This window comes from Lactuca sativa, chromosome 8 (assembly GCF_002870075.4).
Source record: "Lactuca sativa cultivar Salinas chromosome 8, Lsat_Salinas_v11, whole genome shotgun sequence".
Taxonomy (NCBI): Eukaryota; Viridiplantae; Streptophyta; class Magnoliopsida; order Asterales; family Asteraceae; genus Lactuca; species Lactuca sativa.
In genome coordinates, this window is record NC_056630.2 from 136,391,011 (window position 1) to 136,463,099 (window position 72,089).

The 72,089-nt window shown below is 38.1% G+C and overlaps 2 protein-coding genes, 1 non-coding gene and 1 pseudogene across 5 annotated transcripts; 2 read left to right on the top strand and 2 right to left on the bottom strand.

Moving 5' to 3' along the window:
• Nucleotides 1–11,947: 11,947 nt before the first annotated feature.
• On the bottom strand, nucleotides 11,948–12,054 carry LOC111907692 (small nucleolar RNA R71). The gene has a single exon (XR_002855638.1). It is a non-coding gene; the product is annotated as a small nucleolar RNA R71 (small nucleolar RNA).
• A 12,804-nt stretch (nucleotides 12,055–24,858) lies between these two features.
• Nucleotides 24,859–26,827, top strand: LOC111907635 (uncharacterized). Of its 2 annotated transcripts, XM_023903428.3 has the most exons (5): nucleotides 24,859–25,136; nucleotides 25,332–25,547; nucleotides 25,661–26,237; nucleotides 26,316–26,454; nucleotides 26,533–26,827. In XM_023903428.3, the coding sequence occupies exons 3-5, from the start codon at nucleotides 25,661–25,663 to the stop codon at nucleotides 26,618–26,620; spliced, it is 804 nt and encodes a 267-aa protein (XP_023759196.1). In that variant the 5' UTR covers nucleotides 24,859–25,136; nucleotides 25,332–25,547; the 3' UTR covers nucleotides 26,621–26,827. The 2 variants fall into 2 exon arrangements, with proteins under 2 accessions (XP_023759196.1, XP_023759194.1); XM_023903426.3 differs by lacking the exon at nucleotides 25,332–25,547 and having other exon boundaries at nucleotides 24,860–25,136.
• Nucleotides 26,828–34,154: 7,327 nt separating this feature from the next.
• On the top strand, nucleotides 34,155–35,049 carry LOC111907615 (eukaryotic translation initiation factor 3 subunit G-like; annotated as a pseudogene).
• A 17,943-nt stretch (nucleotides 35,050–52,992) lies between these two features.
• Nucleotides 52,993–57,434, bottom strand: LOC111907636 (peptidyl-prolyl cis-trans isomerase FKBP62). Of its 2 annotated transcripts, XM_023903430.2 has the most exons (11): nucleotides 57,077–57,434; nucleotides 56,896–56,982; nucleotides 56,155–56,415; nucleotides 55,992–56,066; nucleotides 55,831–55,911; nucleotides 55,557–55,751; nucleotides 55,399–55,473; nucleotides 55,148–55,323; nucleotides 54,554–55,063; nucleotides 54,399–54,461; nucleotides 52,993–53,282 (listed from the first exon to the last, which is right to left on the bottom strand). In XM_023903430.2, the coding sequence occupies exons 1-10, from the start codon at nucleotides 57,264–57,266 to the stop codon at nucleotides 54,408–54,410; spliced, it is 1,704 nt and encodes a 567-aa protein (XP_023759198.1). In that variant the 5' UTR covers nucleotides 57,267–57,434; the 3' UTR covers nucleotides 52,993–53,282; nucleotides 54,399–54,407. The 2 variants fall into 2 exon arrangements, with proteins under 2 accessions (XP_023759198.1, XP_023759197.1); XM_023903429.3 differs by lacking the exon at nucleotides 52,993–53,282 and having other exon boundaries at nucleotides 54,280–54,461.
• Between the last annotated feature and the right edge of the window lie 14,655 nt (nucleotides 57,435–72,089).

The following is a 72,089-nucleotide window of genomic DNA, read 5'->3' on the forward strand; positions in this document are numbered from 1 at the left end:
TATGAATACCATTGAGTTCTTCAGGAAATTCCAGCTTGTAAGCTTGGTTCCCAATCTTCTGAAGAACTTTGAACGGTCCAATAAACCTTGGACTCAACTTTCCTCATTTCCCGAATCGTATAAGTCCCTTCCACGGTGAGACTTTTAGCAAAACCGAATCCCCAACTTCAAAGGTTATCGGTCGTCTTTTCTTGTCAGCATAGCTCTTCTGACGATCTTGGGCTGCTAACATCCTTTCCCTAATCACTTTCAACTTCTCAGCAGTCTCATGGACTATCTCAGGGCCCATAAACTGCTTCTCTCCAGCTTCAAGCCAACAAGACGGCGTACGACACTTCTGTCCATACAAGGCTTGGTAAGGTGCCATCTTGATGCTCGAGTGAAAACTATTGTTGTACGAAAATTCTACCAGAGGTAAGTGCTCGTCCCAGTTCCCTTGGAACTCGAGGGTACATGCTCTTAGCATATCTTCCAGTGTTTGAATCGTTCTTTCGCTCTGGCTATTAGTTTGCGGATGGTAAGCAGTACTCAAACACAACTTTGTTCCCAACTCCTCTTATAGACTCCTCCAAAATCTTGACGTGAAATGACTATCACGATCAGATACAATCGTAAGAGGTACACCGTGAAGTCTTACAATTTCCTTCACGTAAGCATTTGCGAGCTTATCCATAGACCACTTCTCGTTGGCTGCAATGAAGTGTGCACTCTTGGTGAAACGATCCACGACTACCCAAGTCATGTCGTGTCCGTTCTTCATCCTGGGCAGTTTAGTCACAAAATCCATGGTGATGTCTTCCCATTTACCCATGGGTACAGGTAAAGGTTCTAAACTCCCATACGGTTTCTGATATTGTGCCTTAACTCTCGCACATGTTACACACTCGGCCACATACTTCGCAACGTCGAGTTTCATCGTTGGCCACCAGTAGTAGGGTTTTAGGTCCCTATACATTTTAGTGCTACCGGGATGAATTGAGTACATGGTCTTATGTGCTTCTTCCATCAGAAGATCTCTTATTCCTCCCGTCTTAGGTACCCAAATTCGATCTTGGAATACCTCAGTCCTCGACTGTTTGTACCGAACACTAACGTTCTTCCCAAACGTTCTTCCTTTCGGTCGTTCTTCTTTAAAGCTTCTTCTTAAGCTTTCCTGATACTTTCCACAATCGTCGATACAACTTCGATTCTCAATGCTCTTGGCCTCTTCCTTTCAAGATTGACTTTCCGACTCAGAGCATCAGCTACAACATTTGCTTTACCGGGGTGGTAAAGTATCTCACGGTCGTAGTCCTTTAGAAGTTCTAGCCAGCGTCGTTGCCTCATGTTCAACTCCTTCTGATTAAAGAGATACTGGAGACTCTTATGATCAGTGAAGAGCTTGCACTTCGTGCCGTAGAGGTAATGCCTCCATATCTTTAAGGCAAATACTACCGCTGCCAACTCCAGATCATGAGTGGGGTAGTTCTTTTCGTGCTCTTTCAATTGTCGAGATGCGTATGCTATCACCTTTTCTCTTTGGGTTAGAACACAACCCAACCCGACTCCAGATGCATCACTATAAACTGCAAAGTCTTCAACTCCATCGGGTAGAGAAAGTATCGGTGCTTCACATAACTTCTTCTTTAGCTTCTCGAATGCCTCATCGCGTTTCTCACTCCACGTATACGTAGCTCCTTTATGGGTCAAAGCTGTTAATGGAGCAGCTATCGAAGAAAAGCCTTGGATAAATCGTCGATAATATCCGGCTAATCCTAGAAAGCTTCAAATCTCCGTGGGACTCTTTGGACGTTCCCACTTCATTACAGCCTCGATCTTTGCGGGGTCAACCATTATCCCCTCCTGGTTAACAACATGACCCAAGAATTGAACTTCTCGGATCCAAAAATCACACTTGGAGAACTTTGCAAAAAGCTTCTCCTTCTTCAACAGTTATAATACTTCCCGTAGATGCTTGCCATGCTCCTCTTGTCTTTTCAAGTAGATCAGAATGTCGTCAATGAACACTATCACAGATTTATCGAGGAATGGTTTACAAAACCTGTTCATCAAATCCATGAATGTTGCAGGAGTATTGGTTAGCCCAAATCACATAACCAAGAACTCATAGTGTCCATATCTTGTTCTGAATGCAGTCTTCTTAATATCCTGCTCTCTCACCTTCAGCTGATGATATCCTGACCTAAGATCGATCTTTGAGAAGTAGCTCAAACCTTGCAGCTGATCGAAGAGGTCATCAATCCTCGGTAATGGATACTTGTTCTTCACCGTTGCCTTATTCAGCTCTCGGTAGTCTATACACATTCTCATACTTCCGTCCTTTTTCTTCACGAATAACACCGGCGCTCCCCAGGGTGATGAACTAGGTCGAATCGGTATGGTGCTTTCGCTATCGGTGTTGCATCATAAGCTCCTTCATCTCCGTCGGTGCTAATCGGTATGGTGCTTTCGCTATCGGTGTTGTTCCTGGTAACAAGTCTATACGAAACTCTACTTGTCTATCAGGTGGTAATCCGGGAAGATCTTCGGGAAAGACTTCCGGATAATCACACACAACCGATATATTATGCACCTCTTTCTTCTCCTTCTTAGCATCGATTACGAATGCCAAGTACGACGCACATCCTTTGGACAAACATTTCCTGGCTTTCATCAGGGAGATGATTCCAGAATTTACTCTGCGTTTGTCCCCAAACACCATAAATGATTCCTTTCCGGGTGGGTTCACCCTTACTATCTTCTTTCGACATTGAATCTCAGCATCGTTGGCGCTAAGCTAATCCATACCCAAAACGATGTCGAAACCGTTTAACTCTATGGGTAATAGCTCTTCGTGGAATTCGTTTCCGTTTAGGTCAATGACGATGTTCCTAATACGATTACTAACAGGTAGGAATTTTCCATTGGCAACTTCTACAATCAGGGCATTATCTAGTTTTTCTACAGGCAATGCTAATTTCCCACCAAATTTATGCGACACAAAGGAGTAGTTGGCTCCGGAGTCAAATAGTATATTTGCAGGCAAACCATTTACAAGAAAGGTACCTGAAGCGACGTCTGCTGCCTCCTTCGCAGCCACGGGCGTCATCTGGGAGGCTCTCGCTATTAGGGTGCAAAGTCATGCTTGGATGTATTGTTTTAGGCTTTCCTCTTTGTATGTGTAAATGGGTTGAGTCTTTTCCTATAAATAGGAAGTGAGTGACTCCCATTATGTAAGAGTCCATATGGAGTGTTAGACTAGAGAGAGAAACTTGTACAAACCCATTTGTATAATCTTTCTAGATATAATAAGAGCTTACAAAGAGTTATTTACTCCTTGTGTTCTTGAATTTGTATGATGAATCACTAGATCTTTTCTATTCCGCACAAGCCATCAGAATCAACACCACTACAATTGGTATCAGAGCTTGGTTTTCACGATCAACGTGACTTTTGAAGAACGATTCTCCGTTTGGCAATTTTTGTCACAATTTTGAGCAATTTTGGTGAGTCTCTCTCTATGATCTCTCTTAATTTCGTTGAAATCGTGCTTAACGTTTTTGATTTTTGATCGTTTTGATTCATTGGATCTAATTCGTTTCAAAACTCATTGTTGATCAAATCAATTTTTGTTTAGATCAAATTCAAACCAAAAATAAAATCGAAATTGCTTACTGTTCATGGTCTAATCAAAATTCAAGTCCAATACATTGTTAGAATGTGATCCAAAAGAATAGATCTGCTACTGTTCATATATTCAAAGCCCAATCCATGATCGATATTTGATTCAACATAATGAGCCCAAGTGTATGATTATTTTAGTTTATCAATCTTAGATGAGGCCCAAAATGAGTTTTAATCTGATAGTAAATTGATATAAGCCCAATGTCTCATCCAAATCAGTTCGATTTCTTCAACTTGTAGATCAAGCTTGCGTCGTTCTTTTTGCGCTTCAGATGGTTGTACGTTCGTCTGATCGTAACTCGTATTTTGTTTCCAAGTTCTTGAGTCTCGTTTTCTTCTCATCATTCTTAACACTCGATGAGTTTTGATTGTTGAAATGAACTTGTGAATCGATTCAATGTATTAAGTTTTATCACAGAAATCGATAATGATCAAGTTAGAGTGAAGAATTTCGAATTTGGTTCTTTGATTTGAATGAAATTGATCAAGAACACATGATTCGTGATGAAGAACAGTGATAAAATCACAGTTTGATCTAAAAATTAACCATTAGATTCATCGATTTCTTGTTTGTGGCTTGTTGACTCTAAAAAGTCAAACGGTGAAAAAGATGCGATTTAAGTGTTGAATCGATGAATTAGAGGCTGAAATGTGTTAATACAAGTTATATTCGGGATGTAAATGTTGAAATCAAGTTCAATTTAGAGATTGATTTCGCATTTGAATAAGTTGTCTTTGTGATGAACGAACACTGTGATGAACGAACGAACCGAGAACGAACAGATGATATGAACAGATGATTGTCAATAGTCGATTGTTTTTGAGAAGTCGATCGATGTTTGGAATTTAGATTTTGAATGGATTCGCGTTTGGTGAAACTTGCGAATTCGTTTTTGATTTTGATTTACTTGAGTTGGAGTTAGGAATCGGATGGTTTTGGTTTTGTTTTGAACTGGGATGTGATATCGATAATATTGGTGTTTGGATTCGTTCTTGGAAGGTTTGGAATCGATGGAAACTTGGATCCATTGATGAACATATGGTCGAATCAATTCGCAAATTGGAAGTCAGAAAAATGTTCATTCGCATATGGGTGATATTCGCATATGAGATCAAAGACAGTTCGCATATTTGTTTGGTTACAGAACTCACTTGGAATCGCAAATAAAATCAAAGATTGCATTTGATCTTGATGGGTTCGCATTTGTGTAACTGCAGTGTACATTTCGCATTTGGAGTTTTGTATTGGAATCAAAATGCGAATTCATCTCATTATGATTCGCATTTTGGTGAGTGAAACATGCGAAGGGATGCGAAGAAACATTTGTAGAAAATGCGAAGTAAAGAATGTGCGAAGTCTGTGATTTGGGAAAGAACATAAAGCTTTTACAGTAAAATGCGAATTGGGGAAGAAACAAACATATTTCGCATTTTGGTCCCTGCTCTTTTCAAGAAATGACAAAAATAATCCAACTTCGCAAGTTTGAATAACATGCAGAAATTGTCAAAACGAATGCCTGTAGTTTCGCATTTTTGACAGTTTATACCCAACTTCGCAAATGGGGTCATAAAATGCTGAAATTGCAGAATTTTCAAATCTGGTTCCTGCAGTTTGTGCGAATTTACACATTTTACCCAGTTTTGCAAATGGGAGTGTGTTTCGCATATTTGGATGTTTTGGGCGCAACGGGTCACTGCAGAATTTTGAAATTGACAATTTCTACCCATTTTTGAGAAATTTTGTCAAAGGCGATCCGTGAACGAAGCTAAAAATTCATTATTTTTTGGATTTTTCGGATTGAAGCACAATGTTTATGTCACATGTTAAGGGGGAGTTTTGGCATGAAAAATTCTGAATAGAGCACGTTCTTTTTCCTTCGCCTTCGGCTTCGGTGGTATGTTGGGTCTTCCTGCCTCCTTCTTCTTCGGGCAGTCCTTCAAAATGTGCCCTTCTTCATTACACCCATAACAGGCCTTCTGGTTGAGGGTGCATTCATTGGCATAGTGCCCAGGCTTTCTGCATTTGAAACCAGTGACCCCTCCGTCACACTTCCCAGAGTGCTTCTTCTTGCACTTGTCACACCACTTTGCTTCTGATCCTCCTCCTCTCGAACCAGACTTCGAGAATCTACTCTTCTTGTTGGACTTCGAGGATCCATCGAACTTCCGTTTCTCACCAACGTCAGCCCTTTCCAGACCTCTTTCCTTTTGTTGGGTCTCCACGTTCTTAGCTGCTCGAACAACTGATTTCAGAGTAGTTGCCATCTTGACTGTTGGGCCAAAGTCAGCTGGCAGTTCGTTTGCGAATTTCTCAATTTTGGAAAGTTCGGTTGGCACTAGGTATGGAAACAACTTCATCTTTTCCGTAAATGCAACAGCATATTCATCGATGCTCATTCTCCCCTTCTTCAAATTTTGGAACTCATTGTTCAGATCTATCAGGTCTATCTCTAAACAGTACTGCGCCTTCAGTTGTTCCAAGAACTCATCCCATGACATTTTCAGAGCTTCTCCTCGTGGCATTGTATCCGCTAATAGCTTCCACCAGCTCAAGACTCCAGTTTTCAATTGTCTCACAGCGAAGACAGTCTTCTGCTTCTCGCTGCAGTCTCAGCTCTCAAACACCATCTCCATCTCGGAGATCCAGTCCATAATCTCAACAGGCTTTGGGCTTCCTAAGAGACTTGGTGGTTTCGTACCCAAGAAATTTTTGTATATCCGCCCATCCTTGTTGTTTCTCCCTTATGGGCCATCCCTTTGCTCACCATGAGTCCCTACTTGACTCACTTGGCGGCTGTAGTTCCCTTCCTCAGACTGCTCGGGAACTGGCTCCGTCGGTTCAACATGTATGGTAGGTTCGTCCCTATTCTCGTGGAGCATCCGTCTCATTTCTTCCCTTTGTTCAGCTAGCATAGCCTGAATCATGGCTTGAACTCCAGCCATGGTAACTGGCTCAGGTGCAACTTCTTCAACAACAGGTATTTGCTGAACCACTGGGGGTTGGTTCCTATCTCCATTTGCGTTCACGTTTCCGCTACGGGTCCTTGCCATCTTGATCTATACACCGAATAAGGTGAATTTAGATCTTTATTTAGCATAGACGTTTAAATTGTCCTTATCACTCCGAAACGTTTACATGCTAGTTCTAATATCGTAGTCGTACATTTAGAATCCTAAACACATAAGGTTTCCAGATCCGGTCGGCAACAAACCATAGATCCGAACAAATAACAGCATATTATGCAAAAAGCATTTAGCACATAAAAGTATTTTAGGCACAATTCCTAAAATAAGCTAGTGCTCACACCTCATAATCATCGCTTAGCATTCTAAGTTTAAGTCTAGAAATCCTACAAATTCCTAGTTCGCTTAAACTAATGCTCTGATACCAACTGTGACATCCCCAAAATCACGGCCAGAAAAGACCGGTTTGTTTACGCTTTGTTTAAAAATCAGAGTAACATTTTAAATAAAAGTGTTGCGGAATTTGTCCCAAAACAAAATATGATAAAGATTTATCAAAAACATTTCCATAAAAATGTATTTCATTAAAAGACTTGGGATGCCATGTTCGTACAGATCAAAAGCATAAACAGTACAATATAAGCCTTACTACATTATTTCATATCTACAGGCCTATATCCGTAATCCCTCGCCCAAACATCATATCTATGCTCAAGCGCCACCACCTGTAATACATAAAACTGAGTGGGTCAGGCTTGGGAGCCTGGTGAGCACATAGGGATTTCAACCCACAATAAATAAGTTTATTAATTTCATCAATCAACAATAACCCGATTACTCGTTCCCGTTATCCTCACTTTACGTCCCTAAACACCTATCATAAGGGACCTAGTCTAAGGATCATCATCGGGATGGACACTAATGCTAAGGGGATTCCTTAACAATAAATGTCCTAAAGGCAACCATGTGGGGGATGGAGTACACCGGTGAACACATCGTTCACAAACACCTACAGGTTGCGAGCCTGCTAGTGTTCCACTGGACTGTCTAGAAGAGTCCGTGGTCGTCATCCATACTCCGCTAGATGACAGAATCAAAAACATCAACATCGAGGCCTCTCATCATTTTATCACACATCACCTATTACATCTACCCATGTTTTACCCCAACATTTTTGTAGATATAAAATACATATACAGTTCAAATCATTGAAAACATGTATAACAATGTTCATCCAACATAGATAGCAAGTATTCTGATAATATGCACACATAGCATGTAATTTAGATAAAATACTTCATATCTATGTGTAAGCTGAAAGTAACTATGCACTCACCTGAAAGGTGGTGACTCAGCACTCGGACAGCGCTTCGATACTCTCAAAACGATTTTCCTTCGATAAAACCTAGTATCGATACCACTAGGGTTTAATCTAACGATAACCACGACAAATTAATAGTCTGGCTATTATTGTTATTATATAAGTGCTAAATAACACTCAATATAACTCATAATAATAGCCCAAATAATTATTTTAAGGACCTAATAACATTCCTATAATTATTTGAAAGCTATATAAAAAATTGCATAAGCGTAGCACACTTACAGCGAATTTTATCGAAAACTGGAACTTAATTGGAGCAGCGCTTCGAAACTGAAAGACTCCTTTTTCTCGGGACTTCGGGAGCTTCGAGGCTTCCTTAGGGTGCTAGGGGGTTTTTCTAGGGCTTTTTTTTGGGGGGGGGGGGTTGGGAAGCTAGATAGAGAAAGAAGTTAGAGAGAGAAGTGAAAAATGTGCAAGAAAGTCGGCAGCCTTCGCTGGCTTTTATAGGCCGAAGTTCGGACATTACGTTGGGCGTACTCCTCGGATAAGACTTCCAGCTGGCTCGCACGTGGACCGACCTCAGAGTGGATAAGAGCGAAGGTACGCGGGGCGTATAGACTTCGGACGCGGGGCGTAATAGCGAGGGTGGCGTTTCACTCATCCGAAGCGAGGCTTTCTTCAGCGATGGACGGTCTAGATCGTGCCACGTCATCGCATCTAGCAACAGCTTCGCAAATTCAAGTTTAATCTTTAAAAATTCGTAACTTTCGCATACGAGCTCCGTTTTTGACGTTCTTTATATCCACACGAAGGTGGAAACATACTCTACAAGTTTCGTTTAGACTCTGTGGGCTGATTTTGACTCGCTTTTAAATTTTATATTATTAACAGGCCTGGACAGGATTGGTCCGTTAAATCCTCATAACTTCTTCATCCGACATCCGTTTTCGCCCATCTTTTTCTCGTTACGCTACTTTTAACGAGATCTTCGATTCTCGTTTAGGTTGTGTCGGCTAAAAATCACTCGATCTAATATTCAAATTTCGGGTTGTACACTGCTAACTCGAAACTTCGAAAAATCATAACGTCTTCATACGAAGTCAGATTTGGGCGTTCTTTTTATCAATGTTCTTATTTTAACATATTCTACGAATTCTGTTTAGAACGCTAAGGCTAATTCTCACTCTATCGTAAATTCACTATTCACGCTTCCCGGTACCGTGCCGGTTCTGTCGCGAAACTTCGACGGGTCATAACTTCTTCGTTATAACTCGGATTTCGGCGTTCTTTATATGTACGGAAACCTTGAGACATATTATACAACTTTATGTAGAGATATCGGGCGTATCTCACACTTTAATTTTGACGCTCATTTTTATTCTTTATTAATTATACATTTATAATTAAATAGTAAGCACATAAACACACATAATTCATATAATACTCAAATATTTCATCTTTATTACTTCATAAGAGTTAAAATAGTTGACCTAGACTATTACATTGACAAATATGCTTCGCCCTGAAACCCGGACGTTACAACAACCCTCTTGCAACGCTTCTCTAAACGGAATGACATACGTTTAGTTTTTGGCAAAAACAAGAATCCCTAGAAAAAGACGAAATAGTTTAAAGCACGCAACAAAAATGAGTTTCATGATATTGCCATATTTATACAAATTTATAGGGAATATTTTAATACATTTTATTTAAAATTTTGGTTATTTTCAAAGATATGTGGTACTTATTGAATTAAACTGTATTTTGCAACCAGTAGGAACACTCTTGAAGAATAGGGGCCGGAATTGACAAAAATTGGGACTTTGGAGGATGGAAGCTTCAAAGAAGAAAATTCCAATGAAAAAACACAAGACACGACGTGGCCGTCAACATCACGACGTGGAGTGAGTATTCTAGAAGATAAGTACGCAGGAAATCAGAACCCTTGCCCGATAAGGATTTGGATCAAATTCACGAGGTGAAATCCTTGTTCACGTCATGAAACACAAAATTTCCAAAACTATAAATACTCATTCACTCTTACGATTTGAAGGGGATTTTGGAAGGTTTTTGGAGAGAATTTAAAGTCTAGAAAGTGCACAAAACATCCTTTGGAAAGAGAATTGCTTGGAGATCAAGAGATTCAAGAACACCTCATTACATTGGTTTGATTACTTTAGTTTTGTCAATTCATGCTGAACTTGGGTCTACGTTTTCAGCCATGAGTAGCCGAATTTAGTTGCTTTCGTTTAGCTAGATGAAGCTTTAAAACTATGGTTTAGTTATCTAATTTATGGAACTTAATAGTTGCTTCTATGCTTGTGTTTGATTATCGTTACCTAGAATGCTAATATTTGTGACTTTGATTGCTTGAATTTAGGTTATGTGTACCTTAGTGACCATTAAATTACATGAATTTGTTACATAGTAGTTTAGTGACTATTAAATTGCTAGAGCTAGGATCGACCAAATCTTAGATAAGTGATAAAAGTAACTAATTTAGTTGTGCCGGAGAACATAAATTATGTCCATAATTGTGTTTGCTTAAATAAATCTTACATAACCCATATATAATTAATAACCAATTTTGTGTCTTGCTTATGTATGACCATACAAGGTAGTTCATGAATTTGTGAAAATATTAGTAAATTTGGACTTGAATTGCTAATTGAATAATAATTGGTAACCAACTTTAATAATCCAAAATTAATAGCTAACCATAGAGGAGAAGTGGATTCGAACTAAACGTTAGTGTTTTTAGAATATTGATTAAAACTATTAGTTAATTATCTACGTTTGTGTCTGAACTTGCAAAATCAGATAAAAAACCATTTTAAACTTTTGCTTGTTTAGGTTAATTTTTAGTAATAAGGTTAGTTAACTAAATTTGTTCCCTTTGTTCGATACCCGATTGTTTGTGCTATATTTTTTGCGAGTAGGTCCACTACCTTAGTCATAATAGTTAGTTAGATAGTTGGTAAAACTAATAGGTGTAATATTACGAACATCAAGTTTTCGGCGCCATTGTCGGAGAACGGCTATTTTAGTTATTAGTTTAATTACTTTAGGTTAATCGATCATTTTTGTTGGGTAAAAAACCGCAAAAAGTTATTTTTTTGCAAAGTTTAATTTTTGCTCAAAAACATCGACTTCACGACGTGGTGGCCTTCTCCACGACACGATATCGGTGATATTATTATTTTAAGTGTTTTTTCGTTCTATCGACTTGTTCTGCTTCACCACGAGGTGGTACCATGACGTGGTTAACGATCAACAGGGAATTTTTAATTACTTTTTGTTCATTTTTATGTTTTTATTTATGTTTTTGTAGTACTATATGACCCATGGATCAAACACACCTTTGATACCACCGTTTGAAGATCCAGAGTAAGCTTTACATAAAAAGAATGACAAGAACGAATGAGAGTCAAACACACCAAGGAAATCACTATTCAAGGATATAAAATCAAATTTTCATAAAACGAAAGGCAAGCATGTAGGAGAGTCAAGCAACATCCCGAAAGACGAAGGCACTTTTGAAGGCGTTGAGAACACTCATAATAAAAAGGAAACTAGTTACGAAACAGACAAAAATAGTGAACCCGAAGGCGAGCCAAAAGACAAAATGGTGGACATTGCTGACATGACAATGGAGGCCTTCAAGAAAACACCGGTCCTGGACTTGTGCAACCCGCAATTCCCGCTACTACTACTTTCGAGCTTAAAAGACATATCCTTATCGTTCTAAAGGATATTCCATTTTCCGGAAAAGACCATGAAGATGCATACAATCACCTCGATGAAGTCAATGATATAGCCGGATATTTTAACATTCCAAATGTTCCTCGAGAGAGTGTCTTATTATGAATGCTCCCGGTTACTTTTAAAGGAGCAGCTAAAGACTGGTTAAAGGCACTTGCGCCAGGTACAATCACCACTTGGGCGCAGATGTGTGAAGAATTCCTCCAACAATTTTTCCCACCATCTAAAGTTTCTAAACTCAAGAAGGCCATAGAAAACTTTGAGCAACAAATAGGGGAGTCCTTGTACGAAGCTTGTGAGAGATACAAAGGGTTAATAAGAAATTCTCCCCAAAATGATTTAACGAGAGCAAGAGGTTTCGATCTTTAATGATGGGGGTGAATGTCACTACGAGGCAACTCTTTGATTCACACAGACCTTTAACTAAGAAGAATCCCACTGAGATAAAAGAATTAATAGAAGAATTTTCAAAGCACTCATGAGAATATTACATCCCTCGTAATGATGGAACAAGGGGAATCGGGAATGGTGCATCGGAAGATATGGCGGCGGTTATGGAAATGCTAAGTAATATGGATAGAATAATGAACAAGATGGACCAATCCATACATGCAATACGTATAGGCTGTGAGACGAAAGATTGCCATCTTGATGAAAATGGGAATAAGAAGGCTTTAGTCTTCTACTCAAGTGGAGACTGATATGATGAAGACTAGAGGAAGCCGAAGAAGGAATGGTTGTCTTATAACGAGTACAAAAAGCAAAAAAAAGAGAAGTATAATCAAAAAGCAAGAGGGTTTTATTAAAAAGAAGAACTGGCACCCGAAAAGAAAACAGACTTTGAAACAATGCTCGCCCGCTTTGTAGCTGTGTCAGAATAGAGGCTTGATGAAACAGACGCATCAATGAGATCAGTTAACCCTAATAAAAGATCAGAAAGCTTTACTTAGAAATCATCAAGCATCAATCAAAAAAATTGAAGCTCAACTTGACCAGTTGACTACGTTGGTTAACGAGTGGCTACCTCCACCAATTCACGATAAGAAACCACCACCACATGTCATGGCCATTGATACTGAAGAAGACACTATTTCTGAGTTCTTAGAAACCTTGGAAGAAGAGACAAAGCAGCCCGGACCATAGCCAAAGCGTTCAAAACTCAATGATCAAATTTTTGCTGAATTACCATCATCACGACGCGAAGATTCACTCTCCACGACGTGGCCTAGGTCTGAATAGAAAAATTCTTCGTGTGCTCAAGTTTTTCGTCCTCTGCTACCATTTCCTTCTCGAGCCGAAGTTCACCCACTGGAGCAAGAACATAAAAAGTTTATGAAGCAAGTTAAGGGTATTCCTATCAATACTTCTTCTATTGAATCCTTAGCACAAGTACCCAAATATGCCAAATTTCTTCAAGATTTACTCGATACTGGTCTACAATTAGAAAAGACCTTCAAGATAGTCCTTAGTGAGCATAGTTTTAAGGTTATTATGGAGGGGATACCAAGGAATATGGGAGATCTTAGACGCCTTACACTTCCATGTGAGTTCGTAAATAATATGAAGACATATGCTTTAGACAATTATGGAGCAAGCATAAATTTGATGCCCTATTCGTTCTATCAAAAGCTCAACCTTACAGAATTGAAGGCTACTAAAATGACAATTCATATGGCCAACCGTTCAGTAACTCATCCTCGGGGCATAGTTGAGGAAATTTTGGTAAAAATTGGAAATTTTATTTTTCCAATAGACGGTGTTGTACTTAATATAAAGGAGGATAAAGATGTCCCAATTATCCTTGGACGTCCTTTACTCAATACCGCACGTGCCTTGGTTGATATACACGAGTCTAAGCTAACCCTACGAGTGGGAGATGATGAAATAACTTTTGGATTAGAAGATGGATACAAAAAAAATTATGTTCAAAGTGAAGTATTTTTCATGCATGAAGAAAAAGAGCTTGAGGAGTTGAAGTAATTAATGGAAGAAGAAATTCAAATAATAAAACAAGTCAAGCGTACTAAGCCTAGAGCATCAATTCCAATGATGTTTGAAGTCTTTGCTTATAAAACTCCAAGTTCTCTAGTTAGCGAGGAAAGTGAAGAATGTTTGGTGTCAAGTGATGAAGAAGAAGAAGTTACACAAGACTTGATACAACTAACTTTGGATAAGGAAAATCTCGAGGATAAGGAAGTACAAAAAGAAAAAGAAGGGCCTAAACATGTTAGTAAAGGGGTGAAACATAAGCACGAAGAAGGTGATTCTAAGGTAAAAAATGAAAACTCTAAGAAAGCTTATTTGAGAAGAGTGAAAGCGTACAAGAAGAAATGGAAGGAGAAAAGATGCAAGTGGAGAGCCCAATCCCAACCGATCGAACGTACGGTGTAACACCCATAAAAACCATGCCAAATTTAAACTTTTTAAAATGTTCAAAATCAATAATTATTACAAAATTAGTTTTCAAAATAGTTTTGTGTCAGAGTATCCCAGAATCAAATCATGAAAATATAAGGAGGTGTACGACCACACCTTCACCTTCCAGCGATCATCAAAAGTACCTGAAACAAAATCAAAAACTGTAAGCCCGAAGCTTAGTGAGTTCCCTCAAAATACCATTGCGATAAAATCATAATCATATCATATAAACAAACAACATGCATAATGAGCCTTCAGCCTGAATGGACTGCCTCGCGGGCCTTCAGCCAATCTGGACCACTCTCCGAGCCTTCGACATGTCTACACCGCCTCGCAGGGCCTACCGCCTATCCAGACCGCTCGCCAGGCCTTCATCATGACTAGACCGCCTCGCACGGTCTTCAATCTATCTAGACCGCCCTGGGTATGTTGGCCATCAGCATAAAGCAGGACCGCCTCGATCCAACCCCCAATCAAACAATCATGTGTACATAAATAGCATATGCTAGCATATATAACAGTCAAACCGATCTAACAGATCACTAATCATAACAACATCCTATAACTAGGATACGGACCTAACCGGTCACTAACATAGCATCATCCTATATACCAGGATACCGACCTAACCAGGTCACTAAGCATATCACCATCCTAACTACCAGGATGTAAATAAATAAGCATATCATGCAATAACCCGGATACAAATCCGAAAAAGGGACGAAATTGGTAGCTTAGACCCTGTTGATATAGTGAGGAGAACTCACCTCACACTGCTAAAGTCCCGCAGACAAAACCCTAGTTGTTGGATGACAGATTCCCAAACTGTCAACATCAAAACAACACCCAATTAATAATTGGGTTCCAATACATAACCATAAGTCCATGCTTGGGGTAAAAGACTACTTTACCCCAACCTATCTTGATTGAAGCCCAAGCCCAAGGCCTAAACTCACACTCCAATGGCCCAAATCAGTGGACCAAACCCAACATATGACCCAATTTTCCAAATTGGGTCCAAACCCTTCACATGGTCTTATCTTTAAGGCCCAACTATTTATTCTAGTCCCAACACTTGCATACGGATGGTCCAATACTCAAAATTATCAAGGCCCAACTATGGCCCATCTATGGCCCAATTTTCCAAATTGGGCCCAAGTCCCTCACACAAGCCTTACCCAAAGCTCATCCAAATATTTTAGTCCTTTTACTTGTTCTTGGATGGCCCATTAATAGCCCAATCTTCGAATCCCAATAGAAAGACCCAAACGAAATTAGGGTTTTTACATAAAATGACGCTTAGGGTTGAGTGTTTCTTACTTAACTCATTAAGGACTTAATCCATTAAGTCCATCACTCAACTAGATAGATCATATGGTGTGATTGGATGAAATTCATAATTCAATTCCATTGGCTCAAAACGCGGGTCCCGATAAGCCCAAACCAACAAGTCCAAATTTAGGGTTTTCTAAACCCTAAATAGGGTTTCCAACCCAATCGTGTGCCCATTAATCAAATGGTTAGTTTTTTTGGTCAATTAGGGCTTCATTAGGTCTATTAGGGTTAAATAAGTCGGACATCACCCACTACCACCTCAGGTAGCGGCGGTCAACGGCGGCGGCCACCACCACGTGGTGGTGGTTATGATATTTGGCTAAAAATATCCAAGCATCCCAAAATAACAATCACACACACAAAAGCACACAACCACCCAAGGTGGCGTCTGGTGGCGGCGTGAGGTGGCAACCACCACCTCCCGGCGGTGACAGGTTGTTTTCTTTGATTATTTCGGCCTTACAATGCATTTTACATCGAAATATCCGAATAAACACACACACATAAAATAACACACACACACCGCCGCCCTGTGGCAGCACGCGGTAGACGGAGGTGCTAGCCACCACCTCACGGTGGTGGTGGTGGTTCACTTTTGTTTCTTGATCACGCAACACACATCCATCTTTTGCTCGGAAAATGAGCACAGTCACCCACCTTACGGTAGCGTACAACGATGGCGGCGATTTGGAGTGGCGGGCAACAACATCGGTTCACATCGGAGACAGCGTAACGTTTGGCTGTACCGGAAGTGTGGCTGACGACGGGACAGAAGAGGAAGAAGAAATTAACTACAACGAAGAGGTGGTGGTTATCTGCCACTAGAAAAAACCGTAAATGGTGGCTTGATCTTTCACTGCCTGGATGAACGTTTCCTTCGTCGTTCGTTGTTCGTCGTTCGTCGGTCAACAGAATAGCGAAGTGTTCGGTGGTCTTCGTCTTCAACTGCGGTGGTCGCGCCTCCACTAGAAAAATGACCACGACGGCTATGGTTCCTGGTTCACCCGTGATTCCCCCGTCGATCTTCCATATCTCCAGTCATGATGGATGTCGTCGGTGCTCTTGGTCGATCGGAACAACAAGGGGTGTCGGGTGGCGGCTGCTGGACGATTGAGGAAGGAGGTGGCGGTTGGTGTATGATGCTAGGGTTAGGGTTACGGAGAGGTCGACGGGTTATATACCCGGTTCATACAAACTTCAACCCATAACGGCGGAAATGGTCACTCCTTCTCCATTTTCTTTCAAAACGGATCCTTAATTTACCCTTTTAACCCCAGGCATTCAAAATCCTTTCAACTAAAGTTCTTATGTTATCAAATGGCCCCTCACCTACAAAATCCTTTTTCAACTTAGGTCCAAAATTTACTCTTTAACTCATGCTTCCATAAATCCTTTCATATTAAGTCCAAATGATACCAAATACCCCCTGACTACTGAAAATCTTTACAAAATAAGTCCCGAAGTTACACTTTCCCAAAACTCCAAATCATGTCATTTGGCTCCACGAAACCAACACCCCGCTGATTATTATTTGATTTTGGGCTGTAATAATATAAAATAATACGTAAAAAAATTACCTCTCGGGGTTCCGGGTTTATTATTTAATTATTCTACTTTAAACGGAATGTTACATACGGCGACACGGAGTCCGACTCATGACTCCTACAAAAGAAGCGCTTCTCATGAGGCAACACGAGCTTGGTTTGCGTTTTTCTTTTCATTTTTATTGTAGTTTTTTGCATTTTTGGATTCTAGCATATTTATTAGGACAGATCATAATCATAGTCATTTTAATTTTTAGAAAAAGGTAAAAATCAAGTGTGGGGTCCTTTTCGTAAACGAAAAATATTTTTATGAACAACATTTTTTTTATAATAATATTTTTCAAAAACTAAATGAAAGGAAAAAAAACTACTTTTATGGATCATATGGACTAAAAGACTAATACCCAAATTCAAGGTTTTGAGCCCAACGCTCATCGGCCCATAAAAATTAGCCCAACCCTGGTCCACAACGTGAAGCCCAAGTTCACGACGTGGAGTGGTCAAAAGTCATGAACTTCGGTCAGCATAACAGTCTCTTTCTTAAACCTCTTTTGATCATACATTACGACGTGATATCAGATCTGGTCCCCCTCCCCACACTTCGATTTCGACTGAATTCTTCATTTTTCTTGCTTCTCTTCTACATTACGTCGTCAAGGGTAAGTTCTACAAGTTTATTAATCTTCAATTTCTTAGATTTTTAGGCATTTTGACTTAGGGTTTGGTCTTAAAGCTTTGATGCCAAAATTGAGTCGATTTGTCAAGTGAATCATGGTTGCATGTATGTTAAAAAGCCTTAGAATAACAGATTACACAAACCCCAAAAATCAGTTTGAGCTCGATTTAACCTTGATGAACGACTACATTTTTCATCACGAACCGACTTCATGAAGTGGTCTTCGTGACCACGCCGTGAAAATTGGGCGAACAATTTTCTAGTTTGTTGGTATTTGCTTAATTGTTTGGTGGTTTTTGTGTTTTCTTTGTTGTTACTTTTTCAGGTACCATGGGACCAAGGCGTGCAATTCTGGAAAAACAAGAACACATTGATGTTCCAAGTATACATCCGTTATACCGATTTCCTCAAAATGTTTCTCTAACAATGCTCAATAATTATTCAAATAAGCTAGGATGGTTGTACAATCGAGAGTTTGCATTAGCACCATTGGTCTATTGGTCATGGCTACGTGGGGTTGATATGGTATCGGAAGTAGAACGGTACTGGACAAAGTTATTTGTAGGAGAAGGTTTCACTTTCCAATGTAACAGGGGGCGCAATTTATTTTCTATTCAAGAGCCCATTTATCGGGAATTATCCGTTGAATTCTTTGCAACAGTCAGTTTTAAAGAACGGACAACCGACCCGACATACAACCGAGTCCTTGCATTTTGACTGGGTGGTGTTTATAGAGAATGCAACCTTCGTGAATTTGCTTGGCGAATGGGGTTATATATTGAAGAAGAAACACCATCACCCCATTTTATCTTATTTCTACTAGGTTGTGTTCAAGATTTTACTACAGGATTGCTTGACGTACAGTTCTTGAGAAGCATTTCCAATAATGAGTATAACTCGCGTGGTGCTTGTGAAGGACATATTTGGTCTCCTATATATCGATTCTTACATCGTCTGATCACTTTCTCTATTAACCATAAATAAACATCATGGCAACAAGGTGCCTCATCATAATTTGTTCTACCTTTGGAGCATAATCACGCCAGGAGTTTTCTGTGACCTACCATACATGCTTGCAAGATTTTTAGGGATGAAGGCGGCAAGTTCTCGGCCTGATAGTCCCATCACCGGCGGACATTTGGTCACTCCCCTAGCTCGCTCATATGGGATTTTGAGTCCTAACTTTATTAGGAACTTGACACGTGTTAAAGATCCTGACTTGATGACTGAATTTTTGATTCTTATGCGAGTTGTGGTGAATACTAGCGGGGGATATGTCATACCCCCAGAAGATGTTGAACAACCAATTGGTCAACAAGGGGAGCAATCGAGGCAACGGGGTAGGAGGAATGTTAGAGCTCGTGGGGAAAGAGGCCGACAACAACAACCACCTCAACCATTTGAGGGTGGGGTATCAACCGACCCATTCCAAAGTCGGGTTGGTACATATTTGGACAATCTCCATGGGGGTGTTAATTATCATAATCAAGTGATTGATGTTTTATTTACACACCTTAATGTTGAGCGACCGCCGACCATGCCTCTTCATTACCTGTATACTCCGACATGGGAAGAGTTGTGGGCGAGGCAAGGAGACATATTTGTTTTTTTTTTCTGAGTTTTTTTTGGCTTGTTTAAAAACTTGTAACCAAATTATGTGATGGTTGTTTTTCTTCTTTCCACAAATTGTTTTTTTTTTGTTGCAGATTTAGTAGAATATCATGAGAGAAAAATGAAAGAATAGATATAAGAGCGTACGAAGAAAACTATGTGCTTTAGAGTTACGGGTCAAAGCCCATAATTTTTTAATAAGTGTGGGATCAATACCGTGCGAGAAAAGAGATTAGAGGAAGAGAGTGTCTAGAAATATTAAGTTTTGAGAAGAATCTTAATCCATTTAGAAGGTAAAATTAACATCACCTGCATGGAAGAAGTCTTGCAAAAACAGTTTTCTGGAACTCCCAATTTTCACGATGTGGCCTTTCTTTCCACGTCGTGACTTGGATGCCATCATTATTCAAAACTTGTTTTACATCGATACCACAACATGACCACTCTTTCCACATCGTGACCAGTAAAATATGGCATTTTCATTCTACTCATTCCAATTTACATTGTGACATATGTTTTCCCACATTAAGATGTATTGCTTTGAAGATCTTATACACTACACTTTTTGAAGAGGCAAGCTTCTTATTCACATTTTGCCATCACCTTCACATGTCTCATAAGATCCAAGTTCCAGTCACATACTCAAGGTGTTCAAGTTTACCACACGCATTCAAAATCCGATCTTGTCGCTACTAACCCAAGGGAGTCTGTTCATTTTTCTCCCTTTTATTACTTTTAAATTATTTTATGATTACAACGAGGGAATTATATGTAATAAGTGTGGGGTAGGGGCGAAAAATTAAATTGCTAGAAATTTAGAAAATTTAAAAATAAAATAAAAACAGATTTGAACTAATAATCTAAAAATTGAATCTAGTGATAACTAAAAACTTAAGTTGCTAGTGTTGTGTGAGATGATCCAATGAAAGCTCAAATGTTTAATTGAACCAACATATGTTATAGTATATTTGTGGTTTCCCATGTTTTAGTGAAAAGTCATGAGATATGAAATGTAATCTGGTAGTTTATATGACATAATAAGTTTTGCAGCCTGTACCTGGAGAGTTTATGTAGTCACTGCACTTAGACTAATATCTCTAACCAATAAATGTTGAAGTTAAGCTCCCTTGCTTAAGCATATAGTAATTGAGCAAAAAAAAGTGAGTTATATTAAAAAAAAGAGAAATTACAAAAAAGTTGTAAGAATTTTAGAGTTATCAAAGTATGAAGATCAAAAGATCAAAAATTCTGATGAATCAAAAATTGAAGATACCAAAAATCAAACCAAAAGATGTGAATTCAAAGAAATCAAAGATTAATTATTCAAATAAGTGAAGACTTCGAAGAGCTCCATTATGGTATCAAAGTTGTAATTTTTTTCTAGATTATGTATCCTTGGGTAGCTTAACCAAAAATACCTTGAGGTTAAGAAAGATTTATGAGGATAAATTCGAAGAGTTGTAGAAATGAGTGTCGTATAAGCTAAGGGGTGAATGTTCATAAGGATTGTGAGTATTTAGGATTGAGAAGTTATTAAGAACACTAGACACAAATATGCGCATTGAGGTCTTCATATAATGGTTGAGTTCAAAATGGATTGTCTTATATGATATTAGTAATGAGAGCTTAATTTAAGATTAATTAATTTTGCTTGAGGGCAAGCAAATGATAAGTGTGGGGTATTTTGATAATGTCATATTTATACACATTTTTAGGCAACATTTTAATACATTTTATTTAATATTTTGGTTATTTTCAAAGATATGTGGCACTTATTGAATTAAATTGTATTTTGCAGCCAATAGGAACATTCTTGAAGAATAGGGACCATAATTGACAAGAATTGGGAATTTGGAGGATGGAAGCTTAAAAGAAGAAAATTTCAGTGAAAAAACCCAAGACATGACGTGGCCATCAACATCATGACGTAGAGTGATTATTCTAGAAGATAAGTATGCTGGAAGTTAGAACCTTTGCCCGATAAGGATTTGAATCAAATTCATGACGTGAAATCCTTATTCACATCGTGATGCACGAAAATTCCAAAACTATAAATACTCCTTCACTCTTACGATTTGAAGGGGCTTTTGGAAGGTTTTTGGAGAGTTTTCTGGATGAGAATTATTCTGAGAAACCGAATTTAAAGTCTAGAAAATGCACAAAACATTCTTTGGAAAGAGAATTTCTTGGAGATCAAGAGATTCAAGAACACCTCATTACATTGGTTTGATTACTTTAATTATGTCAATTTATGTTGAACTTGTGTCTATGTTTTCAGCCATGAGTAGCTGAATTTAGTTGCTTTCGTTTAGCTAGATGAAGTTTTAACTCTATGGTTTATTTATCTAATTTATGGAACTTAATAGTTGGTTCTATGCCTGTGTTTGATTATTGTTACCTAGCATACTAATATTTGTGAGTTAGATTACTTGAATTTAGGTTCTGTGTAGCTTAGTGACCATTAAATTGTATGAATTTGTTACCTAGTAGTTTTGTGACTATTAAATTTCTAGAGCAATAATCGACCAAATCTTAGATAAGTGATAAAAGTAACTAATTTAGATTTGTTGGAGAACATAAATTATGACCATAATTGTGTCTGCTTAGATAAATCTTACTGTTGGATTAGGTGTCTAAGTCCATAACTATAATTGGTATGTACTTGAATTGATAGTGACATGGTCCTTTTTTGGTTGTCTTCACACGTGCAACTAGATAGAATGATTAATTAAGGAATATGAATAATTTATTAATTTTTTTAATAAATTGGAATAAACGATTTATCAATATGTTATGGAAATAATATATTAATTAGTAATCATATTATTAATTAGTATATATTTAATCAGAAATTAATTTGAAATTAATTTTGGGATTAAATGAATTAATTAAAAGTGCAGGGACTAAAAGTGCAATTGTTCAATAGTTGAGCAAAAGGGTCCATAATCTTCCTAGGGAAGTTAGTGGACGATTTCAATGATATGTAGAGTTATACAATACAACATTTTAAAGCACAATTTGTTGTGTACGGAAAAAATTTGTTGTGTACGAATCAACTCCCTTATAGAATATCTTATCATATATGTATAATAAAGGAGGTGGATAATTACCATATTTGAGATTAGGGTTATCCATGACATCCTTGGTGCACTGTAAATAGAGTCCTTAAGCCTTGGATTTTCGGCCACTCTTTAGAAGAAACAAGAACCAAAATTTTGATCATCTCCTCCCCTCTCTTATTTGCATTATGTGTTTATGAGACATTATTGGTGTTACACTTATGACACTAAGTTCTCAAGCTTCAAGATCTACAATAGAATCATTGTTATTACAATATAACAATCAAGGTATGTAACCGAACCCTAGTTTTATATAGATTTCAAAAATTGTAGACATTTCCTAGGGTTTCTCTTTTTTGTGTTCAAGTTTGCATGTTTAATTAGAGAAAACCTAGATCCAAAGCATTAGGGTTGGATGCATATTTAGGAATTGTTGATATGCTCAAAACTCATCAGTGGTATCAGAGTCAGGTTTAGTTTTCTGTTGAATATGATGCAATTATGAATTGTTCAAAGGAGAAAGGAACAGAATCGTCATTATGTTCATCGAACAAGTCGAGTTGGTCTTTGAACTCGACGAGTAGACATGCAAATCGACGAGGTCATGGCCCAACTCGACGAGTTGCACTGTTAAATCCTAAATTTTCGGTTTTGATAATTGTCTCATGAATTGATTAGAATAATTACCTTAAATTCGTTTTAATTGTTTAAAATTGGAAATTTTAATCAATAATTTTGTATCCTTATGATGAATTCATGACTTGGTTAAAGTTTTTGATAAAAATAAAATTAATTTGTTAATTTAGTTATTAAAAATTTAACCGAGTATTTTTGAAAAGTTTTAAAAATACATCCTTGGTTTTGATATTTAAAATTTAAATTAAATAGTTTAATTTTGAAAATTTTTAAATTTAAGAACCCTGGTATTTTAAAAGTTTAAAATACATCTTTATATATATTGTAAAATTAAAAGTTAATATTTATATATATATAAGAAAAATCAGTCTTACCATTAGTAGGTCTCATTCACGAAGTTGATCTATAATGGGAGTTTAAGGAAGCGGCCTATAAAATGATCGTCATTGGATATTCACTCTTACTCATCGCTCTCTTGAATAGTCGATGGTCGTTAGCTGAATGGGTTTGATAAGACTCATTCACCATAATATTGATTTCTACATAACATTACTTGACACCACAAACATCTACGATCCTCGCACCGATGAAATTCTTGTCTACAAGGTAAGTAACGAAGCTCTGGTTTTAGCTAAGATTTTTTTATTTTGGTTGTCATTTAGAGAAGGATTATGAATCGATCCATGATAGGGATACCACACATCATTACACTCATTAATAATTGCAAGAAGGTTTGTTTTTGACATTGCTTGGTTGTTGGAATGTTTCTAATAGCCCTGTGTTCTTGAACCGATTTCCATTTTAAAAATATGATCATCTTATTTAAGTAGAAATTGTAACAAAAGGCGTCATTTTAGTGCATAAAAGATGAAACAATGCCATGTAAGTAAAGAACAAACAAACCAACAGTATGGGCCATAATTAGAGAATAGGAAAAAATGTAAGTGTTAATACAAAACTTAAATGACTAAATGATAACGTTTATGTAATATCGATGCCCATTTATATCAAAAGTCCTTGATTGCTATTTATGATATTGTCCGTTTATTGGGTTTGATCCAACCTCTCTCATAAGTTGGAAGTGATCCATTTTTGTATTGCAACTTCATATGTATAGTTTGTGAACTATAATGTTAATATGTTTATGCTAATCAAAAGACTTTTAACCTAGTGGCATCAAGGGTTGTCTTTAAGGATGAGCATATGGACCGGGGAACCGGTCGGAACCGGTACCGAAACCGAAACCGGCACCGGAACCGGAACCCGATGGAACCGGTCGGGCCGGAACCGGGACGTTATTTTTGTGGATTTTTGGAATCGGGAACCGGTAGGAACCGGAACCGATATAACCGAAACCGGTAGAACCGACAAAAACCGGAACCGTATGATGCTATTTTTCGAATACCGGTTCCAACATTTGAAGACACGACAAGAACCGGTAGGAACCGGGAACCGGTAAAACCGTTGGGCCGGTTCGGTTCTTGATTTTGGCCGAAACCGGTTCCCGGTTCCGGTCCGGTTCGGGCCAGTTCCGGCCGGTTCGGTCATTTTGCTCATCCCTAGTTGTTTTTTTTTTTTTAGGTTGAATAAATCTCAGATATAAGTGAATTTAGGAGTATTGTATAATTAAATTATATTTGTCCTTCCAAAATAATAAAATAAATGTTTATGCTAAACATTCTTTAGATCTATTTATGCTAAACATTCTTTATATCTATTTATGTAACAATGCAATTCAAATTTAGAAAATAAATAGGAAAATAAACAGCACTATCGCTAAAATTAAATTAAATATTCTTAAATAAAAACGGACAAACAAAATATAATTTAAAAATTAAAATGTCATTGTAATCGGAGTTAAAATATATAAGCAACGGGTAGAAATTTATGAAGATTGGGAAAGGGGAGAACAGACATCCCTCTGCTCTTGTGTTCATAGAATTTCGGAATATGTTCTTCAGCATTTGATAATTATCAACGATAAAAAGCCGGCTCGATTTTTTTATGTATTGTTCATCTAATCTCATTGCATTTGCTCGACAAATGTTTTAGTTTGGAAACGCGATTGAAAATTTTGCGGCATTGGAAAGGTGTTCTGTTGACGACGATCGGTGTTGCTTGAAGACGCTCACGCTCCGGCGGAGGTAATACGCTTTTTTCCTCAATCAGCTTCTTGTTTTATGCTTCGTGCTGTTCTATAGTTATGACGATCGTGTCCACCGACGCCGCCGATGATGGCGTAGCCGCCGGTTCGCTGTGGAATTTTCTTTCGTTTCGTACACGTTATTTGCGAAGTAGGTCAAACGGATAATGTTTGTTTTTGGTTTTTTCTGATTTAGAAGCGGTGGTTAGAAACTATCTAAACAGGAATACAAGATACTTTTTTAACCTAATTTTGGTCGAGTTAAATCCATGGGCCTGCTTCTTCAATCAATCATAAATCTAACGATTGCGATGCAATCTATGGGCGACTTGTCATATTTAATTTATATTTGAGAAGATTTTCCTATGATTTGTCAGAAAAATCCAGAAACAAACCCTACCAATGATTTAGGGTATAGTCACCGATCTAAATTCTGATATGTTTTATTTTTTCTTTTACATCTTCTGATAATGTTTTCTATTCTTTTCACTATTCACCATGATGATAAATTGACTACGTGATCAGATGGAAACCAATCAACCGCCAAAAGACAGAGACACCATTGTTGACATCGTGAGCAGTGAAAGTGAAAGTGAATGCGAAGGTAACAAAAGATCAAAAACTGTGGTTCGATCTGCTGCTGGTAGAACAGCTTTAACTGTTGAAGCATCAGAGGAAGGTGAATGCAGCAGTAATTCCTACAGAAACTCAGTGAAATCAAGCGATGATGACTACGAAGATCTGGAATCATTAACATACCACAAATTTGTAAAGAATGGTGAACATAATACACCTCTTTTAGAAAAGACAAGTCTGAAAGAAAAGCGCAAGATTCCACATACAAAAAAGGCTCCAAAACCACCTAGACCACGTAAAGGTCCATCTTTAGACACAGCTGATTTACAACTGGTTAAAGAGATTGCTGAACAGACAATGAAAAGGCGTGCAAGAGTTGAAAGATTGAAAGCATTGAAGAAGAGAAGAGCAGCTAAATCATCGTCACCATCATCACCATCATCATCATCATCATCATCATCATCAAACAGCAGCCTCTTTGCTATGGCCATAACTGTTCTCTTTTTCCTTGTCATAATTTTCCAAGGTATGAAATACAATCAATCATATTATTTTATAGCTGTTTTGTATGTAGTTAAATGATTAGTGTTGACCTTTGTTGCAGGTTTTGGTTCAGGTCAAAGTTCAAGTTTGAGTTTTGATGATTCTCCAAAGTCATCAGGGGGAGCACCATCAAGTGGTTTGATCTCCATTGAGATTGGGAATAACTTCAATGATGTTCAACAAATTGCAAACCCTCCAAAGTATGTTGTCAATTTGGTTGTATTTTATTGATAACAGATAAACTAATACTATTTGGTTATTTTGTATTTGTATTTCAGGAAACATGTGACACGTAAGATATATGGCACTGGTTCCAGTTTTGTGGAACAAAAGTCTGTTTCTGAGTCTAGGACTTTGGTTGAATGAGGAAGTTAAAACATAAAGCATGTGGCTGCATAGGTGGATAATCGTTTTTTGGCTTCTTAGGCTAAAATTGTTTTTACACATGTAGTTGCTAGTTTTTTTTACTGTGCATAGTAATTTTAGACTTGATTTTCATTTCTAGAATGCCATCTTTGTTGTTATTTATTGAAACATCAACATTTTTCTAACAAGTAACCGTTGTTTCTGTTCTTCGTTGTTTTTTTTTTTCTGTACATAGTTTGGATTACATTATTGGTGTCTTTTGTTTGTTGTGAAGTAGGGACAGATTTGTGAAGAAGTTTTGCGTTTCTGTAAATTTATTCCATGGATTAACAGAAATGGATGGTTGGTTAATTTTGTAATGTTGATTGAGTATGTCGGGTGGACTTTTACCAAACTAATGAACTACCTAAAATATCAAATTTGATGCAACGTTTAACATTGGTATGAATACAAACTAGATTATGATCCGCGTTAAATGCGGGGAACATATAAATAAAATACAAATTTATGTAGATATTACAAAATAATTATAAAAAAACAGGGTTATTGGTATTATTGTGTAGAAATTACACTAAAATAGGTAAATATATATAACGTTGAAGGACCTCTTTATAGACAATATTTTTTGTTTTATTAGTTCAATGATCTTTCTTGTCGTATATAAGTATCTTCAAACATTTTTTACTTGTGACACGAAAAACAATTATATACAACCAACCATGCGTGAAAATGGGTCTAAACAAGTATAATTCAACATTTGACAATATACTTTCAAAATATATTGTTATTTTATAGCTATATTGCGAAATATAACTGTTTATTTCAAAAAATAGCAACTTATTTATGTTCCTTCAAAATGAACCACATAAACTCCCCCACAAAGAAATTATAACCAATAAATCTGCAACGAAGCTAATCATCCACTTTCACTTCATCTCTAATATCATGTCTTTTTTTCCTTAATCTGAGTTGGTGTCACTATCATCGACAATGTTAAGATTCATTGATGACTTCTTTTTTATTTTCGGGATAACTATGACATAAATCATTTATCAGGTCCATCATTTATGTTTATATCTTCGTTTTTTTTTTTTTTTTTGTTAATTTTGATATGCCTTCTTCGGTTTACCACCATTTTTTTTTCAGAATCCTTTTTTATGAAATAACATTTTTTTTTGTGAAATTCGTTTTACGGTTTTTAGTATGTGTAGGTACGTTGATTTTTTTGAAGTAAAGAAAGTAGGATTTTTGTTCGATATTGGTTCCTAGGTTTGGTTCTTATTTTTTGTGATTTCTCATAATCCATTGCGTTTTATTTTCCATCTTTATCTACAATCTTTAGGTATAGAACATTTTATTCATATATTCATTCACTACAGAGTTTAATAAAGGAAAAAAGAAACACCCCCTTAGTTTTATTTACTTTGCAGATCATCGAGCCTCCATGCAAAGCTTACAACATAATGAAAAAAACAAAAAACCCTTATGAGATAAATGCCAATTACGATTCTACCCATTTTCCTCTGGTAACAATTGTCTCACTTCAATACTTCAAAACATCTGTTTTTGTGTTTAAACATATTATTGATAGCATGAAAGATCCAAACATTGTTGCATTTTGGTTAATCACAATGCCTCAAATTATGTGAGGATTTAAATATGATGATGAGGTCAAACATAAAATATGATGGTAATACAAGGTTCGCCTTCTTCTTAGTTATTTATTTACTTATTTTTTAATTCAACTTTATTACAAAATTAAATAACTTTTTTTATTGATATTAGAGTTTCTTATTTAGAAAAATATGCGATATGATCAGCTTCTTGATGCTATAGCAATGAGAAAACTTGGATGCGCAGGAAGTGAGATAAATTTATAATTTATTAACTTTAATGAGTAATTAGTTAATTACAATTTTGTTATTGAATTTGAAATACAACAGTGATTATATCAATGGATCCTAAACGTGCAAGAAATGATCTAGTAGTAGCAAAGAACATTCGTTACTATAAAGCAAAGAGCAAATTAGAGGCAGAAGTGATGAAGCTCTATCCACCACCATGACCTCAAAACTCTGTGTGTGTGTGTGTGTGGGGGGGGGGGGGGGGGATAAGTGTAAACAAAAGTTTTTTCATTTATTTTTAGTAATTTACATATTTGGTCCCTTTGTTTAGTTGTCGGTTTTGGTCCTTAAAAGAATCAGGTTGTAGTTTTTGGACCTTGTTTCACTGTTTCATAAAACTTTTATGATTGCCTAAGTTAACAGCCTAACTGTTAGTTTTTTTTAAATGACCATTTTGCCTTTGAACCAAAACTAAAAACCATATAGCATAACAACAAAATTTATATTTTTCTTTTTTTTTTTTTCTATTTTTTACTTAAGTTTAGAGAAAATTACATTTTGGTCCTTGAGTATACCTGATTTTTTTTTCAGAAGATTCTGATGGGTGTTTTTGGTGTTTCAAGGTCAAATGCTGACTCTAGTTGAGTACACACTTCTATTATACCGTGCATTCTTACCTGCCCATGTATGGTACCGATTCTTTTTTAACAAAGAATACGGAAGCCTATTTTCATCATTCACAAGATGCTTATATTTAACTTTAAAGCTCACATCAATTGTTGAGAATGTATATTTCTTATTGTTATTCTGTTACTACCGGAGACATAAGAAAACTTTTTAATGAGGGCTTTCATGTCTTTTGTACAACTCGTCTGTTATATTATGTCATGTCATCTCTTGTCTTGTCTATTGATTTTTTACAAAGGTATACACACACATGTAACATCATAATTTCAACATATATAACATCAAATTTTAACATTGAGTTTACCATTTTCCAAAAATAGGATCATAGTTACCGATTAAAAAGATGGAACCAAGAACAAAACACAACATTAAAAAACAATCAAAAACAACATTATACATCCAAATTATAAGTAGTCAACAAAGAAACATACGAATGAGTAAAAACATATAAATTCCAAAACAATATCAAACTTATAGATTAAAAGGATTTAACGAAGAAGTACATACATTTATTCGACTAATTCGACTGATGGGAAGGTTGAAGTTTTTTTGCATTTGTTTTCTGCGGAGGATTATGACATAATGTCTGTGTAAATTGATTATTAAAAAGGTTTGAAATATATATACAAGTGAATATGATGAAAATTAGCAGGTAACCAATTGAAATCTCATTTAAACTTAAAATAGAAGATATTATGCTTCAAAGTGTATTGGTTCATAATAATATCCGAAACTTTTGAAATTTGAAATTAATAGTTTCCGAGATTTCAACATATAATATATTTGGAAAGCAATTTTGAATGGAAATAGAGCCTAAATTTAAGGTTTAAATTAATAAGGAACCAATTTTGTAGTTGTAAGTTTGGAAAGAATTCAAGTATCATTTTCATTCAATTCCTACATTTAATTTCCTAATATAACGGGTTGACTTCTTGTTTGATCAAGGTGACGTAAGCAAATTGATCTAAGGGTGTAAAACCTATAAAGAAAATACAATCAACAGCGCAGATTGTTTTAGATGATGTCATAAGGTTTCTCTTTTAATAATATTTAGAGATGCCAAAATATCTAAGATATCAAATTTGATACAACTCATGTAGCTACAGTAGTGTTGAGTGTACACTAACATGATGGATGGTAGGGGTCAAGGGGCAGAGCCCGTTTTCGGTGGTGTTAGCCTATTAGGTTTGTGGAAAACCGAAATAGAACTATCGTATCATAATAAGGGGATGAAATTTGATTCTTAAGGTGATATCTGCCAATGTCAATCTTCCAAAGACAACTAACTACACGGTGGCGTATGTGGTAAGCCGCTTACATGAACATTTTCATATTGTTCTGGTTACGTAATTTTAGGGATGACAATTTATGATAGGACACGACAAAAATACACGACACGAAACGAAATTGAGACGAAATAAAATTTGAATTTGTGTTCGTGTTAGCTGTAAAAAAACGATGTCGTGTCGTGTTCGTGTTTGTGTTCAAAATTTGACACGAAATTGACAAGATTTAGCAGTTCTTTATCGTTTTTTTTCGTGTTTGTCGTGTTTATATTTGATAAAGTATTCATTAAATAAACTAGTATTTAGTATATGTTATATTTGTTGTGTCGTGTCGTGTTTGTCTTTTTTAATTCGTTTGTTTTTGTGTTAATTAAAAAAACACGACATTGTGTCGTGTTGTGTCGTGTCAGACAGAAACACGAAACGATAACAGGATTTGTCACCCATACACAATTTGATTCTTAAGGATTAAATTACTTATCCTAAAGATTTGACGAAAGTTGATTTCGGGCTATGGAATATCGCATTCTTTAGAGGGTCGCAACGCGATGCATCAATGCATTGATGCAGCGTGTCACCGCCACACCTCAAAACCCTAAGTCTCGGGTTTTGGACCACATTTAAAGGCTCTAAATTCAAGGATTTCTCTCTTATCAGCCTCCATCAGATAGAATCCCTAGAGCAAGCAAACCCTAGCCTCATCTCCTTCATTCTTGGTGTTCTTGAGCTTTGGTGTTTTAGGTGAAGAAGAAGATTGTTGTTTTGGTGTAAGGAAGCAAGATCCAGTGAAGTTCCAACCTTCTTGTCACATCATTTTCCCATGTAAGTGATAAAGTTCCAACCTTTGTGACTTTTCTTCGTAGATATAGTAGTTAAAAGTGTTTTAGTGCATTTTGGTCCCATTTAGTTCATTAGTTGACATTTGGAAAGTTGAGCCATGGATTAGGCCTTGGGTGGTTTTTGGTAATTGGGCCTTATGGATTATATAGTTTAGGCCTAAGTCTTGGTCCAAGAGAGGTTATGGGTAAATTGGTCTTTTTACCCCGAGTATGGATTTATGATATAGATTGGAACCCAATTGTTTATTGGGTGTTGTTTTGATTTTAACAGTTCGGGGATTTGTTAGCTAGCAGCCAAGGATTTTCTGTATGATTCGGCAGTGCCAGGTGAGTTTCCTTACTGGGTTTAGCGAGTCTAAGGAACCAAGGCCGACCCTCGATTGGTTATGTTATTATACTTGTTGTTTGTGTGATACTTGTATGTACTTGTATATGTATGTTCATTGGGTGGGGCCCGTCATTCAAGTGTGGGTGGGACTCGTATCTCATTGTTATTCGAGCGTGGGCGGGGCCCGTTATATGATATGTATGGTATGTGGTATCTTGGGGAACTCACTAAGCTTTGTGCTTACAGTTTTCAATTATGTTAAAGTTACTTTGGTTTTCAAATGGAAGAGCTTGGGATGGTTGTGGGACACACACCACATATTTTCCACATTCTATGATTTACTTTGATTCAATGATGTTTTGCTAAATCTTGATTACCATGGTTTTATGGAAATGATATGTATTAATGACTTATTTGATAAACGAAAATTTTATGTCATTATTTTTGGGACGTTACACTAATCTCTATAGATAATCTACAAATGATTCATGACAATCATAATTCACTACTTACTTCCAAAACTATAGACGACTGTATAATTTGAATAATATCAAAATCACCTGGGGAAGTAAACGTACAAAGTGAAACACAATAATAAACTAATTAATTATGGTATCATACTCCTTGAATATAAATAAATCTCTATTGTCTAATCACCATAACAATTATGAATTTATTCATTATATATTGTTTCGAGTAGTCAACTAATCACTTGAATTAAATAACATCAGTCATGTTATGTTATAAACATGCATACTATGCCTCTCTATGGTCATTTCCTTTTGTGAACATATCGAGTGGACATTACTCCTATGATACTCATTTCACAACTCCTAATTCTTATTATTATGAAACAAAAACTAAGGCTTAGTGATAAATATATCTAGGTTTTTCAAAAGGAAACGTTAAGGTGTTAGGAGAAGCTCTACCCTAATCACAAGTCATCTATTTTACCAAGTGATTACATATTTACTTTCATCTTACATAGATATAAAGCATTTAGATGATTAAATTTTATATGTGCTTATTATCTGTATTCATGATTTGTGTTAGATGAAATAATATGATTTTACTTGAATTGATTGTATACATATTTAGGTGGAGGAGGGTTATGAAAGATGAAATGATGATGAGAGGCCGTGACTATTATAGTACTAGTGTACAAATGAATAGTCATCAAGAAGGGTATAGATGACGACTACAAACTATTATAGACAGTCCAGTAGAACTCTAGCAGGCTCGCAACCTGTAGGTGTTAATGAACCATATGTTCATTCGATGTACTCTATCCCCTCATGGTTTCCTTATTCACTTATATTGCTAAAGAAATACACAAAGCAATATTGTCTACTCGTTGCTTACGTTGATCCTTAGGATAGGTCCCATGCGATCAGTATCTTAGGATCAGAAAGTGAGAAGAATGGGAATGAGTAATTACGTTAATTATTTGATGTGAAATATATAATAAAAGGAATTAATTATTATGGGTTAAAAACTCTATATGTTCCCCAGGCTCTCAAGCCTGACCCACTCAGTTTCTTTGTATCACATGTAGCGGTAAGAAAACACAAGGATTGTGACTTTAAATCTACTGAGAGATTTAAGAAGCTTTTAGGCCATTAGTATAATAAATTATAACAATTCTATGTTTATGTTTTGTATCAGTTATGACATCACAAGTTTTTAAATATTAACGAAAACAATTAATTTGGAAATGATTTGATAAATGATATTATCTCACAAATGTTTTGGGAACGAATTCCACACAAATAAAAGAATATTCTGTTTTAGAGAAGCATAAAGAAAAGGTCTTTTCTGACCGTGAAATTGGGGATGCCATAACATATGTAACACTCGGTTTCGAATCGCTTCATTATTTGGGGTTGTGTCTCGATCATCAGTTATCATAAGGCTTAGGGCCTTAGGAAAGAAAGGATTTGGCCCTTTTTGGATGTGGGTGCTATAGTCTAATTGATCCGAGTGTTCGATGGTGTTTCAGAGCCTAAGGGTATAATTGTAATTTGATAACTCAGTCCTTTATGGATTTTGGGGTTTTGCACTACTAGAAAACATACCTTAATGACGCGCTTTTTACGATACGCGATAATTAACGATACGCAAAAGGACGTGCCCTTAAAATAGCGTCATCTCTCCAAAAATTTTAAGGATTTACGTCACGCTTTATTGGGTGCCCTTAATTTAGTGTCTCAAGAAAAAAAAATTAAAAACACGGAGGACGCTTTTTCTTAAACGCGCGTCGTCTGTACCTGTCGCTTTATAATTTTAATGAAACGCGCTTTTAATAGACAAGGGGGAAACGAAATCCCCAAAATTTTGAAAACCCGCCTTGTTTTTTCTATCTTCTATCTATCTTTCATCTTCACAATCACGACCATTCAACCTAACAAGGACGAGCATTGCACTCTTGATTTCCCTAACTCTTTCTCATTTTCTGATTCAAACTTGAAAGAATCGAAAAAAAATCTATCAATTTTGAAGCCTAGAGAATCACAACAACCGACTTCATTACATCTTCATCTTATTCACATTACCACTTCGAATCTCCTACCCTAATTTTCCCTCAGCAACAATTCTAGCAGCTTCGCAGACATGGCTCAAAAACCCAGATGGGGCGAATTGGAGGAAGAAGATGATGGAGGTGACTATGACTATTTGTTGCCGCCGAAACAGGTTATTGGACCCGACGAACACGGGTTGAAAGTACAAATTCAACGATGAAGGTAATCGGGTTAAGATTACCACCACCACACGCGTCCGTAAACTCGCTAATGCTCGGCTGAGCAAGCGCGCCATGGAGAGGCGTTTTTGGCCTAAGTTCGGTGATGCCGTTCAAGAGGACGTCGGCGCCAGACTCACCATGGTTTCTACCGAGGAAATCATCTTTGAGCGACCAAGGGCTCCAGGTACGTCATCCCTAGATCTGAAATTTCATATAATTGTAACAATCCTGTATAATTATTTATGTGAAATTGTTAAGACATATGTAGTTTAAGAAGTTTATTACTTTATTTACATCTAGCCCTAGTTCTTTACATCAGGTTTATTGCCTAGATCAACAGTTTCAGTTGCGATTCATGATGCACATATCAATCATCATGACAATAGTCAATCACTACCGATTTAAAAACTTAGGAATCTATCTCAATTTCATTGCTTCTTGTTAGATATGCAGATTGTGAATGCGAAGTTTTGTCTTTTAGGTACAAAAGTTGAAGACTCAAATGCAGCTGGAGACCCATTAGCCCAAATGTCGAAAGGAGGAGATGTATTGATGGTATGCAAGACATGTGGGAAGAAAGGAGACCATTCGACCTCAAATAGCCCTTACAAGGACTTGGCTCAGCGTACCAAGTCCTTCTCTGAGAACCCAAACCCTTCAGACTCATCAGCCACGGGTGAATTTGGACTCTGGTTCCCATCATAATCGCACTAATTTTCTTACACTTATAGACCCGATGATTTAGGGCACTAATACTTGATTGAAGTGACTGATTAAGATGAACGCATTCAGTTCTTTCTTTTTCTTTTATTTGACAAGTGCCACCACATATGAACTTCATATGTGGGTTGCCCTGTTGCAAAGCTTGAAGGATGGGGACCTAAACGTGGGAGGAGAAACAAGAAGTAAGTTTGATTCTCTGTAGACTTCATTTTAGTGATTTAACCGTGGATATTATGTATGATTAGCTTATTATGAATTCATATTTAGTTGTTTGTGAATCTTTACTACGAGAACAACTTGTTGGCAACATGGTTTAAGTTCTTTTTCGCATCGATGATCAGTGTTACATTAGTTGATGAAACTTGAAAGAAAGAAGCTTTAACAAATTGTCCAGTTGAAGTCAGGTTGATAGTTTTCACATGTTTGTCTGTTCTAGATCAAGTGTTAATAGAAGGAGAAATGGTTTTTTGATTGAATGTACTTTGATCTTTTTTTTTATCTTTATTGTTTATGGGGTTATGTTTATCTAGCGATTAATTTGTTGATAAACTTGTGGCTTCCAAATTCACAGGTCGATTTAAATAATTTGGAAGAGTACATTTCACTGGTGGTTGATGCTACTGTCAAGACTGGTATCACAAGGCAATTGGAAGCATTTAGAGTTGGCTTTAATCAGGTCATCATCTTTTTCCAACATTCTAATATGCTAAATTGTTTATGGAATTAGAAAATATACAAAATAATTTTTTAAGCTAATATTTTATCTTATTACTATCAGGTTTTTGATGTTTCAAGTTTACAAATATTTTCTCCAAGTGAGTTGGATTATTTACTCTGTGGGCGTAGAGAAATGTGGGAGGTAATTTGCTCATCTTTTTTCTACTTAAACATAACATGTATTCTTTGTGAAAATGATATGATGTTGAGAATTCATGTTTCTTTTAAATGCAGGCTGATACACTTGTGGAACACATAAAATTCGACCATGGGTACACATCCAAGAGCCCTGTAGTAATTAATGTGAGTAATTTATTTTTTTAGCGATATTCAAGGAAGATTTATAAATTTATAGTATAGTTAATATTAATAATTTTGTTTATGTCTCTTTGTTAGTTGCTTGAGATAATGAGAGAGTTCAATCCAGAACAATAAAGGGCATTCTATCAATATGTTACTGGTGCACCTCGGCTTCCTCCAGGTGGCTTGGCTGTCTTGAACCCTAAGTTGACCATTTCCAGAAAGGTAAAAACACCCCCCTCAACCACCCCTTGTTTTCAAAATTTTATCTAGGTGAATTACGAAATTGCCCCTCCTCAGTCACTAACCCTTTATTAATTACAACACTCTTTAAGATCCAACAACACTGCATCAAATGTTGCGGGTGGAGTGTCGGAATCTGCAGATGATGATTTGCCAAGTGTCATGACATGTGCCAACTACCTCAAGCTTCCTCCCTATTCCACCAAGGTAAACAAACTTTTCATTTCTTTCTATCACAAAGAAATGGTTTTTTGATTGAAGAGTATTGTTTTCCCTCTTCTCAATAAGACTTTGATGCAAATATAGATCAAAATGTCTGGATTTTAGACAAATCTGATTAGAAATAGTTTTGAATCAAATTGATAAAGAAGTCACAGAACCCTAAATTATCTGCATTTCTTTTACACTTGAGTTATGATGTTTTGTGGTCTAAGTCACCTTTATGTCATATTCTGTGTGATTTGGCCGGAATTGGAATTGGGATTGGAACTGGAGTTCGATTCCATTCTAATCCTGCATCATGTTTGCAACACTGTCTCTTTATAAATAGTAAATACTCTAACTACCCTTTTAACCCTATATCTCACAAGTAAACATATCTCTTGCATTGCCATATACTTTTCCTCTTCATATTGTTTACAAATTCCAATCTATTTCTTATCAACCAAATGTGTGAGAGAATCCAATTTCTTTAGATTCCAGATCCTTCAAATTCCAATTCCTTTGAATATGGTTCATTTATTTGTGTATTATATAGCATCATACTTTCTTTTCTTTCTTTAAGACATTCTATTTTCAAATTTTTTTCTTATCAAGGCATTGTATTTTGAAAACTTTACCCAATTATAATATTCTTATTGTTTGCATTTACACTTCTTTACACGTCCCAATTTCAATTCGTTTATTTAAAAATTGATCATTTTAGGTTTTAGATTTTATTGATAACAGGTGAGACATGTGATATAGAAAGAATCAGCTAATAAAAATTAGATATTCACCTCTTTTTCTATATTTTGTACGATAATAACATACAAAATTTGTATATTTGGCAGGAATTTGAGTCTGAATGGAGGAAATCATGGCTGATACTTGAGAATGCAGTCGTTGTGGGTTTCAATTTCATATGTGTTTCTTGTTTGTCTATTATTATTAGTATTACGGAAGGTTTAGTATGTTTTTACTTCTGATTTGTGTGTTTATTTTTTCTAATTTTTGCCTTTGCTTCGGTTTCAGAGAAACCTTTATTAATTTCATCTTTATAGTTAAGCATAACAATCTTGATACTTGATTTTGGCATTTTTCTGCAGTTTTATTTATCAACTGGGGCTTGCAAATATTGGAAATCTTGTTGTGTAAACTTTCATATACATGTATCTGTTATGTATCTGTCTTTGCTTGCAATGAATATGATTTCTCATGGTCTAAATTACTACGAATTTTATTTTCAGATAGAACTGAATGGTGAACAAGCAACAAAATGGGGTCCTTCTTGCTAATAAAATACCACTATTCAAGGAAGTTGGCTTGGCCAAAGGGAACCACCCTTCTAGAGCAATGCACAATGGAACCAACTCAGAGTAGAGATTTTCTAGTAAAGTTGTGGGTTCTAGATCCAATCTACTCATTACAAGGGGCATATATGGGCCAATCTTATAGTTGGATTTGAACAGGTAAAAAAAATAGTTGTGTTATTTGAAATTGATACATTTTAGGAGAAAAAATTTGAAATATTTGTTTTAATCAATTCATTTGGTATCTGGTAGCATCTATACAAAAGAGCTTTTATATAAACGTTGTCTAAAAAGCCAACATTGATCTTTTTGTTTTTTCAATTGTGGTAGTTGATGAATATTGTTTGTTGGGTGTGTAAGGGTAAAATGGTCATTATTTCTATTTTTTTTACTTTTGATAAAAATCTTTCTTAATAATTTTGCCTACTTATTTACAGTCTAGCATTCCTTGTTAATTATTTGCAAGATTTATTTGATATTTTACAGGGCATCACCCATGACATGGAAAAATAGAGCAACTTTTATTGTGTTTGGTCTTCATTGGACTAAGACAGAAACTTTGACCAGAACTTGTTTTCAATCTCTTGTGTGTGCAAATGACGTAACTACCCCTAGAAAGTTTTTTAAGAAAAATAAATTGGAAGCAAGCATACCAGATCAGCATCAGGATCTGAGGAAGGCACCATGACATTAACTTCAGATGCTTTAGCAGTTGTTATAGAAGTTTCTAGAGACTCTCCGCTCAAGTACAGCTGGCACCCTACTGTATTATCTATAGAAATCGTAGGGGTTGCGCCCTATACATTTATATAATAACAAAATAACATATTTTTCTTTCACCATATTATTATTAACTAACATTAACTCAACAAAACTAATATATAGTATACATTACCTGGCATTGCACCTCAATACTGCTACACTTAAGTCTCAAAAGCAGAGTGTTGGAGTAAGGTATTTTCATTAATGATTTTATAAGCACTTTTCATATTTATAATGAAATCCTTGTATGTTCTCTAATCTGTATCTTTTTAAAACTTATCTCGATTTGATCGGCCAACATAGGACAACATACTGAAGTTTATCTTGGGATCTGCACTATCATTGCGTCCATATGGAGGGGTAAGTTTCTTGCAGAATGCTAATTTAGTTGCCTTTGACTTTCATCCATTATGCAGTTTTCCATGTTGACATTTCATCCATTCTTTACTAAGTGAACTGTTAGAAAGACACAGCCATGATAAGTCCCATCAAATATTGTCAAAGACAGAAGTTCAAATCCTATGTCTTCTACTAGAGTTAATTTCTCTAAAAACTTTACATAATCATAAGCCTTTAAAATCTCATTCTTTCATTGAATTAATTATTTCTCCCTCTTCTTAGAGCGGTACAAAGCTTACGTCGGCAACTGGTGGGCCGCTGTTGAATCATATATTTTGAAGGCTCTTCAGGTTGATCATTCAAACTCTGAAGATCAATCCATCATACAGCCATGCTGGTCAACATTTCTGTGCAAGTAACTATTTTATTCATATCTTGTCTCTCTCTCTCTCTCTCTCATGTCCAAATCACTTTTCCATTCTATAGTATCTCAAGTAGCAACATATTTTCAAGGAAAAAGCACATCTGATGTGCTGCAAAAGAGACTCACAAACTTGACTTTTTAAACCTGATGTTTAAGACTACATTGACTGTGAGATAGAAGTTTATGCAGAGAAGGAAAAAGATAGAAGTTTATGCATTAAGTACATCCCCAACAACACCTTCTCTTACTATGATCAGGTCCTTGACACCACTTCCATGCTTGGTGTTGTCCCCTCAAGATAGAAGTTTTGCCTTTTCTATTCAAAATTATAACTTAAAAACACCACCTGTTCCCTCTTTTCTAGCTTGTATTATTGTTGTTGGCTTCCAAATGAGGCCTTAATTGGCATAAACATTCTACTATTAGATTTGGCCCTAATTTCTTTAATAGTCAACGATAGTGGGGTAGCATATTGAACTATTTGTTTAAGAAAGACATTATATCTTGTCCAATTTATATTTGAATTCAAGTTATGCATAATGTCAATATTGTTGGATTAATAAATACATTATACCTAAAGAATAAAGATTGTATGATGAAAGAAAGATTGTAAATTACCAACTGTTGGTTTATCATCTGCTAAGTTAACCTACATTTTTTTTGTAGTTTTATCTTGTTTCTGATATAGCCGTGAAAGAACTCATTGCAGTTGCCACCAACAGAGAAGGTAAGCTATAATATGCCAAAGTTGAATTACTTTTTAAGAAATAGCAACCTACTTTTAGTGATTTGTTTATTATATCAAACTTTCATCTCTTCCTACTACTACAACATTGAAAACAAAAACAAAATCATATTTTCATTGTTTTAATTGGATATATTTTAGCTCCCAAGATTTTAAAAGGTTATCAATTTGTTTTCTACAATTATAACGTTTTTTTAATAAATTTCAAATCTTGAAATGATTCGTTTAACCCTTAAAACACAAAAGCATATGATATGTAATTACCTTCTGTTCAAGCTTAACCTTCTTTCCTTCCCCAAGAATCTCCTGTAAAGTGTGAAACTTTACACATACAACATCAGAACACTTCACGTTGAAGTTGCAAGAAACAATGAAATCGAAGCATCACTTGTGGTTTAATTCAGATTCTGGGACAAAAAGAGTCCTAGGGGTATTTTTGGAATATTTAGTTTTTCTAACTTTTATGTGTAGTCCTAGGGGCTACAAAAGGTGTTGATGTTAGTGATGAAAGCTTGGTTCAGATTCAAAAAGTGTTGTAGAGATAACAAATGGTTCTTCAGGTATGCAATACTCTAGGCATAATTATAATATAAAAATATAAAAAATTTCTTTTTTGAGATATATATATATATATATATATATATATATATATATATATATATATATATTTGTTTTGCAGAGGTTACTAAAGAGAAAATCTTGCAAAGGATATTTTTTGTTTTGTTTTGTAGAGGATACCCCTCACATTTTCCCAAATTACCCCTTCCTCTACAATGTTTTTTTTTGTTTCTATGTATTTTGTGCATCAGGTAAAGTTGGTGGAAGAAAGGAATATGAAGCCATTTGATTCAAGTCTTGCAACATTATCAGCAAGATGCAGTAAAGACTTGGAGTTGAATTTGGCTAAGTCATTCATTCTTGAGTGAGATGGGCCAATGTACAACTGCTTATCCATATAATTAGCTGCTTGGAGCATTAGTCTTAAAGAATTATGAAAGGCAAGATGAAACTTTACTTAGTTGGAATTTGATGTATATAGTAGATTAGATGCAATTTTAGATATTGTAAAAAATAGAATTGTATGACATTAAATTTTATGCAATGGATTGCATTTTTTGTATATTATATTTTATTTCTATTATGAGACATTAAATGCAAATTTAATTTAAAAATTAATAAATATATAAATATATTTTTGTAGAACATTTAAAATTATGATACGCAAAAATGTGTGTCATCTTCATTTATGACATGGCCTTTCTTGACAAGGGCTTCCTTGATACGCATTGCGTGTCATAAACACGCGCGTCGTAAGGTTACAACACGCAAATGCGTGTCGTCTTCATTTATGACAGGGCCTTCCTTCATACGCATTGTGTGTCATAACCGCGCGTCGTAAATGTGCGTCGTCTCTCTTTATGACAGGGCCTTCCTTGACGTGCATTTGCGCGTTGTCTGAGCGTTTTACGACGCGCAATGAGCGTCGTAAAAGGCCTTTTTCTAGTAGTGTTGGTTCGGGAAGTTTTAAGGCTAAGGTGAGTTGTTAGAAGTGTACGGATTCTAGTCACCATTCCATGGATATAAAGTTCATCGAAAATGGGCTTATAGCGAAGGAGTTAGGGCCAAATGAAGTTTTAGGGTTTTAGAGGTTCAATGAGTACGCGGGGCGTACTCGTCGTGTACGCAGGGCGTAATGGTTAAGTTGATCGAGGGTGGTTTTTAAGTACCCCAAGCGTACTCAGGGGTAAGCGAGTGTACTCCCTTCAACACCAAACCATAATTTTGGGGTTTTACCCCTATATAAACAACATTATATCCTTCCAGTGGACATTTTAGGTCAGCCTCCATCCCCTTTAGCATACATTGAAACTCTAGAGTGCCTTGAGTGAGTTTTGGAGCTTGGAAGAGTGTTTATGGTGGTTTGTGTAAGAGAAGAAGAAGGTTGAAGACTCATTTCTTGGAGAGGAGCTAAGAGATCCAATGCTAGCATCTTCATTTCATAACCTTGGAGGTATAAAGTCCCTATCTTGTCTACTCATTATATAGATCTTCTTTTGGGTTTGTTTATGGCCATTTTAGCCTCTTTTGGTTAGTTCTTGTGAGCTAAGGTTGTTTCAGAGGCTTAATCTTGTAGATTTAGACGTTTTAGGTGTGCTAAAGGCATAAAAATGTGATCTTTATGGTTTATTTGGACTCATGCATGTGTTAAGACCCTTCATTAAGCGCTTTTGCACTCTAGAGCCCCATTAAGCCATGCATGCAAGTAAAGTTGCCAACTTTACATGACAAGTCATCCATAGGAATCAGATTTGAGAGTTTGGAGCAAGGACTTAATTGGTTAAGTGCATAATAGAGAAGAATGGGGTTTAGGGAGTACGTTGGGCATACCCATCTGGTACGCTGCGTGTACTGGCCCCAAAGGGTGTACGCTGGGCGTACCAGCTAAGTACACGTGGCGTACTCAGCATGTTTGACTTTTTTTTGTTTTGTTGACTTGTTGTCCATGGATCGTTGTCTAGAAGTTTGACCAGGTTTGACCATTGGTTATTTTGAGCCTTATCGGGTTAGGCACATGATGGGTTTGGGTCCAATTTGGATATTTGGGCCTTATTGGGCCTTGTGGTGTCAAATGAGGGATTTGGGCTTATGATGCTAGTGTATTGGTCTTGGATTTTAGCAAAGTAAGGAAAAGGGTAAAATAGACTTTTACCCTGAAGGTTGGGATTTTGGACTAGAATTCTTGGTTGAATTGGAATTAATTATTGATAAAATATTAGTTGTTAATGTCAATGTGAGGTTTTCGGTAGCAGCAGTTCGAGTTTTCGGTTATCTTGGATTGAGGTGAGTTTTCTCACTATGTCCATGGGTCGAAGGCACCAATGTCGGCCCATTATTTCTTTTGTGGAATGATAGTTGTCTCTGTGATAATTATATGAAAGACCATGGGGGTAGCCCGTGGAACTTGGATGCCTGACCATGGGGGTAGCCCATGAAATTTCAAGGAAAGACCATGGATTTCAAGGAAAGACCATGGGGTAGCCCATGACACTTGGATGTCAGACCATGGGGGTAGCCCATGGCACTTGGATGTCAGACCATGAGGAGAACCCATGGATTTTTAAGGAAAAGACCATGGGGGTAGCTCATGCTAATTATATATATGGTATGAGTTATTTTTGGGAGCTCACTAAGCTTTGTGATTACAGTTTTCAGTTTATGTTCAGGTACTTCTATTTTCAAAAGGAAGAGCTTAGGATGATTGCAGAGCACACACCACCTCGTTATGTGTTTTCTTAAATTACTATGATATGATGTAATGATTGACACATTTGTTTTACCTGGATTCTTATGTCGATGTCTCCAGAATACTGGTTTTATGAATTTAAATATGAAATTTTTAGGTCTTATTTTTGGGACGTTACAAGTTGGTAATAGAGCCTTGGTTTGAGGGATTCGGGCACACTCGAGTGTGACTAAACTCAAACTGAGGAGTTGATGATTTTATTAAAAATAAAACGGGTTTCAAAAATATTTTTGTAAAAGGAAAGAGAATACCAAAAATAATTTTTGTAAAGGTAAAGGGGGTTTGATGCATGCAATCAGCCAAACTCAAGTAAGTTTTCCCAAAACAAACGTACATGTTATCTGGTATGATTGGACCTGTAAATTTGTAAATCGCATGCTAGTTAGGGCTAAGGATTTGCTCAGTTTTATATGATAAAATGCTAGGAGAGATGCCTTTGTGTGGCTATTGTATAAGCTAGTAGAATTTCATGTTACTGCTGATTAGTCAGTTATAGATTGGCCTGATATGTGATGCCTTGTAGCCTTGGGAGAATTGGATGCTATGCTGGAATGGGAATATCTATTGGTATCAGTAATTGCTAAGTGTATGCTTTAAAAATTGTGTACAATTAGGATCTTATAGCCCTTGAATAATTGATTTGGCCTTATTTCCTATTCCTCATTTGGTTGTGGTCCTAGGGTAGAGTCTTTTATTCGAAAATCTATTTGATCATGTTATGTGTATAATTTGCATGCATAAGGTACCCGGCAGTGAGGGTGGAAATTCCTAGCATGATTTATGGTGTGTGAGTTCGAATATTCTTTGATCATTATGTGGGTTGGAGTGCTACTGCTCGAATGTTGCTTTCTTTGTGATTTGTGGGACTCTTAAGTGATGTGAGTTAGTTGTTAAGTGAACATGTTAAGTCACATGTGATAAAGATTGAATAATCTCAGAGAGATGGATTTGACCCTATTACGCAGCTCTCGTTTGAGTCTAACCATTGTAGGGATGAGTCTTTTACTCGAAGGATTATCTGAGCTTTGTTGCATGTGATTGTGTTCACGAAGTAACTAACTGACATTATGAGGGGTCCTTCAGCAGCTGATGGAAGGGTGAGGTCGGGAACCTAGGAAAGCCTAGGGATTGCTTCTGTGGGTTTTGTTGCGTTAGTTAGTATTTGCTTGGTGTATGGATTTGGGAAGGTGACTTAGAGGATTCAGGATGATTCCTGAGGAAAGTATGGATAGGTGTGGAAGGTAGTATTGGGTCCGTACTACTGAAAGCACATGATCCATACTCGAATCAGGGAGAGTCTTGGAGAATCTTGGAAGCCAGTGGGATGAGGATCCTTCGGTATGTTCTGATATTTTTCTTGTTAATTTCCAGGATGGTGTTGAGTGCTCAGGAAGAGGGTTCAGGTTTTGGTTCCGGCTCAGGTGCAGGTACTGAGCCGATTGGTGAGCGCATGCGGGAGTTCATCTCGTCGGAGATTACCCTCGATATTCTAGAATGGACTCCTGTGATCTTTGGTTCGGTCAAGGAAGGGATTTTGGAGCTATTGGATGGTCATCTATGGGCCTTTTGGGCCAAGATTGTATCTGGGCAGCTAGGTGCTCATCTGGAGCGTGAAGCTTGTGGATTCCTAGAATCCTTCAAGAAGGAGGATTCAATTGCTAGTTCTCATCATTTGGGATCGGAGGTGGGTCATGCGCCATGTTTTCAGAAGGTTCGATTCCATGATCGGATTGCCGCGGAGGTTTCGCGAGCCCTACGCGAGGAGTTAGACGACATCATTGGGCATGTCACAGATAGATTAGTCGCCAGGTTCGAGGGTCGAACCTTGGTTGTTCAATCGATTGATGGGATGGTCTGGGTAACCCGGGAGCAGGAGATTGGTTTGGATAGGCAACTGGGGAAGAGGAAACAGACTCATGGTCTGGCTAGTGTCAAATCCCCAAGGGGCCGTAGTGGTAGCACGAAGGATGAAGGAGCACATGAGGATGTGTACATCAGGTCTAAGTGTGGCAAGTACGGATGGAAGGGTCACCTCCACCAAGAATGCACATTAGAGGTAGAATTGTGTCATCGTCATCATCAGCCTGGTCATATCAGGGCGAATTACCCCCACTTAGTGGTTGGGGTAGCTCAGGTTTCATCGCAGGTACTTCGGCAAGAAGAGAGATTCAGGGTTTCTTCAGACGATATTGTGGGTATGTTATCTTTTTCTTTTTTCTTGGTTTTCAGAACCTATATTGCTTTTGAATTTTGTTTTGGTTTGGGTAAGCATTATCTCTGGTTTGGTTCTCTGCTATTGCATGGGTTATTATCAATGATTGTTATATGCCTTTCTACATGCCATGAATTATTAGTGGTTCGGTAAAGGGTTGTTTCTTGTTGAGCGGGTTTTAGTGTGTTCGGTTGTTGATCCGGTTCTTGTCATCATCAATCCAGGGGTATCTTTTGGAAGGTCTATGGTCAAGGTCAGCGGGGTGGTTCTCCAGTTAAGTCAGGGTTCAGTGGTTTTAGCATTTGATCTGGTGGGATCGGCAGTCACCCGTGGAAGGAGTTTTAGGTTCAATCACTACCATCGCTAAGGAAGGAGCGGTAACAAGAAGGTGGTGGCATCAAACACATGAGTTTGGGTGGTCACTAGAGGTGCTAAGGATATATATTTATCATGAGGGTTATGATCCTTGTCACCAACATAAATGATTTCAGGATTTGGGGGTTGTATCATCGGAAGCATTTGCGGTTGTCGGATTTGCTGAGATTTCGGGGAGTGATCATCTGGTCTTCAAGAGTTGTGCAGTCTTTGGGTTTGGCTAGTGATGGAGCACTAGCATTGGTAAGTGCAGGTTGTCATCGGTTCAATCATAAGGTGTAAGATGGATTGGGAATCCTTCAAACTTTGAGTGTTGGGAGAGCTTCGACGAATTCAAGTGGGGGAGAATTGTTCATATTTCTGGAAGCCAAATCAGTCATGAAACTAGTATGATTTTCACATTCTTGTTAGGAGGGAAGATGACTCAGGTGGCCGTCTAGATTGAGGATTGTGTGATTTGGGAGTTCAGGAAGCTTCCAACAGTTGGTTCGCGTCTTCTTGGTGATGGATAACAGGATTTTGATGGACCCAGGATGGGGTTCGAAGCATGACCCGAGCCCCTGTTTAGGGTGCATAGTCTGGTGCGTGTTCGACTCAGGATGAGAATGGATGGATTGATAGATGAGCATTAAGACCATGGGAAGTGTCCATGGCAAGATAGGAGTGTTGTAAGACTATGGTGGTAGCCCGTAGCATTCCCTAGTTAGCAGGTAGTATAGGAGTGTTGTAAGACTACGAGGTAGCCCGTAGCATTCACTAGGTTGGTAGTTAGTTTGGGAGTGTTATAAGACTGTGGGGTGGCCTGTAGCATTCATTGGTCCCTGTGCAACAATGAGGGTGTGGCAAATCCATGATTGGTCATGGATTTCTTCAGATTGATTAGAACAGGATGGGTCAATTCATAATATTGTGGGAAGGCCACGACATGCATGGAATCAGGAAGTGGTAGGTCGTTGGAGGTCGGTTGTGATATAAGACTACAATTGGTTATATAGCATTCACCTTTAGCATTGGATTTGATGGCGTCAGGTTTTTCGGACTGTTATGATCGGTTGGAGCCATAAGTGGCAAGATAGCCTCGTCAATTATCGCCAGATGAGGCTTTCATTAGGAAGTCAAGTAGGGCGACTGTGTGGCATTTGACTCGGAAACCGGGCGGGAATCCGGTGTTTCGGTTAGTTGGTAGGAAAGTGGGGACCAAGGAGGTCTCGGCTGCTTTTGGAAAATAGCTAGGGCCATCGACATAAGTCAAGCCAGTATTGTGATTTGGGACTCGTGTGACATCCCCAAATTTCACGGCTAGAAAAAACCGATTTGTTTATGCTTTGTTTTAAAAATCAGAGTAATCTTTTAAAGAAAACTGTTGCAAAATTTGTTCCCATAAAACATGATAAATACTTTATCTGAGCATCTCCAAAGAGATTTATTTTATTTGTTTTAAAACATTTGGGATGTCTTGGTCAATACAGACACATAAGCATAAACCGAACTTACATTCATCTACACTAATGATATACATCTCTTTAATCTCTCAGTGTAATGTGTCTTTGTATCGATACCTGTGATACAAAAATATTCAGTGGGTCAGGTTTGGAAAATCTGGTGAGTACATAGGGATTTCAATCCCACAATATTATAACATATATATAATTTAGAATTCACACAATATAAAATTTTCTCTCTCTCTCTCTCTCTCTCTCTCTCTCTCTTTATATATATATATATATATATATATATATATATAACCAACTCTTACCCCACCCCGTCAATCCTCTCAACGAGACTAAAAACTAACCTCTCGACCTGATCCATACTCCTGAATCTAAAACTAACCTCTCAACCTGATCCATACTCCCGAATCTAAAAATAACCTCTCGACCTGATCCATACTCCCGGATCTAATAACAAATAACTATGTCCTGTCCATACTCCCGGACTAAGGACAACTGACTATGTCTTAATCCATACTCTCGGACTAATGACAGATTATATGTCCTGTCCATACTCCCGGACTAAGGACAACTGACTATGTCTTAATCCATACTCCAAGATTAATGACAATTGACTAAATCTTAATCCATTCTCCCGGATTAATGACAACTGACTAAATCTTAATCCATACTCCCGGATTAATGACAATTAACTAAGTCTTAATCCATAATCCCGGATTAATGACAATTGACTAAGTCTTAATCCATACTCCCGGATTAATGACAATTAACTAAATCGGACTAGGGACGAATAACTATGTCTAATCCATGCTTCCGGATCAATGACATATTTTAAAGTTCTACTCTCCATATATATCTCACTCGTACTCATAAAGAGATACTACCCCATAACCATTATAACAAATCTTAGGTTTACTCTTTAACCTAAGTTATCATAAACAATCAGGTATGTTCTTTAACACTTAATTCATACATCATCAAATAACTCACATAAAACATATATTTAATACATTCAAACAATACTTGTATTAGAATCATGTTCATGAAAGGGACTATGCACTCACTTGAGAAGAAGATGATTATCGGACAACACTACGGCTCTTCAAGCAGTATTCTTTGATGAAACCGAAATGTTTTCTAAGAAACCGGACTTCTCGCGGGTAGAGTTTCGACTCGAAAACTCTTTCTCTCGGGATCTTTGGGTATCGGGATGATACCGGGGCTTCAGGGGCACTTCAAGAGGGCTAGATAGGGTGTAGGAAGTGAGAGAGTGAAGGAATTAGCAACCATGGCCGGCTGCCTTTCGGTTTTTATTTATAGGGTCATTTTTCTGGATTCACGTTGTGAATCTCAAATACTCACATTGTGAGTTCAGTAGTCATCAGGTGCATCATCGCAACTTGCGTCTGTCAGGCTCCAGAAGGCATAAATACTGAGTTCACGTCGTGAATATTGTATTCACGTCGTGAACTCTGACACGGTGTCGGGGTTCACGCCCCGAACTTCAGAAATTCATATCTTTCGCATACGAGCTCCGTTTTCGACGTTCTTTATATCCACGTGTAAGTGAGATTATGCTCTAAAACTCTAGTTTAGACTCCATCGGCTAACTTTGACTTTATTTTTTATTATATTATTTTTTAGTAGGCAGGGACAGGAAAACTCCGTTAGGAATTCATAACTCCTTCATCTGACGTCCGTTTTCGTCTATCTTTTCACCGCTGGACTACTATCGACGAGATCTTCAATTCACCTTTAGATTGTTTTGACTAGAAATCACTCGATCTCATATTCGAACGTTGGGTTGCATACCGCTAAGTCGAAACTTGGAAAAATCATAACTTCCTCATATGAAGTCAGATTTAGACGTTCTTTTTATGCACGCTCTCGGTTTAATGTATTCTACGACTTTCACTTAGATCACTAAGGCTAAATCTCTCTCTATCATAAATTCACTATTTACGTCACGCAGTGTCGTGCCGGTTCTGTCACGAAACTTCAATAGGTCATAACTTCTTCGTTATAGCTTGGATTTCGGCATTCTTCATATATCCGGAACCCTTGTCACGACCACTACAACTTAATTGAGATTATTCATTCTAAATAATCTTATCAAAAAGTCAATTTTGATGCTTATCGTCTCTATATTGACTAGCCCGGATCTACGGGCGTTACAACTCATGTGTGGAGTCGCTTATTATTTGGATAATGTGCTAATTCACTTACAGCTTGGATTAAATAATCTCAGAGTAAATGATTTGACCCTGATACGCAGTTCCCGTCTGAGTCTAACCGTTGCAAGGATGAGTCCTCTACTCGAAGGATTATCGGAGCCTTCTGTCAAGTATAAGTGTTCTGCAGCATTAATGGTTATTGATTTTGTTTCCATTAGAAGCATCAAGTCAATCAAGGATTGGAAGCGTACTATTTAAGTCTAGAGTTCAATGAGGTTTAGGCATGGTAGTGGTTCAGTATGGGCGGTCTATCGAGGAGTCAGACCAATTCGAGATTTCAGATTTCAGGTAAAGTAGGTTTGGTTTTCTACATGGGATTATGGATTCGTCTTCTTCGGGTTGGAAAGTTCTTATTGGGTAGGGTTTGGTTGCCTTGGGAAGGCCGTTGTATGCTCAAGGTTGTGGTTGTGTCCCTCGAGCTGTCGGGCTTGCCGGGGATGGTAAGGAATGATTTCGAGGACGAAATCGAATTTAAGTGGGGCAAGTTGCAACACTCAGTTTCAAATTGCTTCATTATTCGGGGTTGTAGCCCGATCATCAGTTATCATAATGCTTACGACCTTGTGGAAGAAAGGATTTGGCCCTTTTTGGATGTGGGTGCTATAGTCTAAGTGCTCCAAGTGCTCGATGGTGTTTCGAAGCCCAAGGGTATAATTGTAATTTGATAAATCAGTCCTCTATGAATTTTGGGTTTTTGGTTTAGGAAGTTTTAAGGTTAAGGTGAGTTGTTAGAAGCGTAGGGCTTCTAGTCACCTTTCCGTGGATATAAAGTTCGTCGGAAACGGGCTTAGAGCAAAGGAGTTAGGGCCAAATGAAGTTTTAGGGTTTTAGAGGTTCAATGAGTATGCGGAGCGTACTCTTTGTGTACGCGGGGCGTGATGGTTAAGTTGGTCACAGGAGGTCTTTGAGTATGTCGAGCGTACTAAGGGGTACGCGGGGTGTACTCCCTTCAACACCAAACCCTAATTTTGGGGTTTTACCCCTAATATAAGAAGCATTATATCCTTCCTCTGGACATTTTAGGTCAGCCTTCATCCCCATTAGCATACATTGAAACCCTAGAGTGCCTTGAGTGAGTTTTGGAGCTTGGAAGAGTGTTTATGGTGGTTTGTGTAAGAGAAGAAGAAGGTTGAAGACTCATTTATTGGAGAAGAGCTAAGAGATCCGATGTTAGCATCTTCATTTCGTGACCTTGGAGGTATAAAGTCCCTATCTTGTCTACTCATTGTATAGATCTTCTTTTGGGTTTGTTTATGGCCATTTTTGCCTCTTTTGGTTGGTCCTTGTGAGCTAAGGTTGTTTCAGAGGCTTAATCTTGTAGATTTGGATGTTTTAGGTGTGCTAAAGGCATAAAAATGTGATCTTTAAGGTTTATTTGGACTATGCATGTGTTAAGACCCTTCATTAAGCTCTTTTGAGCTCTAGAGCCCTATTAAGCCATGCATGCAAGTAAATTTGCCAACTATACGTCATAAGTCATCTATAGGAATAAGATTTAAGAGTTTGGAGCAAAGACTTAACTGGTTAAGTGCTTAATGGAGAAGAATATGGTTCAGGGGAGTACGTTGGGCGTACCCATCTGGTACGCTGCACGTACTGGCCCCAAAGGATGTACGTCGGGCGTACCAGCTGAGTACGCGAGGCATACTCGGCATGTTTGACTTTTCTTGTTTTGTTGACTTGTTGTCCATGGATCATTGTCCAGAAGTTTGACCAGGGTTGACCATTAGTTATTTTGAGCCTTATCTGGTTAGGCACATGATGGGTTTGGGCATAATTTGGATATTTGGGCCTTATTGGGCCTTGTGGTGTCAAATAAGGGATTTCGGCTTATAATGCTAGTGGATTGGTCTTGGATTTTAGCAAAGTAAGGAAAAGGGTAAAATGTACTTTTACCCTAAAGGTTGGCTTTTTGGACTAGAATTCTTGGTTTAATTGGAATCAATTATTGATGAAATATTAACTGTTAATGTCAGTGCGAGGTTTCCGATAGCAGCAGTTCGAGTTTTCGGTTATCTTGGATTGAGGTGTGTTTTCTCACTATGTCCATGGGTCGAAGTCACCAATGTCGACTCATTATTTGTTATGTGGAGTAATAGTTGTCTCTATGATAATTGTATGAAAGACCACAGAGGTAGCCCGTGACACTTGGATGTCAGACCATGGGGGTAGCCTATGACATTTCAAGGAAATACCATGGGGGTAGCCCATGACACTTGGATGTCAGACCATGGGGGTAGTCCATGACATTTCAAAGAAATACCATAGGGGTAGCCAATGACACTTGGATATCAGACCATGGGGGGAGCCCATGGCTTTTCAAGGAAAAGACCATGCGGGTAACCTATGGCAACTGTATGTGTGGTATGTGGTATTTTGGGGAACTCACCAAGCTTTATGCTTACGGTTTTCACTTTATGTTTCAGGTACTTTTGTTTTCAAAAGAAAGAGCTTGGGATGATTGCAGAGCACACACCACCTCGTTCAGCATTTTCTTAAATTACTATGATATTATGTAATGATTAACACATTTGTTTTACCTGGATTCTTATGCATGTCGATGTTTCCGGAATACTGGTTTTATTAATTTAAAAATGAAATTTTTAGTTCTTATTTTTGGGACGTTACAACACAACACTGCAAACAAATGCTAAATCGTGTCAAATTCATGTCGAATTTTAAACGCGACACTTAACACGATTTTGAATTCCAATTACGTTCAAATTTTGTTTCGTATCGTGTATTCATGGTTTTAAAAATTGGGTGAGGCATACGCCTTGAGGCGAGGCATTGAAAAAACAAACTTGAGGCAGTGCATTATGGTCCAATTGAGGCGAGCGCCTCAGGTGAACGAGGCGGGGACATGCGACATCTTGAGTGCATGGTTCTTTGGTAACCTCTAGTTTGATCAAGGAAACCACAGAAAATGAATCTGCTAATGAAAAAAGAAGAGAAAATATTTTGTCAAACTTTTTTACCTGAATAAATCAAAAAATTATTTTTTTTTTATCTAAATAACCTAATTAACTATCATACATGATTAACTTATATTGACATAACTTTGTTTAATATTTGCTTTGTTAATACATTCTTTAAACCTTAGTTGCCATCTAGTCATATTGTACGACAATGTTATTAAAATTTCTTTAAATTTGTTTTCTTGTTAATTATGAATTTTTATGTATTTTTATTATATTTTTATTAGTTATATAATATTAATTTTTTTTATTCGTTCTCGGGCTTACGCCTCGGTTTGCCTCGAGGCTTACGTCTCATAAGACAGGGAAAACGCCACAAGGCTAGATTCCTTACTTTTAAACCTTGCATGTAGTTTTGTCACAAAACACATTTAAATACAAAGTCTACTCCCGACTTGCATGCTTTTTAATTGTACACAAAGCTACAACCTGTCAACCATGAGCCTTCAAAAAAACAAGACACCACCAATACGACAATAGAAATTCGTTTATGACATGGAAATTGAAACAGGCTACAACCAAATCAAATCCAACCTCCATTGCAACTCTTCATAATAAGCAAGGTACTTTAGTTTTTAAGTCATTTTCTTGGTAACCACTCATGCCGTTGTGTTACAAGCCTAAAAAAAGATGTACCCGATCAATTTTCAACAAAACAGACTGAGAGCATATTCAAGTCGGGTGAGAGAGAAATAAAAAGGTTTTTTTTTTCTTGTTTTCACCAATGTTTTAAAAACCAATTTTTTAGTTAAACCGTTTTGGTGATAAGTTTTTGGTTTGACTGCCAGCTCAACACTTTTTTTTACAGGTTTGATATCATTATTGATCACAGAAATAATTCAAATTTTGATATGACAAAAGTGGACAAATTGTCAAAAGATTCTATCAAATGTAACGGACATCCAGATAAAGACTTGACAACCATTAAAAAAAATAAGATGAAGAGTGAAACTAACCAAAAAATGTCATTTCCATGTTAGCCACTTACAAAGTTACAAAAACACTTTGAAAGTCATCTAACACGATGAAGTTTTACGATCAAAGACATTCGAAAATTTTGCATTTTGCCTCAAATGAATCTATGCCTAAAAACCCCTTTAGCGTTTCTCTATCTATATTTATGAATCTATGTCTAAAAACCCCCCCTTGGGGTTTTGTCTATCTATTTCTAAAAGGTTTCTCTATCTATATCTAAATGTTCAAAATCTTTAGATTTTCAAATTATCATTTCTACAAATGCTTGTTCAATTCTTTTAAGTATTTTGTTCAAAGTATTTTGTATTCATCATGTTATTGTTTTCTGGTTGTGTACACCCCGGATAACAATCGATCAAGCTGTTGAATTTGTTTTGGAGATTGTTGATGTTAACTTGGAGAATGTAACTAAACAAATGAACAACCAAAAAAACAAAATTCCCCTAAAGCCCCTACATTCTTGCCCGCTGGCAGCCTAAGTAAAAGCCGTAGTAGACCTTTTTTTTTTGGAATTTATCTAAATATCTTACGAGTATCCCATTAGTTTTTTGTTCAAGAGAGCAATTTGCCTTGTAGATGTATTCCAAATTTCTCATCAAATCTAAATCATAAGACAAGCTTCAATGATTTCAAAGCATGAGCTTCAAGGATGAAAAAAATCTTTATTCACTCAAATGTATCCTCATTACATAACGATTTAGACCTCCAAACAAAAAAGCGGAAAAAAAAAAAAAAAAAAAAAAGGTGATGGAAATGGGAACCTTTGTTTATTACGCCTTGCTGTCAATTGTCATTGGAGCTACCTCCTTGGGAGCCATCTTCTTCTGCACCAAAACCAAAACCAAAACAATGACATTAAGAATCAAAAATCTTTTGAATATTACGTATCAATCAAACAAGCAATACCAATACTTACTTTCGAATCAGCTCCCGACAGCTTAGCAAACATATTCCCATAAAACTTAGCATCCTTCTTATTATACTCCCTCATCTTCTCCTTCAACACCTTATACTCCATCTTCACATCCCTATTCTCAGGCTCTATTTCAAGTGCCTTTTTTATATCAATTTCAGCCAAATCCAAATCACCAACATTAATATACGCTTGAGCCCTCCTGTACAACGCCTTCACATTCCTGCTCTCCATTTCCAACACCTTCGTGCAAAGCTTCTCAGCCTCTTTGTACTCCTTCATCTTCAGCTTACAAGCTGCGTTGTTCAGATTGCAGGAAACCTTCAACACTTTCGCTTGCTTCTTTTCTTCCTCACTAAAAGAAGCGTCATAGTCAATGTACTTCACACCCTTCTCATATCTCTTTGAAGCTCTCTCATATTTCCCAGCTTTAAACAACATGTTCCCTTCTTCCTTCTTCTTCCCAGCTACTTCGATCTTTTCTGGAGTGATCATATCCCATGATTCTTTTTCCTAGAAAAACAAATACCAACGCGTGTGTGTCAATTACCCTTCACTGGAAACAACTTAGTATTGAAATGAAATTACTAAACTGACCTTCACAAAAGAGATAAGCTCGATTTCGTAGATGACAGTGGAGTTAGGAGGAACTACTGCTAATTCTTGTTTGGACTCTGAAGAACCAAATGCATACTCAGGTGCGATTGTTAGAACAGCTACTTCGCCTTTCTTCATTGTTAACACAGCTCTATCAAGTCCATCGATTACTTGCTCTGTGAAATAGAGTAGTGAGGACAATTGAATTTCAAGTATGGAACTTTATCAAGATTCTTGATGTTTTTATATACCTTCGTCTGTTTTGAAATCAAAAGGATCGGCTTTAAAGAATATGGTGCCATCTTGCAGCTTACCAATCAATGTCACTGTTATTTTAAAAATCAAATTATCAGAAACCAATGTGTTGTAATAAATTGTCAAATTATAATGAAAAGACCCACAAGTTTACATTGAACAATAGCTCCTTCATTTGGTCGCTCATATCCTTCTCCTTCTTTCAAGATTTTCTTCACAACCTTTTTGTCAGTGGTAATGTTTGAGACGATATTCCATGATACAAGCTCTAAAGTAATTTGAAGTGTAGCATTTGCTGGAACTCCAGTTTCATTACCCGAAGCTTGTTTCCCCTTCTCCCCAAATCCATCTGCAACCATGAAAAAACCAAGTCAGAACTCATACCTAACAACGAAATTAACTTTGTAATTGAAAAGAAACACACTTACATTGAGGTTTAACTGTAAGAACGGCCTTCTCTGCTTTCTTCATTGTTTTCACAGCCTTTGACAACGCAGGGCAAAAGTGTCCTGAAGAAACAATGACGTCAGCAATAAACAAAAGCAACCACAACAGGAGTAGAAGAGTATTTATCATCCAGGCAATTTACCATCTTGGACAGTGAACTCTACTCCATCAGCTTTTGCGACTAAAGTCCCATCCTCAAGACGAACTTCATAATTCACTGCAGAAACATTAGCAATGAACGTGGTGAGTTCAAATCAACAAGATGTTTGTGAATCAAAAGGCTATGGTGATAACAAAAGAGATACCTAAAACTTCATCAAGGTCCTTTGGGTTCTCCCACTTCTCTCCTTTCTTAACAATCTTCTTGAAGATTCCGCCATCCTTGCAAATGTCCTTGACACTAGACCAGGAAAGTAGTTGTACATCGAATTGTAGAGTGGCGTTTGGAGGGATAGTTGGAGGTGAACCAGAAGCGCCATATGCAAGCTCAGCAGGAATGGTGAAGAGTGCATTCTCACCCTTCTTCATTGTTTTGATTCCCTGATCCCATCCTTTAATTACTTGACCTATCCATAGTGAGCAATAGTGTCATTTAGTGATATAAATAACACAACACAAGAAGTGCGGACTGTTTCATTTATTGATATATGTTTTCATGGTTGAGAAATTATATATTATTATATCCTATTCGACGCAAATAATGAGCAGACAAGATGTGCATTGGATCATATGAAAGCTTCATAGTGATTTAAAACAAAAATAAACATCATGAACGTTTTAGCAATAAGTTCATCTAGATTGAAAAAACAAAACCTAATCGCCATTGACAGCTGATCTAAGGTACCGAGAATCAATCAAGGATAACGATCATTTATATTTATCACTAGTGCATCTGCATTAGATGAATGAACATGGAAAACTATCTATTAATAGCACCATAACGAGCATACTCAATCAAATAGACATCACAAAATAAGATCGTCAATGATTTAAGACTCAGAAGAAGAAGATAGATAACTACATATCGTAAGAACGAGAATCCTCACCTTGACCGAGAGTAAACTTGAACGGAGTTCCCCTATCACGGCTGGAATCGAATTGAGTCCCATCAAGCAAGGTTCCAGTATAATGTACTGTAACATATTGGAATTGAAATCAAAATCAATACAATTACGAGTTCGAACATAAATAATAATCAGCAGAACCGGCATCAATGCTGAATTATACCTTCGACCTCATCGCCATTTTCTGGAGTCTCCCAACTTTCACCTTCCTTAAGAAGTTTCTTCTTCAAACCTTCATTACCGATCTCCTTTTCCTCGCCAACCTTCAATGTCCCCGGAGCATCATACGGCGTATCATCCATCATTTCATCGTTCATTCCTCCAGCTGCGGGAAAGTCAAAATCATCCTCCATTGTGTTATACCGATATCAAATCTCGCTGCTACAAAGCAAAATCAACAAGCAAAAAAATTCTCAAATCCGAGAGAAAGGATTGTACGTATGAGGAAAATCGAGATTTTGAGGCTTTTATAGACAGATGGCTGTAAATGGAAAAGGGTTCTAGAGGGTTCCGAAAGGGGTTTAGTTACTTAGACGAAAAAAAAAAAAGAGGTTAAGAAGGGCCAGGATCATTCGAGAGAGATATCACATTTACGTTTGCAGGAGTACGTTATCCTCTGTGTTGCGGATCACAGGTTCGTTGGTGGAGACGCAATGGTGTGAATCCAACGGTAAGCAAACCACGTGTTCTTGTTTTCTGTTTGGAACCGGGTGCGATAATTTATAGGTTTAGTCTTTAATTTATCATTTTAACTTAGAAAGTAATTATAAATTGTTTTTATTGCGCTTTTGATTATCGTCTGACCTAAAAAAAACTACTATGCTTTTATTAATTTCTATTTTAGTTAATTTTATTATTTATGTAACCTTATTTATTATTTTGTATTAAAAAACCATTCTTTTATTATAATTAATAAGGACGTACAACTATTCAAAGCATACGTACAACCATTATCACACCACGTGATCTTGTTCTTATGTATTTTCCGACCAAACAGCTTCCATGTCTCCTATGTCTTTCTCCAACGAGCTCAAAGAGTGGTTGAAAATTTAGTAACACCAATAAAACACAAAAAATGAAGTCAATAGCTTTTGTACCTGAGCAAATGAGTATTACAAGTAATCACAACATATTAATAAACAATAATAGAAAAATAGGAAAGAAAATATATATATATATATATATATATATATATATATATATATATATATATATATATATATATATATAAGGGTAAAGTAGTCTTTTTAAGTTTTATAAAGACCAAATGTGCAACAAAAACATACAATATGGACATTCCAAGTTAAAAAATAAGTTAAGCACTAAACATTCAAATTACTCTAAACCACATGGACCATTCGTGTAATTTTTCACGCAACCTTTTGATTTCCGACTTCATTTCCTAGATTTCTTATTTCAATATTTAATTATTCATTTATACATCGATATTAATAATTTGATATCACATATCATTTAAAAAAATCAAACCAATATTCGTGTTAACCTGATAGTTGGCAGTCTTACCAATTCTGATTTCTGATTTCTAATTCGTGTTAATCTGATTCTCGATTCATGTAAATTTTAAGATTTTGTTATTGTTCTTGACTTCTTTCATGTTAATTTTCTGATAAAAAATTAATTTATGTGATTTCTTTTTATATTTTATGGATAACTTGAAACTTCAACATCACAAGTTTTAAAATTCTTATTGTTGGAGCCTAGAAAACGATTGAAAAATCGTTATCCTTGCTGTTGAAAAACAATTCTAGAAACAATTTCGCATCACAACTTCACACCTAAGTTTTTTCATTTCATTTATTTACTTTTTCTCATTATTTTATAAGTTTAAAATAATATGTTACCTAGAAAACTTTAATCTAGTAGCGAGAAAAGAAAAAAATGGACGATTAATATTATTGCAAAAGTAATTTATGGATAAATTTATAACAATGACCTATTTTATAAAAAACAAAAACAAAAATTCATCCTCCTTAACTATCTTTTTTATTATAAGGACATCATTTTTTTATTTTGTTTGGGACCTCAAAGCGGTTTGGAATGGGTCTGGTCATGGCAACAATGGAGAACGCCCAATGAGAATACAATACTGATTTTTTTTCTTTGACAAGCTGTTTGCAATGGCTATAAGGTTTTCTTTTTCAAAATTTAAGCACATTTTACCCTATAAATACCACACTTTACCAACAAATCGAAACCACAATGTTGACAATTTGTTTTGGCAAAACACAACATCTTGTCAATATCTAAACATCGAGTCACCCCAATGTGGTTTTGTAAACTTGCTCCAAAACGGATCCTTTATCCATAAGTACCACTTTTCAAGAAATCTGGAGTCTAGTTTTATCCGTCATTTTGAAGAAAAATTGATCAATATTGTAACATCTCATTTGAAATAGAGTAATTAAATAATAAACCCGGAACCCCGAGATATAAATTTATAATTTATATTACTTTATAATGGCCCTAAAATCCATAATATTTAGTAGGGTGTTGGTTTCGGGGAGCCAAACGATATAATTTAGCCCTTCGGGGGTTAAAGTGTAAGTTTCGGGTTGGTTTTGTAAAGATTTTCAGAAGTCAGGGAGTGCTTGGTAATTATTAGGACTTAAATTGAAAGGACTTTGGGGTGATAGGGGTTAAATGGTAACTTCTGGGACTTCATTTGAAGAGATTTTGGAGGCTAAGGGATGTTTGGTAAGTTTTGGACCTAAAATGAAATGAAATTGGAATGCTGGGGGCTAAAGGGTAAATGTTGGATTTAAGTTGAAGAAGATTTGGTGGGGAGGGACCGAATGCGTGAAATGTGCAAAGGTTTGATTGGATCGGGACTTTAACTCGGCGTCTTCCTTCCCTCCTATTACATCGCTTAAGCCCTAACCCTAGAGCGTCATTTCCCCAGCCGCCACTACCCTTGGAACACCTTCATCCGTCGTTGCTTCGCTGAGGATCGTCGTCATCCCAGCTTCGTTACCGGGAGCGTCGTGTACAGCCGGGATGGCCACCAAAGGCCGACGACTGAGCTAAGTTGTTGCTGCGAGGGTCATGAATGACCGAAAAATTGTTGGTAATCCCATCTGTCACCTATCCCTCTCCTTTCCTTCGCTATTCTCGTTGAGACGACATCGTGTACGTCGGTTGCTGCCATCGGCAGCTCTATGGTTGTCGTTTTGCTTGTTCCAGCGTCCTCAACCACCTAGTCGATGGTTGGGAGTTGTGGTCTCACGTCTTGAACAGATGATGTTGCGATTAGAATCGTGAAGACTTTGTAGGTGCTTAATTGGCCAGAAAACCCAAGGAAAAACCACCATGGCTGCCGCCATAACATCCTTTTCTGCCGCCACCAGCCACCGTGAGGAGGTGCTTGTGTGTGTGAATTAGTGTGTGTAGGTATGTAGCTCATGAGCCTAATGATGTATGGTTTTCTCTTGGCCAGGAAAACGAAGAAAACTCATCCCTACCACCTGTTGCCACCGTGAACCACCGCCAACCACCATTGCCGAGGTGCTAGTGGGTGGTACACGACTTGATTAGACTTTAATTAATGTAAAAACTTAACTATTGGATTAATTGGTTTTGTGATTGGTTGGAAACCCTAATTAGGGATTAAAAAACCCTAATTTTGGGAATATGTATTGTGGATTTGTCGGGACCCACGTTGGACCATTGGTTTTGGAATTTTGGATGATGTCCGACTAAGTTTGGTTAAGTGAGTTAAATAAGAACACTTAACCCTAATCGTCATTTTATGTGAAAAACCCTAATAGGGTTTGGGTTCTTGTTGGGCCATTTCTTGGACTGGTTTGTTATGGACCTTCGTGGCCCAAATGGGAACAAGTTTGTGTTGGATTAGTGTCTAAGTCCATAACTATTTTGGTATGTACTTGACCCGATGGTGCATGGTCCTTTTGGGTTGCCTTCACCAAAGCAACTTGATAGGATGAATTATGGAGAGAAAGGATTAATTATGATTTATTAATATATTATGAGAATAATATATTAAAGGAGAAATCATATTGTTTAATTAATATTAGTCAAGAATTAATAAGAATTAAGTTTGTGGCTAAAAGACATTAATTAAACTTAAGGGACTAGAACTGTCAACTGTGTGATAGTTAAATATTAGGCTAATGGACTCCATATTAGAGGGGTGGATGAATTCTATGGGAAAACCCATTAGAAATCATCCTAGGCCTCTAAAAAGGGAGTCCATGGGTTGCTTAGGGCCTAAGCATCCAAATTAGGGTTTCCTTGTTAGATAACCCTAATAGCCTCACTATTTAAAGGATCCTTGAGACTCATAAACGTGGTGAACTAATTGATTAGGGTTTCCAGCCGTTTTTGGGTGTCTCCTCTCTCCTTATTCTTTATCCTCTTGCTCTTGGTGTTTGTGAACCATTAGAGGAGTGACATTTGTGACTCTAAGCTTTCTAAAGTCATTACAAGGAGGATTTGAGATTGTTATTGCTACATAACAATCAAGGTAATATCTTAAACCACATTCATAACTTAGTTTGATTAATTGTATACTAGAACTAGGGTTTAAAGTCTTGGAAGAATTGCATGTACAATAGAGAAACCTAGATCCAAGCATTAGGGTTTGTATGAGCACATAGGATTGTTCTTATGTCTAAAACCCATCAGTTTGTGGACTAAAGAAATTATTGGACTTTAGGATAAGGCCCATTGGAAAGGCTTGGGCCCAATTTTCTGGCCATAATTAGGCCTTGATGATAATGAGATATTGGACCATCGGAATGCCAATTGTTTGGACTAGAATAAATGGTTGGGATTTAAGTCCATGTAGAGGTTTGGGCCCAATTTGGAAATTTGGCCATATGTTGGCCCTTGGTTCATTAATTGGTTTTTGGGCCTTCAGAGTGTGTTCCTGGACCTTGGTTTGGGACCAAATTAAGTTAAGGGTAAAATAGTCTTTTTACCCCAAGCATGGACTTATGGTTATGTATTGGAACCCAATTATTATTTGGGTATCGTTTGATGACTGACAATTCGGGAATCTGTCAACCAGCAGCTAGAGTTTTATCCGCGGGACTTCAACAGCGTGATGTGAGTCTCCTCACCATACCAATGGGTCTAAGGCACTAAGGTCGGCCATTTTGTGATATATGATACACTTGTTGTTGTAGAGATATGTGGTATGATAGTTAGTTATGCTTAGTGTTATGCTAGCTATATATATGATACTTGCAAGGAAGACCATGGGAGGAGCCCATGACACTTGGATGTAAGACCATGTGGGGGAGCCCATGGCTATTCAAGTAAAGACCATGGGAGGAGCCCATGGCACTTGGATGTAAGATCATGTGGGGGAGCCCATGGCTTTCCAGCTAAAGACCATGGGGGGAGCCCATGACACTTAGGTGTAAGACCATGTGGGGGAGCCCATGACATCCTGGAGTAAGACCCTGGGAGGAACCCACGACATCCTTATGTGTTTATATGAAGTGTTTATGTGATATGTGGTATACTAGTTGTTTATGTGATGTGTGATATTCTAGTTGTCTTTGTGATACTTGCATGAAAGACCATGGGGGGAGACCATGGCGCTTGGATGTCAGACTATGTGGGGGAGCCCATGGCTTTCCAAGTAAAGACTATGGGGGAGCCAATGACACTTATGTGTAATACCATCTGGAGGAGCCCATGACATCCTGGAGTAAGACCCTGGGAGGAGCCCACGACATCCTTATATGCTTATGTGATTGATATGCCTTATATGACTGATATGGTTTATGCGGTAATGTGGATTATGATATGCCTTATATGACTGATATGGTTTATGCGGTTATATGGATTATGTGGGGTATGCTCTGGAGAACTCACTAAGCTTCGTGCTTATAGTTTTTGTTTATGGTTTCAGGTATTATTGTTTGTAAAGGAAGGGCTCGGCTTGATCGCAGCACACACACTCGTGTTTTCCGCATTATGGGATTTTGGGATATAACTCTGATCAACGATTTAATTAAGTAATGTTTTGAATGATTGAATGAAGTAACATTTGTGTTTGACTATAATGAAAAGTGAAATTTTTACCCTTGATTTTTGGGTCATTACAAATATATCAAACTACAAGAGGATGAAGTTTGGATAATGAATCGGGTGGAACAACAACGCATAGAAATGAAATTGGCATTACAAATGATTGTTGATTCATAAGTTTTGAAAATGAAACTCAACGACTATGGGGGCGAAGATTTAGAGATATTTCTTACGGTGAAAGAAACTGTTTGAACGAAATATATGAACAAGAATTAGTTTTATTTTTCAATGTACTTTTTATCGTATTTTTTTTTAAAAATTTCCATGTTTTTTTTAATTTCCATTTTTTTAAATAATAAATGTAATTTTAAATTTCAATGCAAAACTAGTTTTTTAATTTCATTATTTAATTTTTTTTAGATTGAAAGAAAATAATACATAATGGTGGGTATATCAAGCTAATGTGATATTTGTATGGTGATTGATAAGGGACATTTAACAATATGTAACATCCCAAAATACAGGCCAAAAATTTCATTTTTAATTAAGTGATTTGCGAAATGTTTGTTATAAAATATCATTCGACCATATCATTTAATAAAAACATGTCTCGTGTCAGTAAACCAAAACGTAGAACATAATAATGTCAGAGTACAAATCCCAGAATGTCTCATAGTGCGGAAGACAAAAGTGTGTGTGTGATATACCGCTACCGCGCCAGCTCCTTCCCCTTGGCTGAAGAGGTACCTGAAACAACATCTGAAAACCGTAAGCACGAAGCTTAGTGAGTTCCCCCACCGTACCACATACCATATAACCACATAACATACATATATTGTCAGGCATATCTGGGTGCCCGACCTACCCCTTCGGTCCTCTCGACCAGATACTGACTAGCATATATGGGTGCTGCCCTCCCCTTCAACCCTCTCGAACGGATACCGACTAGCATATTTGGGTGCTGGTCTCCCCTTCGGTCCTCTCGATCGGGTACTGGGGACTATTTCACCCCTACTACTACCACATATCACATATCACATAAACTATCTAGCATGGCTGGGCATGTCTGCCCCTTCGGCCCCATCGACCGGTAATCTGGGGACTATCTCCCCTACTGACACTAGCATATAATATCATGTCATACTAGCACATAAACATATCGCAGGTAGTAGCAAACCTAGATGGATATCACAGAGACAACCATCTAATCATACAACTCCTACTGGTGGGCCGGCATTGTGGCCGTAGACCCACCGCTACTGGAAGGTAACTCACCTCAAAAGTAGTTGTTGAAAGTCTACTTGCTAAGCGCCTGACTGTTGAACCGGTAATCCTCCGGCTATAATTCAAGAACATAGATTAGACACTCATAAATACCCTTAGGTCAAATGACTGACCCACCCCTGGTCCAAGGTCAACTCCTTGGTCAAAGTCAACTTCCAGTTGATTGGACTCGCCGAGTCATGGCACAGACTCGTCGAGTCCTTCTCCTACTAACCCGGTCTTACTCGAAAAGTCCCTCTTCCCACTCACTGAGTCACCCTTAACTCACTTCTTGGGACGATTAGACACACCTGCGATCCGACTCGCCGAGTCCGAGAACAACTCGCCGAGTTCCCACGAGTAGATCTCCTACTCGCTTCCAAATCCTCATCAGATCATCCTTTATCAGGATTTGGGTTTCTGGGACCATTGCTACACGTTAAATTGCTAATTTCGCATACAGATACGAGGGGTTGGATCGCCAACACTTAAACCCCTCCTGTTTAGTAACAACTCATATGACTCAACGAGTTTGAAGAACAACTCATCGAGTTCCAGGAAATCTTCAAAGGACTCGCCGAGTTGTTCATCCAACTCGCCGAGTCTATGGCCATCTTCATAGAACTCGCCGAGTTCCACTTTGGGACTCGTCGAGTCCCTTCGACCCATTTTCCATACAGACCAAATCTGAGACATACAACGCTTCTAAACCATAGATCTATGCTCCTAGGGCATGCTTATCACGTAAAGTTGCAAACTTTACGTACATGCATGGCCCTATAAGCTCAAAAAGGCAAATCCAAGCTCTTTAAGAGGTCATGCACTCCATAGGGACCTCAATAACTCCAACCACAGAGACTTTACACTTCTAATATGTCCATAAGGTCCAATTCTGAAGTCCTTTCAGAACATAGAGCATAACACATGGAGTTTGAGGTTTTAGGGCTTGAAAACCAGTAATTTGGGACAAGAAGGGAATCTAATGAACTAGTGATCAAGGTAGGAACTTTTCTACCTGAATGGAAGCCTCTTGCAGGGTAGATGTCGGATCTACTTCCCCTCCTTGCACTCTTCCACCACCTTCTTCCTCTCTTAAGCTTCAAACTTCCTTCACAAGGCCAAAATCACTCACAAGAACAAAAGGGGGCTAGGGTTTCGCTCTACAACTCTCCAGGAAGTGTTAGGGACAAGGGAGGCCAAGTTAGTGTGCTTAAATAGGGTGCAAACACCCGGGTTAGGGTTTTTGCCCAAACAGGGCCTACTCGTCGAGTCCGGGAACCGACTCGCCGAGTTCGAGGCTCAGACCCCGCGCGTCATCCCGCTTCTACTCGGCGAGTTGGTCCTTCAACTCGTCGAGTCCAAGGCAAAATTGCATAAATTACGAAATATATATTATAAGGAGTACGTACCAGGAACCAGGTGCTACAAATCTCCCTCACTCATTTTAGACTTCGTCCTCGAAGTCTGCTGCTCGATCCCGAAACAGCCCCGGGTAGTGCTCCATCATCTCTTCCACCTGCTCCCAAGTCCACTCTGATCCCTTCCGGTGCTGCCATTGCACCTTCACGAGTTCCACCCTCTTGTTCCTCAGATCCTTTGACTTCCTGTCGAGGATTACCACAGGCCGCTCGATGTAATTCAGGCTGTTATCGACCTGAATATCCTCCAAAGGCACCAGTGCCAAGTCGTCCACCAAACACTTCCATAACTGAGAAACGTGGAAAGTGTTGTGGATCTGGCTGAGTTCGGCTGGCAGATCCAACCTATATGCCGCCTTGCCCACCCGGGCCACAACCCTAAATGGCCCGATGTACCTTGGGCCTAACTTGCCTCGCTTTCTGAATCGGATGACGCCTTTCCATGGCGACACCTTCAGAAGAACCATATCCCCGACTTGGAATTCCAAGTCTGAACGGCGTTTGTCTGCATAACTTTTCTGCTAACTCTGTGCAGTCTGAAGCCTGCTCCGAACCTGCTGAATCTTCTCGGTCATCTTGAGCACCACTTTGGTGCTCCCCATGACCCTTTGGCCAACTTCACCCCAACATATCGGGGTCCTACATCTCCGTTCGTACAACATCTCGAAGGGAGGACGGTCAATACTCGCGTGGTAGCTGTTGTTGTATGAGAACTCCGCTAAAGGAAAATAGGTGTCCCAGCTACCACCGAAGTCTAGCACACATGCCCGCAACATATCCTCAAGAGTTTGGATGGTCCGCTCACTCTAACCATCCGTCTGCGGGTGAAAGGCAGTGCTAATATGCAGACGAGTGCCCAACTCATTGTAACACCCCCCTTTGGCACGTATCACAATATTGTCCGCTTTGGGAAGGAGAACTAAGCATTACTTATAAGGGGTGTGGATACCTTCCCTACCACAATGCGTTTTAAAGCCGTGAGGGCAGCAGATCCCATAAGAACTCTGCAGTTAAGCGTGCTCAGGCAGGAGTAGTACCAGGATGGGTGACCCCCTGGGAAGTCCTCGTGCTGAGTGGCCTAAAGCGGACAATATTGTGATACGTGCCAGAGGGGGATGTTACAAATGGTATCAGAGCTAAGGCACGGGTCGATGTGTTCGATAGGGACGTCGAACCCTATAATGGGGGGTGAAGGTTGTGACATCCCCAAAATCTCGGCCAGAAAAGACCGATTTCATTTATGCTTTTAAAATAATTTCAGAGTAAATCCTTTTGATTTGAAAGAGTTGCGCAATTTGTTCCCAAAAACAAAACATGATAAAACAATGTTTACCAAAGCATTTCTTAAAAGAAATGTATTTTTCATTATATAATCAAAACTCGGGGTGTCATGTTCCGATACAGACCAATAAGCATAAACGATAACATTACAAGTCATTCAACAAATATATACATATACAGACTTGTAAACAAAACAACTGATGGTTCATCCATCTCATGCCCTCGCGCCACTTCCTGTAATACAAATAAAACTGAGTGGGTCAGGCTTGGGAGCCTGGTGAGCATATAGGGTTTTCAACCCACAATAAATAATTATATTTAATTTCCACCAACCAACAATAACCCAATTACCCATTCCCGTTATTCTCACTTTATGTCCCTAAAACAACTAACATAAGGGACCTAGTCTAAGAATATTTCATCGGGGCGACAACACATGCTTCGGGGGTACCTCGGCAATATAAGTCAAATAAGGCAACCATGAGAGGGATGGAGTACAGCGAATGAACACCCAAGTTCATTAACACCTAGAGGTGGCGAACCTGCTAATGTTTCCACAAGACTGTCTAGAATAGCCAGTGGTCGTCATCTAAACTCCGCTAGATGACTAAATCAAACAACAACGAGGCCTCTCATCTGTTTATTACACACCAACTATCTACCCATGTTCTACCCAACATATTAGTAGATAAAATATACATTTTTATACATAGTTTTGAAAATCTGTATAGCATGCTTTAATCAACACATAATCCACATAACAGATGAGGCACACACACACATAACACATATCTCATAGAGAATAAATCATATCTACGAGATAGAAGAGAGTGAATACACATTCACACATATAATCAACAATATACTATACACATAGCACGTATTTTATAGAAAATACTTAATATTTATGTGTTAAAAGAAGGTAACTACACACTCACGCTTATAAACAACAATATACTTAATACACTCGAACCAAACTTGTATTATTATCGTGTTTATGAAAGGTAGTATACACTCACTTGATCAGAAGATGATCGGACAGCACTACGACTTGCAGAAGTAGTAATCCTCAGCAGATCTGAAAGATCTTCACAAAAATCGACTTCTCGCGGGCAGAGCTTCGGCTCGGGAACCGCACTTCTCGAGATCTTTGGGATCTCGGGACTTGCCTCGGGGCTTGAGTATGATACCGGGGCTTCGGGATATTTCTGGCACGCAAAACGATGCAAAACGGGAGAGAGAAGAGAGGAAATTGGCAAAAGACTCGGCTGCCTTCGGATCCTATTTATAGGAGGCTGGAGCCTCGGAGTACGCGGGGTGTACTGCAGTACGCAACGCGTACTGCTTCCGAAATCGTCACTGCATGCGTCATCCGAAATGTCGACACTCTTCGGAGTACGCGGGGCGTACGTCGGATCGGACCGGTGACTCGTCTTCGGATAATGCCGGATTAAAAGATTAATTTTAATTACAAAATATTTAATAAACTTCGGAAATTCATAACTTTCGCATACGAACTCCGTATTCGACGTTCTTTATATCCACGCGAAGGTGAGACTACGCTCTACAACTTTCGTTTAGACTCCGTCGGCTAATTTCGACTTTATTTTTATTATTTATTTTTAATAGGCCGCGACAGAAAAAACTTCGTTATAAATTCATAACTTCTTCGTTTGACGTCCATTCTCGCCTAACTTTTTATCGCTTTGATACTACAACAAGACCTTCGATCCTCGTTTAGATTGCTTCGGCTAAAAACCGCTCGATCTCAAATCGAGTATTTCGGGCTGCACACCGCTAAGCCGAAACTTCAATAAATCATAACTTCCTCATACGAAGTCAGATTTGGGCATTCGATATATATTCGGAAACCTCGTTTCAACTACTACAACATTATTCAAAGATATTAAGTTTATTTTACACTTAAATTTTGACGCTTATTTTTATTCTTAATTAATCAAACCACATAATTAAGCAATTAAGCACAAAACACATAATACTCAAATAATACAATCTTTATTATTTCAAAATGGGTTACAAAGGTTAACCTAGACTATTACATTGCTACAAATGGCAAGCCCGGAAACACAGGCGTTACAAAGGTGGATTGCACCTGATCCTACATCGGCTTGGAAGGAGAACGAAACATCTCCTTATAAGGGGTGTGTTACACTAATCATGAAACTTCTTCCAAAACCTGGAAGTAAAACGCACATCTCTGCCCGAAATCATTGATATTGGCACCCCGTGTCGCGCCACTATCTCCCTGATATAGATGTCGGCCAACTTCTCGGCCGAGATACTTTCCTGAATCGGGATAAAATGAGCGCTCTTGGTCAATCAATCCACGATGACCCATATAGAATCCACTCCTCACGCGGTCCTGGGAAGCTTCGTGATAAAATCCATTGTAATATCTTCCCATTTCCACAATGGGATATCCAATGGCTGCATCTTGTCGTGCGGCCTCTGATGCTCGGCCTTGACCTTCCTGCAAGTTAAGCACCGCTCGACGTACCAAGCCACATCCCACTTCATGCAGGGCCACCAATAGCCCAGACGAAGATCCCTATACATCTTCTTCGCCCCGGGATGAATGGAGAATCGAGATTTGTGCGCCTCCTCCATCAAGATCTGGCGCATGCCTCCGAGGTATGGCACTCACACCCTGTGGTGTAACGTCAATAATCCCCTGCTGTCATAGTCGAAAGAGGAAACCTGACCCACCATGCGCTGCGCAATCTATCACCGCCCCATTAGGGCTTAACCAGTACATGCCTATAATCACATTGTTCCCACAAAACGGAATGGGAACCAAATCCACCAAGTAGCGCTCCTCAAACAACCTTAGAACACAATCCCTGAACACTGTTGATGCTCGCACCGATCGATCATCGGCAATCTCTACCTCTAAAAGGCAATCCAACAAGCCCGAAGACTCCGGAAACTTCTTGCTAAGCGCAAGAGAAACAAACAATCGGGTGGCACCCGAGTCAAACAACACCTGAACTGGAATACCGTTCACATGGAACGATCCTAGCGCATACAGAGCACATAACATCATATAAATAAAATAGAGGGAAAGAATCATACCCGTCACCACATCGGGTGCGGCGCCTGCCTCCTCGGTAGTCAACTGGAATGCCCGGCTCCTCACCACTGGAGCCTCCGCCTTGCCCTGCTGGCCATCAGTAATCTGTAGGGTCGTTGGAGCTGGCGCCTTCACTGGCGCTGCTGCTGTCAACTGGGGGCAGTTGGCCTTCTTGTGGCCCCTCTGGTTGCAATGGAAACATAGCAACCCAGACGTCTGTATCACAGGTGTAGGGGCGGTACAATCCCTGCTGAAGTGCCCTAACTTGCCGCACTTATAGCAGCCTGACGATCCCAACTTGCACGCTCCCTCGTGCGTCTTGCCGCATTTCCTACAGCGGCCTCGCCCCTGTTGTCCTTCCGGCCCCTCATTTGGTCCCTTGGGCTTCTTCCCCGAAGCCCCCATAACCTGCCCCTCCTCCGCCTTCCTCTTCCGGATGTGCTCTAGATCTATCTCCCTCTCCCTTGCCCTAGCAATCATAGAGTCCAGGGTAGGGCAAGCTGAAAAACTGACATGCTCCCAAATATCAGCTCGTAGCATGTCATGATAGCGGGTCCTCCTCATATCCTCATCACCCGCGTACTGGGGCACCAACAACGCCCTCTCCCGGAACTTGGCGGTGATCTCCGCCACAGTCTCCGTCGTCTGCCTCATATCTAAGAACTCCCTGGCCAGCTGCTGAAGCTCAACAGCCGGCGCAAACTCTACCCTGAATCTGGTCACAAAGTCCAACCAAGTTATATCCTCGACAGCCGAGGCTCCCAATGCGTCACCGACAAACTCCCACCAATCTCTACGCTCATACTACCAGGCATAACCTAATTAGGCTATCCTCCTACTCTCTACTCAATACTAGCATGTAATTCTCATAAGCTGAAGCACATAAAGCAGGCACATAAGGCATCACTCCTAGATCCTTAGCCCTATTCTAGCATGCTGTTCTACTGAAACTGTTAAACATAACATAAACTTGTATGGGTACTTTGGGGAATACTTACTTGAGCTTGACCGGTCGCGCACATCACACACTTCGTTCTTTCTTAAAACTCTTTATTTAATCCTTTAGAAAACCTTTTCTTTTTCGAAATTCCTCAATCCCTTGATTTGAGTTCAGACACCCCCGAAGGTGTGTCCGAATCCCTCAAACCAGGGCTCTGATACCAACTTGTAACATCCCAAAATACAGGCCAAAACTTTCATTTTTAATTAAGTGATTTGCGAAATGTTTGTAATAAAATATCATTCGACCATATCATTTAATAAAAACTTGTCTCGTGTCAGTAAACCAAAACGTAGAACATAATAATGTCAGAGTACAAATCCCAGAATGTCTCATAGTGCGGAAGACAAAAGCGTGTGTGTGATATGCCACTACCGTGCCAGCTCCTTCCCCTTGGCTGAAGAGGTACCTGAAACAACATCTGAAAACCGTAAGCACGAAGCTTAGTGAGTTCCCCCACCGTACCACATACCATATAACCACATAACATACATATATTGTCAGGCATATCTGGGTGCCCGACCTACCCCTTCGGTCCTCTCGCCCGGATACTGACTAGCATATCTGGGTGCTGGCCTCCCCTTCGGCCCTCTCGACCGGATACCGACTAGCATATCTGGGTGCTGGTCTCCCCTTCGGTCCTCTCGATCGGGTACTGGGGGCTATTTCACTCCTACTACTACCACATATCACATATCACATAATCTATCTAGCATGGTTGGGCATCACTGCCCCTTCGGCCCCATCGACCTGTAATCTGGGGACTATCTCCCCTACTGACACTAGCATATAATATCATGTCATACTAGCACATAAACATATCGCAGGTAGTAGCAAACCTAGATGGATATCACAGAGACAACCATCTAATCATACAACTCCTACTGGTGGGTAGGCATTGTGGCCGTAGACCCACCGCTACTGGAAGGTAACTCACCTCGAAAGTAGCTGGTGAAAGTCTTCTTGCTAAGCGCCTGACTGCTAAACTGGTAATCCTCTGGCTATAATTCAAGAACATAGATTAGACACTCATAAATACCCTTAGGTCAAATGACTGACCCACCCATGGTCCAAGGTCAACTCCTTGGTTAAAGTCAACTTCCAG

Bases quoted from the DNA above. Each gene is read 5' to 3' on its own strand.
- LOC111907635 (XM_023903428.3), top strand. From the start codon at position 25,661: ATGGAAACCAATCAACCGCCAAAAGACAGAGACACCATTGTTGACATC. The intron at 26,238-26,315 runs GTATGAAATACA...CCTTTGTTGCAG, and splicing joins CCTTGTCATAATTTTCCAAG to GTTTTGGTTCAGGTCAAAGT. The intron at 26,455-26,532 runs GTATGTTGTCAA...TTTGTATTTCAG, and splicing joins CAAATTGCAAACCCTCCAAA to GAAACATGTGACACGTAAGA.
- LOC111907636 (XM_023903430.2), bottom strand. From the start codon at position 57,266: ATGGAGGATGATTTTGACTTTCCCGCAGCTGGAGGAATGAACGATGAA. The intron at 55,752-55,830 runs GTAAGTGTGTTT...TCATGGTTGCAG, and splicing joins TCTTACAGTTAAACCTCAAT to ATGGATTTGGGGAGAAGGGG. The intron at 55,324-55,398 runs GTATATAAAAAC...TCTATTTCACAG, and splicing joins TGATTTCAAAACAGACGAAG to AGCAAGTAATCGATGGACTT.